General features: G+C 31.2%; 3 protein-coding genes across 4 annotated transcripts in view; all 3 read left to right on the plus strand.

Moving 5' to 3' along the window:
- The first annotated feature begins 1,875 nt into the window (after nucleotides 1–1,875).
- Nucleotides 1,876–33,521, plus strand: LOC132742132 (uncharacterized). 2 transcript variants are annotated; one of them, XM_060730455.1, is made up of 10 exons: nucleotides 1,876–1,971; nucleotides 10,747–10,932; nucleotides 11,644–11,765; nucleotides 14,861–15,005; nucleotides 23,703–23,819; nucleotides 26,589–26,765; nucleotides 28,975–29,094; nucleotides 29,665–29,886; nucleotides 30,453–30,543; nucleotides 30,862–33,521. In XM_060730455.1, exons 1-10 carry the CDS (start codon nucleotides 1,917–1,919, stop codon nucleotides 31,481–31,483), a joined length of 1,857 nt encoding a protein of 618 aa, XP_060586438.1. In that variant the 5' UTR covers nucleotides 1,876–1,916; the 3' UTR covers nucleotides 31,484–33,521. The 2 variants fall into 2 exon arrangements, with proteins under 2 accessions (XP_060586438.1, XP_060586437.1); XM_060730454.1 differs by lacking the exon at nucleotides 1,876–1,971 and adding an exon at nucleotides 7,303–7,419.
- An 18,575-nt stretch (nucleotides 33,522–52,096) lies between these two features.
- On the plus strand, nucleotides 52,097–60,374 carry LOC132742133 (uncharacterized). Its single transcript, XM_060730456.1, has 10 exons — nucleotides 52,097–52,187; nucleotides 54,517–54,705; nucleotides 55,032–55,144; nucleotides 55,633–55,762; nucleotides 56,073–56,183; nucleotides 56,463–56,654; nucleotides 57,034–57,156; nucleotides 57,439–57,627; nucleotides 57,733–57,814; nucleotides 58,652–60,374. Exons 1-10 carry the CDS (start codon nucleotides 52,130–52,132, stop codon nucleotides 59,304–59,306), a joined length of 1,842 nt encoding a protein of 613 aa, XP_060586439.1. The 5' UTR covers nucleotides 52,097–52,129; the 3' UTR covers nucleotides 59,307–60,374.
- A 4,383-nt stretch (nucleotides 60,375–64,757) lies between these two features.
- Nucleotides 64,758–72,089, plus strand: part of LOC132742135 (uncharacterized) — a 9,990-nt gene continuing 2,658 nt past the window's right edge. Inside the window, exons 1-6 of the mRNA XM_060730457.1 lie at nucleotides 64,758–64,902; nucleotides 67,783–67,965; nucleotides 69,452–69,564; nucleotides 69,871–70,000; nucleotides 70,129–70,239; nucleotides 71,033–71,218. Of these exons, the coding sequence (XP_060586440.1) occupies nucleotides 64,848–64,902; nucleotides 67,783–67,965; nucleotides 69,452–69,564; nucleotides 69,871–70,000; nucleotides 70,129–70,239; nucleotides 71,033–71,218 (778 nt within the window). The 5' untranslated portion in view covers nucleotides 64,758–64,847. The remainder of the gene's footprint in view (nucleotides 64,903–67,782; nucleotides 67,966–69,451; nucleotides 69,565–69,870; nucleotides 70,001–70,128; nucleotides 70,240–71,032; nucleotides 71,219–72,089) is intronic.

A 72,089-nucleotide genomic window follows, 5' to 3' on the forward strand; every position in this document is an offset into this window, starting at 1 on the left:
ATATCAAATCGAAAGTATTTTGTTATTACGTGTTGTTCACCTTTAATAATAAGTAATTGTATTATTAAGGAAATAACGCTCAATATGAGAGATGTTGACGTAGTTGTCTCAAATAAAAGAAAGCAACAAAGTATTCAAAAGAGAAAAAATACCAGTACAATCAAAACTCCATAGAAAAACGAAACATAATCCAGATTTGGGTGACATTTTAAAACTAAAAAACATGACTCAAGTTACATCATAAGTCGATTACTTCCTGATTTGAATGAATAAAGTATGCTATAAATCAGAGATGAAAAGGAATATTTGCATTGCCAAAGTTAGACAAAACTTCCGTGTATTTAAAAAGTTTATGAGTGGCTATAAAAAGGATGTATATTATATCGGTGAGGGGAAAAACTTGTTGCCTATATTTAATTATGCATTTGTAAATATCATACACTTCATTGAGACAGTATGGTTATAAGAATTGTGCAATAAAAGTACCAAATACATGTATATTGTAATTACTGGTCAGCAAGATGACAATGTTATAATAATATCAAAATTATATTATAAGGGTGATATATATGTTAATATTCAAAACGAAATAAGTGTGTTTATCTATCATGATCGCTGTTTTTAACTACCTTAAAAAGAAGAAGGACGACTGTGCGATCAAGCGCCACTCCAAAACAAAAATGAGATCATAACAATCAATCAAAAGAAAATATTAATGCGGCATTTTAACAAGACAACAGCCAATAAACAGAAAAATAACAAAAACTCGACTTGTTGTCGTCCTAGCAAATGTTTGTGTGCAAATAAAATTTGAGATTACAAAGTGAGGAAAGAGAATCCTGTGTTACTTTTTTAATTGTCGTAACTTAACACTTTCAACAAGGACAAGAAGTTGGTTTGTGAAAAAATAAATAATTCCGTCATACTACCAAAGGAACAGATCGTAGTGACACAACGACAATGACCCAACCTAATTCCGTTAACGGGGCAATTATAAAAGCGTGGTTATAGTCGGGAATGCCGTCATTTTATGTTGTTGTGTGAGGCAAGCTGCCTTTCGTTTCTGCAATTCTTTTGAAAATGTAAGAGATGTTTAGATAGAAGAATACAGTTTATCTGTTCATGTATACATAATTGTTTCTCTCCTCAAATTGTTTAGTACTTTTATTTTGTTAATTAATTTTAAAGATATACTATGCTCATCCACGAATAAAATATTTTAATCACAGAAATTTGTTGAAATCTATAAAATTCTTACTAAATATGTCTAATCTGAATAAAAGAGTGTAGAATATGGATGATGCGTTCTCTATTACAGGTCAATTAAAGTTGGTCCTTTCTTAAAGAAACTGCCAGTCTTTTTATTGACTCTATATCTATTCATATTGTGAAGACCTTTTGTAGTGTGTGTAGAGTTTATTATTACAGTGTGCGTAATCAAATAAGTTTATTTTATATTTACAAAGATATTTTGTATCAATAAACAGTATTTTCTAATATCAAATTCGAGCATAGTACATCTTTAGAGAAATGTAACATTAATTTATAAACTAAATTTTTAATGGAATAAACCCACTAATAAGATAATTGTATTTATATCACATCAATCATTGTTATTACAGAATGTAATTTCACCAACAATTTATGTCATTCTTTTCCTTGTCTAGGATGAAAATCGACACCCATATTATATCAGAAATATGAATTTATGTCCCCCTTCATTATTCTTACAAATAATTCAGAGGTTTGTTATTCAAAAACGTAATTACATGTTCAGTACACCGTACTGTCTTTGAAAAGCACATCCAATAAAAGATAATGGGAGTGTTATAAACTTGTTCAGATAATATTTTAGACTTCCTTGTAAATTAAGCATAGTAAAAGTAGTCAGTTGGTTAACTACAAACCTGTATAAAATGTCGGATTTTACAGGTGTATTTTATATCATATTATGGATATCTTACACTCAAGGTAAATTACATTTTTATTTTATCTGTAAATAAGATAAGCTGTTATATCATTTTTATAAGCACTGCCTGTGTTTTATGTTTTCTTGTATGGCAGTTGGAACGGTAAAAAATATATGTTTTTCGTCTGTTTGTACATGTATATTAGACGCCACACACTTAACATTAATACATAAAAAGTCAAAAATAACTTATAAAAAGTTAATACTAATCTGTAGAATCTAGCAGCCTTAAAGAATTTAAACACAAACTGACTACAGACTTCACAATGGTATTTTATTCACGTCGTATATGTTCGCAAAGCAAGTAATTGTAAAATATACATTTAACAATTTATTACCATTTGACAGTATATATCTGTGTAAAAGAGACACATGTTCACATATTTTCTGTATAAAATTATTACAACACTTTATAATCATAATAAATTGACTGCGTACATAGTATTAATTTACTGTATTACTAGTACAGTGCAACTTTTAAAACCGAACACCTGTGGGACTAGCCAAAATGTTTGGAATTTTGAAGTTTCAGGAATTCAGACGTTCGGAATTAAGTGATCAAGTCGAAACATTAGACATCAGCATGATGAAAGATATATGCATTTATAACATGGCAAAATTATAGAACTTTAAAAAATGTTTATAACTACTTTAGATTTCATTATCAACTATTACGGAATTTGTTGTTACCAGAGCATAATGTTTTTAACAATTTATCCTTAATATTTTTATGTCGTATTGCGATACGAATAAAAGCCCCCGGACAAAAACCCTCCTCTAAAATCGCACCCCCATCAAGTTTACACATATGACAAGAGCCCCCCAATCAGATTCACATATAGGACAAAAGCCTCTGCACCTAAGTTCTCTTCATGTTTGTAACCTTTCATTTTCTTCATGTTTGAATTATAGTTGTGTTTGTTTATATCATTTTTCTTCTGATCATAAGTACCATACTGCAATGCTATCTTTTCTATAATACATGTTTATGCTATCTTTCAATATTTGTGCGTTTAAAGAATATTGTTTTTATATCACATGCAGTGCTAAGAATATTGATCCCTTTACTAAATAAAGTGATTAAAATTACAAATGTAAGACTATTTTGTAAGAAGAATAACAAGTATGGAAAGCTACATGTATGAATTTAATATCACATGCATGCGTTATTTCATCTGTTATCATATACTTTGTAATCACTTCAATATGTACATTATGAATAAACATTAAAAACAAATTGTTTTTGTTTGAGCTAGTGTGAACCTTGATGAATTTGAGCAACTAGGTGTGTGAAGAAAATATATAAGTCAGTCTAGTCTAAAAAGCTTAGGGGGGGTCTTTGCTCTACCAATTGGTTTGATGGGATGGGGAGGGGGACTTTTGTCCTAGATGTATTGTTGATGGTGGGGCTTTCTTCCTACCTGTATATTTCATATGAGGGGGGGGGGCACTTTTGTCAAGCATGTCATTTTTAGATGGGGGGGGGGGAGGGCTTTGCGCGGGGAGGGGTTTTTGTCCCACACTCTGTAGTTTCTGCTATTAACCTTTTTGTTGTTGTTTTCTTTTTCATCACGTCTTTCTGACTTTCTTACTAGTTTTGAACACTTTCATCAAGAGTTTGACATACTTGACAGGTTGTGATAAGATAAATGTAACTATGGAAAATATTGACATTTTGAATGATTCACATTCTCAAGTATAATATTTCTTCACACCTTTTCAATTTCCTGATTGTGGAAGTAAATATGAATTGAGATGGCCAAATTTGTACCAGAAATTAGAAGTTGCATTATTCAGAGGTACCAATTACAAATGTACATAGAAAACAGAAGAAGAACTTTCGGGACCCTGCAAATTTTTCAGATTTCAGAAGTTTTCGAATTAAAAAAGTTCCGGAATTCGGAAGTTACACTGTATGTCTGTACTTTAACCTTGTAAATACTCTAAATACGCTCTTTATTTTGGAGGAAATGTAAATAAATATCGTCACAATCTTGGCATAGTTTAAACGTATATTTATCTGCAGTTGAGAACGATTTAAATTTTAACTTATGTTAATGAAACCGTTTTGAATATTGTTTTTAATCGTCAATGTAACTAGTAGTGAGTATTTTACATGAAACGTGGAATACGTAAGTGCAATGCTTTTCATATATGCTTATTTATTTTCCAAATATGCTAACTACTTTTTACTCTCGCAACCGTTGTGTACAGAAACACGTTATGTTTATCTTATGATTATTTGAGTTATACTTTTTGGTTACATCTTACAACTTGAACTTGCACGAGACATTTATCGTACTGTTTTGAAATATTTAAATGTATACCTTTATGTATAAGCTATACCTTTCTTCATGCTCTATACAAACTATTTACGGTTTAGTTCTTTTTTGTATTACTTTTATGTAGAAGTCATTCAAAATCGTCTATTTTCTATTCCCTACTTCCTTTTGTACACCTAAAATTACACGATAGATTTTGTTAAAGTGTGCCTTATATGATTTATCGCTACCATGACGTGCTTACTGTTAGCTTTCGCTTAAAGCCATTATTCAGTGTTTATGCTAATTAAAGCTAGGTGTCTGATGCTTTTTTGATCATGTTTGATCATCTGACATTGTATATAACAATTTACACAATGTCTAGCGAGTGTGAACGGTTAAGGGGCGATAACTCTGTTATCGAGATTAACGGAAAGTTTCCACATTTCGCTTATCAACGGAATTTTCCGTTCACAAACTGCGGTGACCATACAACGGTATTCTTATGCGAATATATAATAAATAGATATATTAATTGCCCAGGAAAGAATATAAATATAAGTAGAAAAAGATTATGCAATTTAATTTTATATACATGTATACAGTCTAATAGAAAAAAAATAAACAGTTATTTAATGGGACAGTTTAAGGTCTGACTCACCCAAGCTCAGCCAAATGATACGTTCATGAGCTGGGATGGAATTTAGAGTATTCCCTTATCAAACATCCAGTTGTTAAGCACCTGTCTGTGTGTTGCAAAGGTCTGTATCTAAAGACTTGAACATTAAAAAGGCAAATTGTATTGGCCTTTTAAATTTCCAAATGTCTCACAGTCACAAATAATGGCGAAAAGGTGTGTTACGCAGTACAATATATAATAAAGTGGGAAGGAAGGAAGGAAGGAAGGAAGGAAGGAAGGAAGGAAGGAAGGAAGGAAGGAAAGAAGGAAGGAAGGAAGGAAGGAAGGAAGGAAGGAAGGAAGGAAGGAGGAAGGAAGGAAGGGAAGGAAGGAAGGAAGTTGTTATTTTTGTGACATGTGTATAGCCAATTACAAATAATCATATAATATTATGTGTATGATTATAGTACTCGACCCAAAAGGCCTATAAGTCACCAATCTTCTGTGTCACAGACACCCCTCTAACACCACCACATTCACATACTTTATGCTTAAAGGTATACTATGCATTTTTCAGTAATATATTTTCATTACAGAAATTTATCTATAAAATTCTTAGTGAATATGTCTTATAAAAATAGAAACACATACACACAATGTATTGGAATCTGTGTTCCCTGTCACGGATCAATTTAAGTAAAGCTGTGTCTTTCTAAAAAAACTGTCATATTCTTTTAATAACTTGTTCATGGTTCATAGTCATGTTCATAGAGCCCATTTATAGTATATAAGATTTAAAGGAAATCATTTGTATCAAGCCAAGTGATATTTATTTTATATTACAAAAAGACCGTGAAACACTTATCAGTATTTTTTTTGATATCAAGTTTGAGCATAGTATATCTTTCAATTCAATTTCACTATTGCACAAACGACTATGGCACACGTTCAAAAAGTAGTATAAACAGTATAAGTTGTAGGATAAGTCATAAGAAACATCTACATGCTGGCCGAATCTTCAAAAACACGCACGTGGCGCCTGTCAAATCGTTTTCTTTTGTTTTGTTGTTTTTTTTTTTTTTTTAAATCTCCCACTTACATGTCAGCCCCATCAATAAAAATCAATAATTTAATGTGAAATAGTGTCGACAATGTAAGGATTTATAGCAAAATTAAAGGTACTAACGTGAACTTACCATTTTACCGTCTAATTATATCAAGAACAAGCTAAGAATGTTCCTTTAAATACCAAAAATAATACGCTGTCCTTAAAAAAGATGCAATTAAACACATAGCATATTAAAATATGTGAGTTTGATGGTTCAGAAAGGAACACATGAAGTTGCAATTACATGATGGTGCATTCAGTAATCATAATGCATGATAGTATTCAGCAAAACGTAGGTTTCAATTGTCATAAAGAAGTATGGAAGGAAGCAGAATGTAAGTCCCAATTTCATCAAGCAAGATGGAATAAATGCACAAATTCTGTTCCATGTTCACAAAAAGTGTATTTCCTAACAATTGTTGTATGGGCACCATGCGATCATAAAAACATAATATTTTATCTCAAAAGTCAATAAAATCGACAAAACGATACAGAAAAAATGTCCATATCTGGATTTGAAGCCTGTGACAAACTTTTCCTTCCGCGTGTACTTTGGGCAACTAAATGCAATATTCTTTTGAAAATGTAACAGATGTTTAGATAGAAGACAGTTTATCTGTGTACATAATTGTTCATCTCCTCAAATTGTTTAGTACTTTTATTTTGTTAATTAATTTTAAAGATATACTATACTCATCCATGAATAAAATATTGTTATCACAGAAATTTGTTGAAATCTATAATAAAACTCTTACTAAATATGTCTAATCTGAATAAAAGTGTGTATAATATGGATGATGCGTTCCCTATTACAGGTCAATTAAAGTTGGTCCTTTTCTTCAAGAAACTGCCAGTCTTTTTATTGACACTATATCTATTAATATTGTGAAGACCTTTGTAGTGTGTGTAGAGTTTATTATTACTGTGTGTGTAATCAAATAAGTTTATTCTATATAATTTACAAAGATATTTTGTATCAATTATCAGTGTTTTCTAAAATCAAATTCGAGCATAGTATATCTTTACAAAAATATAACATATTTTAATGGAGTAAATGCACTTAGTCTAATAAGATAATGTATCTATATCAAATCAATCATTGTTATTACAGAATGTAATTTCACCAACAATTTATGGTATTCTTATCCTTGTCTAGGATAAGCATCGACACCCGTATTATATCAGAAATATGAAATTTATTTTCCCTATCAGTTTTCAATGAATAATCAGAAAGAGGTTTATGATGCGTAGTAAAGTAATTTCATGTTAGTACACCGTATTGCATTTGAAAATCGCACCACATAAAGGATTTTTTGTTCAGATTCTATTTTAGTTTTAAACTTTATAACTTCGTTGTAAATACGACAGGTAAAAGTAGTAAGTTGGTTAACTACTAACCTGCACAAAATGTCGGATTTTACAGGTGTATTTTATATCTTCTTATGGATATCTTACACTCAAGGTAAATTACATTTTTATTTTATCGGTAAAATATAAGCCATTTAATCATATTTATAAGCAGAGCCTGTTTTTATTATTTTCTTGAAATGCATTAGGTAACTTTGGAAATATATGTTTCTCTTCCACTTGTACTTGTATATATGTATTAGTTGCCACACGTAACGTTAATATAGCTTTAAAAAGTAAAAAAAAAAGTTTGAAAGGCTTAAAACTAATCTGTAGAATCTAGTAGCCTTAAAAATTTTAAAACACACACACAAAATACAGACTACACAATCTTATCTACTCACGTAAAGCATGTAATTGCGTAAAATACATTTACCGTATTATTACCATGACATTTTATATCTTCGTAAAGGAGACACCTGTTATGCATACGTTTATGTTTTATTTATTACATCACTTTATAATTGTAATTAGTTCACTGAGTACATATTATTTATTAACTGTATTACTTGTATATATGTATTGTAACCTTGTTAATACTCTAATATCATAACATACTCTAATCAGATATGCTCTTTATTTTGAAGGAAGTATAAGTAACTATCGTCACACTCTGAACATAGTTTAAACATATATTTTATTTGCAGTTGGGAGCGATTTAAGTTTTAATTTATGTTGATGAAACCTTCTGAATGTTTTGTTTAATCTTCAATGTAAAGTGGTATGAAATATGCTTTTAATTCAAGGCAATACTTTGCACATATACATGTACTTATTAATTTTCGAATATGCTTAATCATTCGAACTCTCACAGTCGTAATGTACAGGGAGCTAGATTACGGAAAGTCGGTGGTTCAACTCTAGTTATCCGCTCGTGACTGACCCTATTCATTTCGGGGCATTTGAGGTCTTCTTATGACAGGTAAGTCAGAAATGCAAAATATGACCTTTACTGTATGGATACACTGTAAAATCTAATAAAAAAGACAAAAGTTTATAATTATGTGAAAAGTTAACATTACTTCTATGATTAGTATGTACACTAAAATGTTGCATGATTTTTATTTTCTGTTGTTTTTTGCTAGACGATGTTGTTTTTTTTTGCATTTCCTATTTGTTTCTTTTTTCTTTACTTTCAATTCCAACTTATTTACAACAACACTCTGTTTGTATAATAATAATTTACAACATCATGAGCAAAACGAATATGCAAAAATACATAACATATAATATGTAAGTTATTACATGATATATTGACACCTAAGATAGGTTCATTGCATCGATCAATCATTCAATGTTACTGACATTGTTTTAGTTACAGGATAATATATTTACAAACATAAATAATTATAAATTAACAAATATTATAGTTACTATAAAGATGTGTGTTTAGCTTTAATAATATCAATTATTTATTCGAATGTACTCTTAAAATGTGTAGAAAGAAAGCGAAAACCTTTAAGAGTGCATACTTAAATGAATTTAGTAGGGAATCATAATATCTTGTGATATGCAACTCTGTTTGCGAAACAAAAAATGAAAGTTATTTATTTGAATGATTAACAATAATATTCTGTGCATAATTTTATTATTAAATAAAATTTCTGTATCCCGCCGGAGTCATTGTTTCGTATCAAACTAAGTGACAAATTTCTACACGTCACTTGAGCAATTATGAAATAAATGTAATACACATCATGATATAGAGTTTTTTTCTGGTAAACATAAATATACATATACTTTAAAGTTGATTTAGTACAAGGTAAATCTAATAAAAAGGTCACTAAAATATATGCCATATCTAGATTTTAGTACATTGCATACGTTCCTGCATTTTCAACGTATGTCCAATGTGTACAGACGATACTATTTGCGTAATATTGTTTCAATGCAGTTAGTTTCAATTTTCAAAATTAAGCTTACATGGCAAAACTTGAGTCTTTTTATAAAAGGCATTTATTTTAAAAAGGGTATACTTAGAAATATGTAAAACACCAAAGCCAAGGATAACATTGATGTAGGAACAGTCCCGGACAAGTTATGTTAAAATATTCAACATTGTGCAAGTCTCAATTTAGATTGCCGGAAAACGAAAAATGGAATGTATCTGTTTCATTGTGTCTTTATATTTTTGCTTATATATTAAAAATATCGCAAGGATAAATTCAATTCATGCGTTTATTGCTTTTGATCGGTCAAATGAAATTACTTAGTTGGTATTTCATTTATTCAAACTATTATGGACCCATTGCGCTAACGGGTGCGGGAGGTTGTTCGGTCTTCTAATGATCACGTGCTCAAACAAATATCAGGATTGGCTGGAACGGCACAATATGACCCTAAATAAACAACAACAACAAAAAAACCTACCAAAATAAACGATGCAAAACATCAAAAGCGCCGAGAAATAATACTAAAAGTAAAAATTTGAACCAACCAACAGCCAGAATACAGGAAGCGGCCTGGTGCCAAGTTAACATGTTCTATAAACATTGAAAACTCCTACGTAGGAGATAGAAAAGCCTTTTAAACTCCTACGTAGAACTTTTTAACTCCTACGTAGGACTTTAGAATTCCTACGGAGGACTTTATAATTCCTACGTAGGACTTTTAAACTCATACGTAGGGCTTTGTAACTCCTACGTAGGACTTTGTAAATCCTACGTAGGAGATAAAAAAACCTAATTAGGAGTTAAAAACCTCTACGAAGGACTTTATAACTCCTACAAAGAAAAACACTAAAAAATTCCTACGTAGAAGTTATAAACTCCTACGTAGGACTTTTTAACTCCTAAGTAGGATTTTAAAACTCTTAATTAGGTTTTTTATCTTCTACGTAGGACTTATAAAGGCCTACGTAGGACTTATAAAGTCCTAATTAGGCTTTTTTTATCTCCTACGTAGAAGTTATAAAGTCCTACGTAGGAGTTATTAAGTGCTACGTAGGATTTATCTTTTTTATAGAGCATGTTAAATTGGCACCAGGACGCTTCCGTACCAGAGCGTTACGAAATGTTTTAGAAATTCGAAATTTAAAAAAAAAATCAAAATAAAACATTCAGCAACAAAGTCTGTACAGACTAGACCGTCGAAGAGCGTCGATTTTGTGAACACTGACGATTAGAAGACCTTCTAATATCCCGCAAGTTTAAACATGCAAACTGGTAAAAAAAACAAAACAAGCTTGTTCATTCGGTTTTAAATCATATTTATTAATGAAACACGAATCAGCATTATATTATTGATAATATCATAGTATAAATGTACAAAATAAATAACAAGATTTACATTTTCATTTTTGAAGAAAAAATAGATACATGTATTTCATAATATTGTCTATATTTATATGTAGTATTTAGATTGAACTGCGATGTCTTTCCAGCGGAATACTTTGTTTCACAAGACAATTCAACTTGGGGTGGGAACAAAACATGTCAGCTCACAAACAGGATAGAGTTCGACTTTTCTGGTGACAAGGTTACAGTTAATATTTCTGACCTTGAAATTAAGAGCAAGGAAAAGATTTGGGTCGGATATTTCAGAACATACACCACTTTCACGTATACTGGTATGAATATGAAATATACATGTTTTAAAACCTAATATGATTAGTTGAATAATGTCGTTAATAGAGGCAACTTAACTCTATAATTTATTTAACAGGAATTAACTTAAAATCTAATATTAAGTGCAACTGATTTACATATTCAGATATAAGTCATTCTGATTATTATGCATTTATTTAGTATTTTGATAATAATCATTAGCGACTTAAATTTTTCATAACAATTACAAAATTTCGTAAACGGCTTTTTAAAGGAACATTAAACACTTAATTTGCATTATCTAGACATTTTCTAAATATTCAAGAGATTATTCAATACAATCGTAAACTTTCAACAAAAATCTTGAAAAAACAATCATACCTTTCCGTCTTCCTGTTATAATTTGTATGTGTATTTATCGAAATCAAATACTGACGTATGTTTATATCTTATCGTATATCATATACCGACGCGTGTTGATATTTTATCACATATTTCATGCCGACGCATGTTGCAAATGGATATATATATAAATGGAATCTGACTTAGTAAGAAACAATTTGAAGAACAAATTCGACAAAGCCTGTTTTATTCAAGGGAGCAGGCGTTGTGGTGGAGTTATTTATCAAATAAAATTATTCATATTTTATTTTATTATTTTTGATTCTTTTGCTTATGATTTTGTTATATTTGGTATTTTCAAACTAATTGAATATAGATATATTGTTCAAAAGGCTGCGTGTCTATCAACGATGTATCGGAACAAAGAGGTCAAATTCAAATCGAAGATTCGAATCCAGGAAAATGTTTTTCTGCATGTACAAACAATCGTTATATAGGCATAACCAAAGATCAGGTAAATTATTAGTTTATTCATTTGAAAAAAGCAACTTAATGAAAAAGTCCTACATCCAGATATATTATTTATGTTAGATTATTTATCATTTCAAAAATAAAATATTTAACGCAAGTCAGTCCCTACGTACTACGTAAAACTAATTTTAACGATATTCCTTGATAATGAAAACTCACTAGACAGAACTTTTATAATTATGTTACAAAAAAAAACTAAACCGATGAAGTTCTAAATCGGTGGACTTCATCTATGATTGATGTGTTTATAATCGGATTGTAGTTAGCAAAACAGAATGAAACACTGTATACAGAATAGATATGCATAAAGCTAAAAAGATGCACAATTTATTATTTTAAATGAAAAAAAAACAACTATTTAATACCTTTCGTTCACAATTGTTCGTCTTATCGTAGATGGGTTTCATTTTGTGCCAATATCAAAGCATTTAACACTACTTGTTATGAAAGATATATATATATGTAAAGCAAATGTTTAAAGACTGTTCATAAAAACATATAGGTTAAATTAAAACTGTTCAATATGATTTCTTTAAACATGACAGATTGTTAAAGTATTAACAATATGAAAAAGCATTGTATGCGAAAACATCTCGTTTTTTAGTCTTTTTTGTCTTTTTTTGTTATCTGTCCCTGAATTGGATTTGTTTGCTTATTTCAAGATCAGATAATTCACAAAAGCTATGTAAATAATACCTTATTTTTGTTCTTACGTTCATGTAGCTTACTTCGGTTTGAGTGTATTTGCAATTTTGCAAAATTTGAAGACAAGATAAGTAGCGGATTTATTCCTTCTTGAGTTCTCCAAACATGTGTCATTTTACCTTAAAAAAGCCATATTCTTAAAAAATGTTGAGTCGATTTTATTCAAACTGAAATATTGTAACAGATCAATGAAAGAAAAGGGGTAAACATATAATGAAGAAGAAGTGATTTTGTAGACGTATGTACAAGTTATCAACCTTTGAAAAGACTTGAAATAAGTAAATAAATTAAGGGCTGATAACTCAAAAGTGAGATCGGTGACACCCAACATTTTTCGCTTAAAATACTTCTTACAACATAGTCTAACAACATGTTACAACATGCGTAATTTAAATAAAATATGTATGTCTATATGAAAGCTCCCCTAAAAATATGTTTAAGTTGTACACAAATTACAAAGCTGCTCATGCAGTTATAGAGAAGTTATAATTTTTTTAAAGCAACAGTTTTATTTATTTTCCAAAATGAGTTTAACTTTGTTAGAGCAACACCTTTCAACGTCTTTGTTTCCCAAAGGCTCTGTAGAGATTGTTAATAGTGATATTCAAAGTTTTAAATGTTATTTATGTGTTCCATATGCATGCCTTTTATACGAGTGTTTGAAAAACGGGTCGTATAATGGTTTTCCCCCTAGCAGGCGGTCTGGTGAGCGGGCGGTCGGTTGGGCAGCGTCCATTTTTTTTTGTTTGGAGCGTATCTCATACACGCATGGAGGAATATTAATTAAAAATTCATAGAAATGTTAACCATTTTGAGAAGCTAAATTGCACGCATGAGCCAGGTCTCTATGTCAAAGGTCAAGGTCACACTTTGGACCATTTAGTTATCATTTATTTAGTGATTGAAACACAAATGTTCATAATCATGACTACAGGTGTGTAGCATTAATACATGCATGGTCAAGGTCACTTAAGATGATAAAATAATTATAAAGATTTTGTTCAGGGCATATCTCCTACATGCATTGTGGAATTCTAATGACATTACATAGAAATGTTCACCACTATGAGAAGCAGTGTCACGTGAATGAACCAGATCTCAAGGTAAAAGGTTAACATCACAAAGGTTTTTTAAAAATGCTTGTTCGGAGCAAAATTTTACATTCATCGGGGGATTTTAATGTTACTTTGACAAATGTTCGACATTTTGAGGCTAAGAATTGCGCGTATAATCCAGGTACCTGCTTCCAAAGTCAATGTCACATAGAGAGGTAATAATAAGGATAAAACAAAAGATGTGTACAGGGGCCATTGAGTCATCATTTATTGATGGACAAATAATAACTATCATGATTTAAACTATGATACATGTAATTTATGTTAATATTTGCAGGGTCAAGGTCACTAGACATGATAAGATATCCAGATATTGTCCGGATATTGCCAAAGCATATCTCCTATATGTATATCTATTATGCCCATATCTCAAATGTCAAAGCTTTTGTGACGGGCGTATTTTGCGACAATGTTGCCCTTGTTTATCACTAATACTTCAATTTTTGTCCATAAAGCTAATGTATGACATTCGTTGGTCCCTATCGCAATTCCATTTTCATTTCTCGTGAAAATAACAAATTATTTTGAAACGCAAGGACTCTAAAAGGAGTCTTGTGCGATACCATCACTGTATGTACAACAGGTTTTTTAGTGCCATAATGCTAACTTTGACTGCTATCATGGTGACTGAAGATTGAAGGTGAAGGATAAAATATAAATATGCTTGAAATATTTAAAAATAAAAGATCGTCAAGGAAGAGCGGTGTTCAATGAACGAAGACTGTCCACTCTTATTATAGATTGAATGTTACAAGTTAATTTAGATGCATATTTTAAGAACTTTTCTAAGCCCATGTAAGTTATTTATCCTCTATGCGAAGAAAATAATCAAATCGATAGGAATTATGGAAACTTGTTTACTCACATATTCCATTGGATGGGTATAATGTCACTTTAACACGGTAAGGATCACGGTCAGTTAACTCAACATGGTGCTTTTGATGGACTGTCCAGAAACCTTTTAATTAGAGTTATGTTTTAAATGTATCGAATATTTGATATCAAAACGTGTTTGAATGTTAATTTTATTGAACAACCTAGAGAAAAGTTAAAGAAAGAAAACTGACTTCAAACTATCTGACAAATGTTATTTTAGATACTTATCGTTTCAAATACATATACTGTACAGCTTGCTTAACCGAATCAGTCGGCATTGTCAGGCGACCTTTAATAACAAGGTCATATGTTTATATAATGTTGTGTCTGTGAACCTAACTTTTTATGTTGACTGTTGTTTAATTTAATTTCATTATTTCAGTGTCATTGCCTTGGTGACGGTTTTACAAACACTACAAATGATTTGCAAGTGTATTGTGACTCCCACTGTAACAAACCCATTGTTGCATGTGGCGGAAACAATAACGGTACCACGTATTTGTCAGTTTATCGGACAAGTTTTAATGGTAAAAATAAATATACTTTCTACCTTATAGAACGTCGGAAGGTTTCATAACTTCAAAACAACGCATTACCGTTCCAATGTCTTCCCTGAATATATCCTGCCTTTGTGTTACTATTAGTATGATTCGGTCGCTTCAGTTATATAATGTGAACACTCAACAACTAGATAACACAATATAAATCATCAAAACAGTTCCAAAAATGAAAGATTTATTGACAATTTGTCAACAGATTGGAAAAGCCTATGACAAGTCTTACACTGTTTTTTTCCCTCACTTCGCATTTTCCGTTTGTCCCACTTTCTTATATAACCAAAAGCTCCCATTTATTTGAAATATATTGCATACACCATACCGGGACTGGTGTAAGTGAAAAAATTAGTTGATTTGTCTGTAACAATAAAATTTTGCTTTTGACTTTTTTATGATTGAAGTTTGTACATCAATTAAAGTCTCCGTGATAATATTATTGTGCATCTGAGCTCCATACCATATTATATTTTACCATAAGGCACTCAAGCTTAATATGTACGTATTTCCTATATATAAAACCAAGAAGTGACCATTTAATTTAATAAGTGTCCTGCTTATTTATCATTGCAATTCTACTCAGAATCCAGAGTTAACGGTATATACAAACGTTTAAATGTTTCCCAACATTTGTCAAAATAATACATAATTGTGATAAACAAAAATAATAGAATATAAAATTTCTACAACAATGTTCATTTTTTTTCATTCGCAATACACTTTAAAATACAAAAAAAGGATAACATATTGTCTAATATAGAGACGTTCATTACCCGTTAACAAAACATAGAAATGTGAACAAAATCCTAAATAAAAAATCTTGCATTTGAAATAAGTCCTGAATTACAAATGATGGTAAATGTTTCTTTGATAGACACTCGACAGATTTTCTAATTTGTCATAAGTTGCCATTCTTGGACATTTAATTTGATCGTCACTAAAATAAGATGTTGTTTATACTCGCATTACAAGAGGTCATTTAGCCAAACAAGTGTTGGTGTTTTTTTTTTTTTTTTTTTTTTTTTTTTTTCAGAATCACAACTAATTTGATTAACTTAAGAAATTAATGTCCAATGAAAATGTACCAAAAGCCAGAAGAGAAATTCTAACATTCCTTAATCAACTTCCGCCTATACCGATGCCTTTTTTATATTCTAACAGATATTCTATTTGTCCAGATATACAAAACCAATTGATCTTTAGACACATCCTGATAAAATTAATTTCAAACCTTAAACAAGGTCCTCTTTGATCGTTTGCATACTTTTCTTACTAAGTATCAATGCCATTTTTACATTAAATTATGCGCCCCGAAAGGTGAGCATAAAGTCGCCGCTTTGTCCGTCAGTCTGTCCGTACACTCTCACGGGACAGTAACAATGTGTCAAGTGGGACAATAGGTAACTGTCCTCTCTCTTTGATGTCATTCATTCCGTAAAGTTTTTATGTGGCTATTTTCTTTTGTGTGGCTAAAAAGAATAATTATAGAGCGAACAACAGAGTAGCCACATTATTACTGTCCAGTTAGAACATCCGTCTGTTCGTCCGCTTTCCTTGTCTGTAACAACAAGAGGTATGTACATGACCCTTTGTAGTTAAATAGATAGTTATATGTGCATTGCATAAAATCCGTAACTCTACCTTGCCTTGTTTTGGTGTTATTGTCCTCTGTTTATTTTTATACTTTGAACTATGTCTGGAACATAACTCTAAACTAAAAGAGATACATGTATCAACATGAAACTTTGTAGGCGATTATATCTCATTGAGTAGAAGTGTAGTGCAAAGAACCATAACTCTGCCTAGCCTAATTTTGGAGTTATTGCCTTTGTTCTTTTTTATACTTTGAGCTTTGTCCGGTCTATAACTCTCAGACTATAAGAGATATCAATATGAAACTGTGTAGGTAGATAGATCGAATTGGGTAAATGTGCAATGCATAAGAACGGTTATTTTACCTTTCCTAAGGTCGGAGTTATTGTAAGTTGTTCATTTTTATACTTTCAACTTTGTCCAGGACATAATTCTTAAGTTATAACATATAGAGACTTTGTAGATAGATAAATCGCATTGGATAGAATTGCAGTGCAAAAGAATATAATTCTTCCTTGCCTAATTTTGGAGTTAAACTTATCAAAGTTGATTGAGTTATAAGGCCATAGGCCCATACACATATTAAGATTTATAATACAAAATAAATATCTTTGGATGCTACATATCAGACATATTAAAGATATAACGAAAATACGTAGAACAAAATGACAACATTTATCATAGAAATAGTATAGGTGTTAATTATCTAAACAAGGACAAACAATGATCAAGTTCTCTAAGCGCTACATTTGTCAAAGAAAGGCATATTAAGTACTTATTATCTGAACATTGACAAAAATTGATCACGTTCTCTCAACGCAATCTATAGAAAAAATTGCTAATTTCTTAATAGTATCAATATCTTGAGTTGACATCAGATAATAATATTTTATATACGAAATAATAACTCATGTATGTGTCTATTATCACATAAGATACAATTATATCGCCCTGTTTTTACCGATAAACAATGAGATAAAGATCGAGAATTTGCTAAAACACGAGTTATTTGTTTTAATCCAGACAATAAACATATTTTGCAGGCAAATAATTTTTTTTAAATGAATATAATCCATCAATTTCACATTTAATGAACATTTTGATATCCCAACTATATCCAAAACCGTTTTGATAGAAGCTAGTTCTAACTACAGTTACCCAATTTTATTACTAATATTATCAAAATATCTTAACATATTATAATAAATTATAAAATATCTAGAAGGATGCATATTAATGTTACGCATCCATTATTTCACAAAACGTTTATAAACCAGTATATACATAGGGTAACTAACCAACTCCCCTAGAACTGAATCATTGTAAGCTATTTCCATGACATAAAGAAAACGTTTACAAGCATATTTATGCATGTCTTCAGTGCATGATATGCTACCTTTTATCCATATTTCGCAGCATTACAATACTATTGGAATAACTGTAAGGTCAATTATTTTGAAGAATGTTTGATAGGGTTACATCCTAAATTATTTAACGAGCTGACAATATGATTAAATACTTTCTCAGCTTAAATCGCCTTGTCCTCTGCCATTTTGTATAGACATTCGCGATGAGTAAAATACAAACCAGTATATGAAAACCCATTAACTAGTTCAACATTTATGCTATCATAAACCTAATATTCTCTAGCAGCTATTATACCGCTTTATCACAGTTTTTGTGCACTACACATCAAATCATTAGACGACATATCAAGAAATTCAAATCGGTACAATCTTCATTAATATTTGGACAGGAAAATGAGAAATTTTCAACCACTTGTGTATCTTTAATGATATCAAAAAAAGTTATTGAGAGGATAAAATAATTTATAACACTATTTCCATTTCTATTAGCAACGGTGCATTTTGAAGACAATGGTTCAATCTACCATTTGCAATGAAGATATTGTCGGCTTTGCAAAAATGTAATAATTCTTTACCCCTCTTATTAACAACAACATCATCTGATTTTCTTCGTTGATCAAGTATATTTTCTAAAATAGTCAAGCAATACAGACACTGTCTTTTCAATAATTAGAAAATTAAAATCACAACTAGTGCGTGCATTTAGGTCACCACCAATTATTAAGTAAAGGTTAAGATTACAGTATATTAATAAATTTTCAAATATTTGAAGTACAGTTTAAGACATATTTCTATACACAGTCGAACCCTTAGATGGAACATAAAGCTAAGTAAAAAGTATATGTTCATTTGTTCCAAACAAGGGCATGTCTAGTATTAGAATAATATCATATACAAACGCATGGAAAACCTGTTTGATTAAAATTGTGATAGAATTTCTTACAAAAACAGTAGCACAACATCATGACGGCCACCGCTTATAGATTTCTTTGATGGACCATAAAAGAAGTCATGGTCTTTAAAAATACTATTATAATAATCTCTACTTAAGTCCCAAGTATCCTGTATCCTAAGTGTCAAGATTGTATTATTTTTTAGTATTTTTATCGTTTTATTTTATTTTTGTTTAAGCAGCACGAATCTGATTCAATTCATTTTTAAATCAGTGTTTAGATATTTAGCTGAATTTTAATTTGCACTTTATTTCATGTTGATAGGTCTATTTAAACTCAAGTTATAAGTATTTAAGTGCATCAAAAGAAACACTTTTGTTTAATTTTACTGCGACGTCGATTATATTGTGACGTGACATCAATTGTTTTATATCAGGTTCGTGCCGTTGCTCTATATATTTAAACAAATAAAGAAACCTGATGTTCATTAATAGAAGATCAGAAAAAAAAAAACAACAAAAAAACTTAGTTCCCGAATAAGGACCTTTCAGTATTGTCTTAGAGTTTTCTGCAGAAGTGGTGAAGCAAGTCTCCAGAGTGAAACAAGTCCAGGAAGCGCAGCAATTCCAGGAAGCGCAGCAAGTCTAAGAAGCGCAGCAAGTCTAAGAAGCGCAGCAAGTCCAGGAAGCGCAGCAAGTCTAAGAAGCGCAGCAAGCCTAGAAGCGCAGCAAGTCAAAAGGGCAGCAAGTCCAAGAAGCGCAGCAAGTCAAAAAGCGTAGCAGTCCAGGAGTGCAGCAAGTGCAAACCTGCAGCAAGTCCAGGAGTGCAGCAAGTCCAAACCTGCAGCAAGTCGAGAAGCGCAGCAAGTACAGAAGCACAAGGAAGACGTTAATTACTCTGTCTAGCAAGTTCCTTTTGTAAATAAGACAAAGTCACCCCACACAGACTAACATCTGACAATTTGGGGGCTCGTCCGGGATATACTATAAAAAGGTTAATGTAAGAAGGTAACATGAACTACGACGAGTGGATTAGGTTAGGGGAGGGACTAGGTTTAAAGGGGAAAGCCTAGCGGCATTCATTAAAGAGAAAGAAGCAGAGTTCCTTGACAGAGAGGAAAGGAAACTTAGGAGAGAAGAAGAGAGTAGGTAACATGAAATGCAACACGAGCTGCAGTTGAAAGAAAAAGAGTTAGAGGGCGAAAGAATAAGATTAACCAGACCGTCAATAGAAGGACCTGGTAGAACGACTCATCCTTAACTTCCGAGATTTGACGAAGTTCATGACGATATGGATGCTTATGTTGAAAGGTTTGAGAGGTATGCATTAAGCCAAGGATGGGAAGAGGAGACGTGGGCAATGAGTTTGAGTTCCCTTCTGACAGGGAGGGGACTTGAGGTTTATACAAGCATGTCCCCTGAGGAAGCGTGTGATTACACAATGCTGTAAACAGCGGTGCTTAAGAGGTACCAGCTGACCGAAGAAGGGTTTAGAATAAAATTTCGAGACAGCAAGCCAGAGGCAGGAGAGTCAGTGCATCAATATATTTCCAGATTAAGACGATACTTCTCGAGGTGGACCGACATGGCACAGGGGGAACAGTCTTATAAATCACTGTGCGAGGTGATAATAAGAGAGCAGTTTATCCAAAGCTGCTCATTAGACCTGGCCATGTTTTTGAAGGAGAGGGCGCCAAAGACGATGACAGATCTTTGCCCAATGGCAGAGCAGTATCTCGAGGCACATGATGGAAGATTTGAGGCTTCGAAGCAAGGCTCGAGCAGTGCTCCAAGGGAGATAGATGATATTTTACAAAGTAAAATCATAATACCACGTGCAAGAAAGAATGATTTTGATAGAGGAAGAAAGACATGCTTCATCTGTAACAAGGCAGGTCATTTGGCAAGAGACTGTCATGGTTTGAAGAAAGAGACTTCTCGTCATAAAGAGGAGACGAAAATGTCAGCAGAGGTTACCGAGGATCACTTAAGAACCTGAGTGCTTGAATTAATCTTGACTTATTTTATGTGAATATAAATATTCACTTGAAAAGAGGGGCTATTGTCAAGATTGTATTATTTTTTAGTATTTTTATCGTTTTATTTTATGTTTGTTTCAATTCATTTTTAAATCAGTTTTTAGATATTTAGCTGAATTTTAATTTGCACTTTATTTCATGTTGATAGGTTTATTTAAACTCAAGATATAAGTATTTAAGCGCATCAAAAGAAACACACTTTTGTTTTATTTTACTGCGACGTCGATTATATTGTGACGTGACATCAATTGTTTTCTATCAGGTTCGTGCTATATATATTTAGACAAATAAAGAAACCTGATGTTCATTAATAGAAGATCAGAGAGAAAAAAAACAACAAAAAAACTTAGTTCCCGAATAAGGACCTTTCAGTATTGTCTTAGAGTTTTCTGCAGAAGTGGTGAAGCAAGTCTCCAGAGTGAAACAAGTCCAGGAAGCGCAGCAAGTCCAGGAAGCGCAGCAAGTCTTAGAAGTGCAGCAAGTCCAGGAAGCGCAGTACGTCTAAAAAGCGCAGCAAGTCCAGGAAGCGCAGCAAGTCCAGGAAGTGCAGCAAGTCCAGGAAGCGCAGCAAGTCTAGAAGCGCAGCAAGTCCAAAAGCGCAGCAAGTCCAGGAAGCGCAGCAAGTCCAAAACCGTAGTAGTCCAGGAGTGCAGCAAGTCCAAACGTGCAGCAAGTCCAGGAGTGCAGCAAGTCCAAACCTGCAGCAAGTCTATAGCGCAGCAAGTACAGAAGCACAAGGAAGACGTGAATTACTCTGTCTAGCAAGTTCCTTTTGTTAATAAGACAAAGTCACCTTAATAAGTGGACCAACACAGACTAACGTCTGACACTAAGAATAACACATAATGATACAAAATCAGACAAATGATAGAAAATAAGCTTAATGTGACAATGACCATCCTTATTTTTTTCATATCACCTTTTCCAACATGTCTTGCCCACGCAATATGACTGGGTTTATTTAAGAAATAACATCGTCCTGAGAGGTGTATATCGGCTATTTAACACCGGTTTGGAGTTTTGATGCGTAGGAATTGACCACGAAGGCCGTAGGCCTGAGTGGTTAATTTTGTCGCAGCAAAACGACAAAACCGGTGTTAAATAGCCGATATACACCTCTCAGGACGATGTTATTTCGATTCTAACACGATAAAATAAGGAAAGTCACTAATGTTATTTTTCAAGCGGAAATAACTTCCGGTGCCGCTTTTCGTATAACGCTGTTCGATTTGCGCACCTTACTGTTGTGAAGAAATAGAAATTATTTAACAAAAGAAATAATAAGAAAAAAACGTTATTTTATCAAGTTTTCAACATTAAAAACTTACGTCGTATTGTGTTTACATCAGTGCCCCATTTATCATTCTTGTATGTATGAAATAACGTCAGCTTGTTTATGAATGAGTTGTTTACTTAGGATGACGTCATTACGCTGCTTACGGATTGGCGCCGTTTTGTCAAAATATTTATTAACTGATATGGATCTAATATATGGCGTTAGTGTATGTGAGATATTATTTCGGTATTGTATTAAAAGAAAACATTATACGAACTGAAAATATAAATAAAAATGCGTTTTATTGTTGCATTAAAATGCTTAATAAACTATACAATCGAGGGTGAAAACATAATAGCGCATATACAAGTAGTCCCTTACCGGTATTTATTGGCAGTTTAACACCAGTTTTTTTCATTCTTTGTCTATAGTGGCAAAATCACGTGAGTGTTAGAATAATTATTTTTGACTTGTTTCATTAAATGTTCTATATACTAAATGCTCTAATGGGCATCTTTACATTCATCTCGCCCGAAGACCCTTAACAAACATTTCAGCTTTTCGGATTCAAAATTGATAAGACGATTATAAATTCTTTCAAACCGATCAAAATGGCTGTCCTCTTGTAGCTTAAAAGCACTCATTACTGAAAACATCATTGTGATATTCCATATTAGATAATCTTTTCTCAATATCTTCAATATTTGCCGACAACCAATTGGCTTTTGCTCAATATTAATCACTTTTGACTTTACAGTTTTAATTCAGCACCTAATACTCATTTTTTTAATGGAGGTTAATTCTGCAGTATTTTTCAAGTTCTTGAAAAATCATTTTTGTGTATTCGGTGGGCCCAGGATTGAGTTCGACGTCAACAGACAGTAGAACTTTTGAACTAAATGTTGAATAAAGTGCACCATACATATCATGGTTATGACACAATGTTTAGATAAATAAAAATAAATTGTCGTTGGAACTGAAGCACATAAATTAAGGCTTTTCATAGCAAAACATTCAACCAAGTGACAAATAGACCCCAAATGAAGATGAATATAGCAATGAATAGTAACCCAAACAATGCATCAGTGTAATGAATATCAGGTGTTTGGTTACCTTTTCTTTATGTTTACGTTTGCGAATTGTTAAGAAACAACCAACTCAAATTATTGCCCGATACAAGCTTGTGCCAATACCCATTTTCATGTCGCTGCTTTGCTTCCATATAAACGTTTAATTATCTTTGAACACTTTGAACTTTGTCTTTGACATAACTCTGAAACTACAAGAGGTATACTTTTATATGTTCAAAACCTATTCGGGGAGCATCAACCAGTTCAACAGGTTCTTGTTATCAAATATCTTTAACTACAAAAAATAACTTGTTTAAATACAAAATGTTTAATATGCATTTTTAAACGGATTGAAACTATTTGATTGACATCATATTTAATTGATACACATTGTTATTATTGAGTTATGATAATAACAGAGGTTTTCTTTTAGTTTCAGATTCAAATAAGAAAGACACCAATTGTTTATCATTGGATCCAGTCAGTAGAAAATATATGTGGATGGAATGCTCTGGGGAAAGTTCATCACTCTTAGGAATGTGTGCCAAAGGTATATTTAAATTTCATGCATCGTGTCAATAAGTTACAATCTGTAGGGTAACTGGAAAATTTGGTGTTTTATTTTGGTGCTATCTGCACATGCTTTAGACCATTAAATTGATATAAATTTAAAAAAATGAACGCATTGTCTGTTGATTTAATTGAAATAATATATTCTATATAAGAAAACTGTTACAAACTGTGGTTAATATTTTGCAAATTACTCATGAATAGATATACATGGTGTTTAATGTAAATATTATTAAATACACGTATGTTTCGAAGCAACTTAATGTCATGTACATACCTAAAAATGTGTTCTTGAAACATGAAATATATTTTCTGGGTGTTGATTTTATTAAAATAATGCTCTACGGGATAAAAAAAATCTAGCAAATAAATGTATCAATATACTTTAATCACCAAAGGTAACTCGGCAAGATAAACTATGTCTTTCTCAATGCCTTCGAACAAACACTTCTCCCTTTATATCAAATCAAACATGGTAAGTTAATACTGAATTAACAAAAACGTGTTAAATTGTTTGCTTGCATTAAACTCAGTCGTTGACTGATATTAATCTGTTAAAAAAGGAGAATGATCATGTAAAATCTATGTAGCTAATGGAGACAATTCTTCAGTGCATAGTAAGTAAATTGTTGTAAAGTGGTTTGTGGAGTTGTCCCCCTTAAACGTAACAGTCTCTTGTTTAGAATGACTATTCATGTTTGTCACTAGGGCTGTTCGAAAAAAATTGCTTCTTGTCCTCTATCTCGTGATCTACATGGGACACGATAAAAACCAATACATATCTGTGTAGGGTAATTCAATACCTACGCAACGGTGTATAAATGTACATGTTAGACTTGGTGTAAGACATACAATTTTCCATTTAAATTCACGCAGCCATTGACCACTGTAGTAAAGATGGTTTGTAGAAGCGTCGACACAAGCTCGCTCAAAACTGGGTTGCTCTTTGAAGCAGTTGATGACTGAACATTTTTCTGCTTATGGGCCTTCTTATGTCTTATGACACAGTTAGGCGATGAAAAAAAATTGAGTCTGGTGTAGAGTGCATCAAAAATGCACCAAAATCAGGTGAGCCAAAATCTGTATCTCGTAACGCAATCGTTTCCAAAATAAAGGATTTCATTGAAGGAGATGCCAGATTTACAGTTCGTGATATTGCACGAAAGGTAGGCTTATCACTATCAACGGTTCACTTTATTCTGAAGAAGCATTTGAAAGTCACAAGGATTTCTGCTAGATGGGTGCCACATCTGTTGACCGATGAGCAACGGGTTAAGGTGGCCAAAAAGCTGCTTCAAATGTTTCCAAAATATGACAAAAAACAGTTTGCCAATGCCGTCACAGGTGATGAAACTTTGGTCCATTATGTTTAGCCCGTCAGAAAAGTTAGCAACAAAATCTGAGACACTAAACACAACAAACGCCCAATAATTGTCAAACGGTCTTTGGGTGCAAAGAAGGTTTTGTTCGCAGTTTTCTTCTCAGGTGAAGGAGTCGCAAAAAAGGGCCGGTGAAAAAGGACAAAAGTATCACTGGGAAGTACTACAAAGACGTACTACTTAAGAAAACTGGAAAAAGTATTATAAGAAACGACGCCCTGTCACTGGTTTTAAGCATATCCGTCTTCTACATGACAGTGCCCCCGCTCATTACTCCGCAATAGTTTCGGCGTTTTTGAAAAAGAAAAAGTACTTGTTTTTCCTCAAACCCCGTATTCTCCAGACCTTGCCCCATGTGATTAATTTTCGTTTCCGAAATTGAAATCCTTCCATGCTGGGCGGAAACACAAGTCCCGACAGGCACTTGGATCTGCTATTCATCAGTACCTTATTATTGTACCCAAATCAGCGTAACGTGACGCCTTCAAGACGTGGATACATCGGCTGACACTTTGCAATTCTAGCCACGGGGAGTACGTCGAGGGCATGAAATGAACACTTTTGAGCTAACTTGAAATTTGAAGTCTCCAGATAGAAATAAGCAATACATTTCGAGCATCCCTAATATGTTTGTATTTTTTGTTTTATATATACATTTACATGGATACTATAACAAATAAGCATTATTTGTTTGTTTGTTGTTTGAGGGATTTTCTTAATTTATGTTTCCTTTTTTATTGTTTTATTTTCTAATAACGATAATGAATAATTATAAGATGATATTGAACAAATGTGAACAGCAAAGAAACAACAACAACAAAAACAAAATGAACACAATCAAACAAAAAGTTGTCTTGATATTTCTTGCGACCATTATTGTGATCAATCAGTCAGCCCTCAAACTATTTACGTACCGAAGCCGGCCGGGAGGTCACTTCAATTCTATAAGCTCCACAGTACTGTGTGCCATTTCATCTTTTATACAGTAATTTCATAGAAAAATAAATGGATGAAAACCAACAGGTTACAGCACTTGTAAAATGAATTGAAAATTATTGGCATCAGGCTTGTATAACGCGGTTTGGTAAGAAAATACCACAATCCCCGCGATAACACGCTTCTAAATTTTAGCTTACCGACCAGAACGTAAATGTATCTGCTCAAGCAGTCACTATACGTTTTTGTCGGATCGGTCATCTTAAATATTATACTATACACGTCTTCTGGCATATAAATAAACAACAAAACGACATATTTGTGTAAGGTATAATATATATGAATATCAATATATGAAAAATTGTGAGAACATTATGTACTCGTTTGGTCGATCAATTCTTACAAATATACTTATCTATCGTCTTACTTTTCAGATAATCACGTTTTTGCCAATAAACCAACATCATATAAAAATTGGTTAAACACAGTTAATGAATGTTTCAAAAATAAAAGCAGGCCAACAGATTATTCTAACTCAAACGGTTTAGGTGTTCACAATGGATCGCAGTTCTGGACTGGAATCATTAAGAGCAAAGCAATCTTTACTGAAGGTATATTGGTATATAAAGTTTTCGTCTCTTAAAAAGGTTAACTAAATAAACGTATCTGCTTTTAATGGTAAAGAAGCTAAAGTAAATATGTCCGTTAATTTAGTTATTTTCTTCTGGCACAACTTTTGATACATACTGTTTTCTTATATACGAACTGTCAGCAGTAATATATAAGAATTTTATTATTAAAAATAGTTTTCAATAATTTTATTCACCATCTGTTACACATTGTTTGCCAACAGTCAAACAGATGATGAAAACTAACGAATTTTATATATCATAATGAAGCGTTGTTATTTATAAAAATTTGAACCCATTGTTTGACTAAATAAAACACAACGAACAAGAATGCAGACCAAACTCTTAATATAACCATGCAATTCATTTTGTTGTTGCCTTTCAATTATACCAATTATGTTTAAAAAAGGACAATAAAACAAACTATCGATGTACTTAGTAGAGTCGAATAGTGAAGGTTGTTAGTCACTTAATTTAAAACATTATCATTAAATTGCCCTTGAATGGCAAATACGTAGTACTACTAATATACTCTGAAGAATCGACATAGTTACATAACTCATGTCATTTTAGTTTAACGAAGCCGCAAATTTTTCCTTAAATAATAAGGGACAGTATCGTCATTTAAACTTTTCAGAGTATCAAACGTTTACTCTAAAACTTCCTTGAGGAATATGATATTCTTATTTTAATATGACACTTTACTACTAAACATTTTTATGTGTCGGACTTAATATACTTTATAGAATATTCCGGACCTTAGAAAAGTTATATGGTCCTCGGACGTTGTTATTTTTAACCATTAATCAGGTCCGAAAAAATATATATCGACAAGAACACAAATTTAAAATCGTCACGTCGTTAACCACTAGCAGTAACAGGACATATCTTTATATTTGAAAGAAAAACACGCAGTGATAAAACCTTCAAGTCTATAAGTTTTTTACCGGACTAATGAGCAAATCAGATTTTATTTACGGTGCACGATACACTATAAGGTAACATATCTCGATAGCACCAAAGTTGTCTGTTTTCGTTTGTATTTAGTCGGATAAGAAATGCTTGCGTATTCCAAGTAACCGTGAAAAACAATTGATTTAGAACAAAAATTACAAACAGCCCTAGAATGTTTGTGATTAGAATTGTTATGCCACACAACAATGAATGCCAATATGCAATCGATAGCTATAACTCTGTCCCGTAATATATAATTGTTCCAGCTTCATCATATATAGTAATTGGCATTGCATATTATAATTATAAGGAATTAAATGACATTTTGTTTTGTGACCAGACACAACCAAATGTAAAATAAATAAGTTTGCAGGCGTATAAGTAATGCTTATGAGTGACAAAAATGCAGTCTTGCCTGGATTATAATATTGGTCCCTCTAATACTGTTTTGCAGATCTACTGAAGTTCGTCTGACGGCGTCTTTCTAGCTTTACTAGCAAAGGAAGACACCAGGGGCCACTTCGTGCATTATTTAAGGCACGTGCGGGCAACTTAGTAAAGCAATCAACTTTCATTAAGATGTCTAGATATTTTCCGCCGTTTTTCTCAAAAGAAATAGTTCAAAATCCCTGACAGGATTCGACCTTATAGTTCATAATTGTTTCGCTAAAATATTGGTTTAAACATGTTCCATGTTCTTAAACCATACACAATTTTATAAAACTTTATAAAATAGTTATTGCTTCATGTCTGCTCAAAAAATCTAGAAATCGTCCTTGCGATTCAAAGTGCACTATTATATAAAATAGTATCTTTGCAACACATGCCGAGTAGACAATTTTTGCTTAAAACCTATAATGTTTAACATGAGGTAGCTAATGCTTTGCTTGAAAATAGTTAGAATGTATAAACGAACGTTTTAAGCAATTTATAATCTTTTTTAAGGTTAAATATTTTATAGGCATGTGAGACTTAATTAAGTCAGTTAGATATTTTTAGATTTACAAAATTCTAATATAAAATATATCATTTATAATATTTTCAACTACGACATACTTCTGAGTTCACAGTGATATGCTGTTCTAAAAGTAATCTTGAAAATGAACATGTGTTAATAAGAAAAAAAAGACCAACGAACCTCTTTTGTCTCGTTTTGTTTTAAACAACTGTCTTTATTGTTTTTATTATATCTTATCATATGATAGCTGTAATGAAAAAGGGTGAACATGTTTTTAAGAGTTTGATACACCGAATGAAGGTAAAATTGAGTTTGGGTATTTGAAGCGCACAACAGGAGACAATTATGAGTTAAAATTTGCTAATGGTGATAGTAACAAAAGATATATTTGCAGTTCAGGTAAGATAAAGAAGTTATTAAACCATTTATGAAAAGTGTGCATCTATTCAATGAAATTTCTTTGAAATATTTTACTTTCTATCGCTTGTAAATAATGTAAACATACATCATTTAATTACTTTATTTGCAGTATAAGAACCAATGCTTTAAGTCAGAAATTTGCAAAATTTACATCTTTTGTGTTTTACACAAGTCAAAGCAGCAAAAATATATTGCACACACTTTTTATTGCATTACATGAAAAAAATAGAATGTATGAATTGTTCATCGTGAAATTTACTTACACTGTACGTGTCCTCGAACTAATATAGCTGTTGTGCAGATATTCTTTTAAGTAGTATAGTGTTGTGGAATAAAATACCTTTTGCGGTAAATATCACATGTGATAGTTCCTGTTTCAACTGTTTGAAGTTTTGAAATGTTTGCCTACAGATAGGCGTTTGTGACATTTGACGAATTATAGTAAACGTTTTTTCCCTAGAATGCATTTAGCAAATGATTTATACCTACACATGTAAACTATTCAAGATTCCTAAAAGAATATTTTACTTATTTCATACATAATTTTAGTCGAAACAACAGCTATAACCGATGGAACAACGTTGTACTCGCAAACAACAATTCTCATGTCATCATCTGTAGAAATTTCAAACAATATAACAAGTCCTCCAACACCGACAACAACATCATCATTGTCAACACCAAAGTTTTCTCAAACAGATATAACGACTGACAGTGAATCGATAGACAGCACAACAACAAAGGCGCAACAATTCATGGCAGAACAGAAAGGTATGAACTATAACTTAGTACATAAAAATGGTAGATGAATAAAAGAACTATTGACGACGAGCAAGATCATACAATTTTGTATTAAAGGCAATAAATTTGTTGTGTGTTGTGGTTTGGGTTTTACGGCGACATTTACACGCTTCCGGTCACACAACGCTTGAAATATGCAATATTTAGACCTGAAATGTGTTGGTACAAACTAAATGAGGTAAATTATAACTGCATAAATGGTCGTATAAATAAAAGGTTCTTATATTTATCTTAATCAATTGCCCTTAATTTTTATCCATATTATTAATTGATTTACATCACACCCTTCTTTTCATTTTTGTAATCATTATTAATCCATGTGATTAATTTATTTACACCACACCCTTCTTTTTAATTTCTAAATCATTATTACGTTTGTTTGCTGCTGTTGGCGTTTTTTTCTCTCAAAACAACAATTTCAATGGTAACAATTTTAACATATAACATAAATTTTATAATTTTAAATAATTACATTTTTAAGAGAAGTTCTCTTCAATTGTTAACTTTTATTTAACATTCACTTAACGTCTCTTCAGACTCAAATACAGGTGTCTCTGTTGGGATCTCAGTGGCTGTTGTTTTCGTTATTGCTGCAGTTATTACAGTCATTGTACTTTTGAAGCGACGGTAACATTTTGTCATTTATATTAACTTTAAACTGTTTTATATGTCAGTATACTTTTTTTTTATAAGGTGCCAATTTAACAATTTAAATAAGATAATAAAAATATCTTCAATCTCGGTTTTTCCATGTGCACTTGAACACATGTTGCTTTAAATGAAAATTAAAACGTTTTAGGAAAATTCATTGTAAGATCGTTATATAATGTTTGTGTTTTTCAATATTTTTGTCTTGTTTCTATATACAATGAAAGGCTATTTGTTTTAGTGTTTTGAAAACAATGTTACGATGAAAAACAAAACATTACACATTTTCATTTTCAGAGGTCTGATTCCAAATAGGTGTTACAGAAAAACTGATCCAATTAAATCTGTAAAACCCACCACTGATATAGCCGCAGTTAGCAACAATAATTACGAAGAAGTCGAAGATTCTCCGTATGACACGAGTAATAGAACTGCAACACAGATGGGCATGGACAACTCTGTTGATTCTCCCGAAGACAATGGACACTATGCACATACCTACTTTGTACTAGAAGATAATGCAAATCACTCTACAACAGAAAATAGCATCGCATTTCCAAGCAAAAATTTGAACGGAACGGACGAAAGCAATGTGTACAACACATTAAACTCAGATATTATGCATAAAAACAATGTTGATAACACGTACGACACAAGCGAGACAGCGCTCAGAAAATTGCAAACTCAGCTTAGTAAAGAGTTTGATGGACAAAAAGAAAGTGTGTTTAACGACAGGGATGAAGATACTTACAACCATATTAACGGAAAACCTCACAACAAGAACAACACTGATAATGTATATGGTGTCAATGAAAATGATTATGGAGATATTCAAAAACGTTCCGAAAAAAAGACTGACTCAGAAGATACGTACAATCGTATAAACTTAACTCAGTTTCAGACCAACGAAAAAGTTTGATTAATTTGAATTCTTACCACTAATAAGTTACTTTTGACCGTGCTTGATCGAAAAATATATAATATATGTTCTAGTTGTTGAATAATTCAATACTCGGGTCCCCTCAAATTGTCCCCGACGGATACAATATGATCACAACCATTATCTTTACAAAATGTATAGAAAGAACAACAGAGCAATGTAGTTATGAAATAATGTTTAATGTGTTACAAGCGACCTGGTTATAGCTGACTGTACATGAAATGAACCAACATATATATGTACAAATAAACCCTCATTTGCAAATAGCATACATTAATATATATCGTTTCATAAATTACATGTAAATAACTTCTGTCAGACAAAGTGCAAGACTAGAAAAGATGGAACACTTACATCTATCATCTAATTCCTTAACAAAACTTATAATACAAATCTTAATTTTCTTCTTCGGACATGTTGACAGTCGGTTAAGCAAGCGCTGAATGAATTTGCAACGCTATTCCGAAAATCACGTACTGATTTAGGCACGAATAGCGCCCTCATGTGATCCGACGGGAACAAAAACCAGGGGAAATAATTTTCTTCTAATGCACTTTGTTTAAACAAAATAAATTTTATTCCCCTCAAATCGTCTCCGACGGATACAATATGATCACAACCATTAACTTTACAAAATGTATAGAACGAACAACAGATCAATTTAGTTATGAAATAATGTTTAATATGTTGCAAGCGACTTGGTTATAGCTGAACTCAAAGAACGGGATAAAGCATGAAATGAATATAAAGAGTACGTGTTCCAAATGATCAAATATGTTTTAATCAACGAACTGGTTGTAAATATCAAAAACCTAAACACTAAGAAACGAATAATCGTTCCTCCAAACTATCTTTTACATAGCCATCCTTAGCTTTTTCACTTTACCAACGACCATGTCGTTTGCACACATTCTATCCTTGACGCCTTTATTAGCACCGCCTGACCTTAACGAATGTAAACAATATTTGTTAATATATTTTACAAATGGAATTAAAGCATTGAATTTCCTAAATAAATATCGCAAAGTACTATACGACATTGATCTGTTAACATTCCTACACTTATAACCATTTTTAGTAGCGCTCAGATTACAAAAAATGAAACATGAAGAGAATCCATAGAAAATTCAAGATACTTTTCAATATTACTGACTGGACTTAATTTCGTGCCTGTTCTTGCTATTATAACCCAAGATCCATCTCTATACTGGTCTGTTTTGCTCGACTCAATAAACATTTTCATATGTGTACTTAAAAAATCTAGATCACATCTTATTATACTTAAGAATTCAGAACTTCTTAAAACCCAGAAAATGAAAGTAGAAAAGCACAACTAGTTCTCTGTGACTTAAGATTTGTATCAACATATAAGTTATCAAAAATAGAAGAAAGTAATTCTACGGTAAATACGCTTTGCTAATTGTAAAACATTTTACCATACTAGAGTCAGTAGGTGAATCTAAAAATCTGGAAACAAAGTGATCCCTCGGAAGCATTAATCACTTAAAGTGTTTTTGTTTTGCTAGATTCATAAGAAATACATAAATACGATATTTAATCATAAATACATCAAATAAAAGGTATTACAAGGAAGATTGTTGAAAACATCCTGGACCTCATTATTCTTTTGCGTTTTAGTTTTGACATGGTACATGACTTTTTTATTGTATAGTTTTGGGACAATGTAAATTACGTTTCAATTGTTTTTAAAGAAAAAAATGGTATTGCAAAACTTCCTTGTCCGGTTTTAGTTACATACACCTACCGATCAGGAAGAGCATAAATGTTCTAATATGGCACACATGACAGACGTAGTTTTGATTATTGTTTTATTTATTTCAATCTCTGAAGGTAAATTATTAGTTAATGTACTTAGATATCTAGTTCGTGGTTCATAAAGATAAGAAGTAAGGGTTCTTTCAATTTCTTTTAAGTAATTCATTGCAGCGGCTGTAAACATTGAATTATTGACATTTTTACAATATATTGTTTGTTTTTTTTTTTTTTTTTTGTTTTTTTTTTACAAAAGTCAAGTTCTTGAACAGAAACCTCAATATGTTTACGTTTAATCATTTTTTGTATGTAAAACTAATTGTCATAATTCATTTATCATCAAGTCTGCAACCTTGAGTCATAAATTCTAAGTATTTTTAACACATCTATTTATAATGAATGAAATCTCCATATATTGAACAGTTAATACTTATATGTATTTGTCTATTTCTGTTTATTGTATGTTTAGTATATATATGTAGAAAATAAGTAATGAAATATTAATAAAAGATACGAATCAAATATCAAGTCTTTTAATTTTGTCAGTTTCCCATCTATAAATCATACGTACTAAAATGGAACAAAATATGTGCAGTAAATAGAAATACCCGTTGTATTTTTTGTGTTCCTTAATTCAACGGCATAACTGTTAATAATTTGAAACGAATTTATTACAGATAATTTACAACGTATATCCTTATTAAATATATGTTTTATAATGTTTAATAGTAATATATTTTATATATGTATATAACTTTTAGCCAAACGGAGACTACATATTCTTGAAGATATCATTTCGTTTTTTAAGGTTTTTTTAGAATCATGACCTTCGTAATGTGATTGACTGATATAAAAACAAAGCGCGTAACAATCTAAAGAACTCATCCCCCCAACCCAACCCCCGCAAAAATATTACTGTCGTTCAATGTTATTGAGAATAGATACTGCAATGAAATAACGACTTGTTTAGTATTTTGAGAGCAGTAAAATTAGTAGACTTTTGCATAGTAAAATATAGTTTTACGATTGTAAATATATTAATAGAAACGGGAAGGCATCTCGAAAGCTGTGTAAGAACAGGCAAATTGCCGAAAACGACTGTCTGTCTGTTGGTGAGAGGCAATGCACTGATTAAAATGATAAAACAAATAGTGTGATTTTTAATTCCAAATCAAGAACAAAAGAACTAGAAAATATCAAAGCACTATTTACAACTGCTACACAACACTTAATAGTATCAGATATACACATGGTTATAAAAGTAAATTTTTATCATCATCGTCATAATACTTTGTACTTCTTTGCAAGAAGCTGCATTAATGACACCATATAAAACAACTTGGGAAAATGCAATTCACAATTGCACAATGGAAACGCCTACAATTATGTTCCACGGAACAATGAAAGATTTGCCCGTGGCCATGAATTCTAGTATTATTGGAAACAAAGATGTGTGGGTAGGATATTATAAAGCAGCTACAGCCTTCCATTATGTTGGTAAATATAAAATTAGAATATATATTTTATCCTAACTTATGACAAAATAAAGATAATTGAAAAGACAAAAAAATCATTTATATACAAATTAGACAGATAAAGGTCACGTAGGGATCTATGCATAGTTATGAAATAGTACAATGCGCAATTATCTTGAGGTAGATCTAATTGGGATGTGTGAATGTTATATCATCATTAAGTTTCTGTTTTTTAAACAAATTTGCAAAGAAATTGATACCGGTTTTTACACAATGATAGTGTATAGATAGTTATTTTGAAATTCTTAAATCTGTAACATCTTTTTCTTATATCCAAGGCTGTATAGAAAAGAGAGATATGACTGGAATAGCGGATTTTGTGTACAATACTCCGGGTTTCTGTTACTCAGCATGCAACAAGACATATTTTATAGGTGTCACCAGGTCAAAAGTAAGACATACTTAAAAGCGTGGAGCTAGACAAGTTTACTTACAATTAAAAAACAAAACAATTTTTATTATAATAAAAGTCAATTTAATGTGAAAAAGTAGTATTCTAGAACTGAAAAACATTTAAATCCTTTAACAAAAACAGAATATATTTATAGGACAAAGGCAACATAGTCTAGACCTTAGCAGCTCGGTAATGGAATGATTTAATTACGATAAAAGAAACACGATTTAGGGCATTTTTTTGGAAAGTGTGTGCTAATCATCCAATGTATTTGAGGGTGTAACATCATGTATAAATACAATGTATGAGTAAGTTAAAAGTCCCTAATGCCTATTTTCCTTAATATACTGAAACCGTTTTGACGTACTTAAATGGTTTAATGATATAACAAACTTGATTTATTTATCATTCAGTGCTACTGCCTTAACACTATTCCATCAAACAGGACCTACATTAATTGTACCCAGGGTTGTAAAACTCAAATGAATATTGCTTGCGGCGGCAACAAGTATGTGCCAATTTACACTATTGACTTAAATGGTGAGATATTTACATTGTTTAACTGAATCATTGTATATTATTCATAGAACATTAGAAAAATTTTACTCATCAGTCATCACAATAAAATGACTTATACATTTATATTTATCGTCGGACATATAAGTCAATGTGAGTTAAGTAGGACCAGATTTATAAGAACAATACTTCTGCATTAATTCTTGTGTTTGCAGAGTTTAAGTGGTCATAAAATCATAACATTTAACGAAAATCATGTAGACATTATATCTATAATATGTTCCTGAAGTAGTTCGTTCATGGAATTAGTGCATTGCTTCTTCAAACTTACACTATTTTTAGCAAAACTTTACAGTGGAATTGGAAGATGTCTTCAATATGAGTTCACAAATGATACGTCCACATGGATGTGGGCAAACTGCGCTTCAACAAATCAGATCATCATATGTAAATGTAGTAAGAAATTAAATAATAGCATACTTTTACTTATAGAGGATAGTTAAATATTTTAATTACATGCACAATAAATCACTGAATAACTTAATGAAATAATTGTTTATAACATATCGCTTGTTATTTTATCCCGTGAAAAAAAAACACAAATCAAAGAAAGGTGGTACGGAAATGTATGTATTTCGTTTTTTGTCAATCATTATTACCATTTCAAATTGTAATTGTTTAAAGTTAAACATCTCCATTTTTGCCAGATGATACGTATATTCATGAAATACATAATGATGATTATAATACACAAAAGAGGCGATGGAGGCCATCTATGAACAAATGTTTTAGTTTGTCGAAATTACCAATATCAGTCCAAGACCTTGAACATTTTGAAAGAAAAACTAACATTGGGAAAGCATGGGCTGGTGTCATTTCAAGTGACGTTATATACAGAAGCGGTGCGTAATTTATGTTTCATGTTTAAGGCAAATTATTATGCTACTATTAATATTGAGAATTATTCCACATGAAGTTTTTAACACTCGCATATGACGTAAATAAGAATAAACATTAAACTACTTATTTCACCAAAGATTCCTAAATAGCCTAACATTGAAAAACTTTTTAAGATGAGAAGAATCACCATAAGGTTATCATTGTAGCAAATGACGAATTGTTGTATGATCTTAACCATTCCTATGTCGTTCAATTACACTAAAAGATAAACTAACAAGTCTCACACACACGGACATTCAGTGATACAATTATCAGATTTGTTATAGAAAAACACTTCAGATTTATAAGTATGTCCATGAACATGAAAGTAAATATATTTGTTTGATGTTTAGTATACATGATAACATCTTTTACTATAACATTTTTAACAGATCAAGAAGTTCCAAACATAATACCAACAAGGTTTGGCTATCTTCAAAGAAACGAGAAAAATGATACAATATTAAAATTTGATAGATACAGCACTATACAGAGATATACGCTCTGTAAAAATGGTAAACACTGCTTTTTCCACATGTTTAAAAGCGAGTTCCTCATATTGTTTAGTTTACATCAACAGAAAGTAAATTTGTTATCAGATCTTAAATGTATGACAGAACAACGCTTGCGTTAGAATAATCATCTTAACCAGATGATATTAAAGATCATAATATTTAAGTCAAAATCTATAAAAGTGTTTGCAGAATACGTCTGAATTTCACTTTATTTTTCTTATTTTGAGGATTACGCTTCGGTACTAATTCCACTAAAAGATAATTACATTTGAAATATGTAATTTCACTCAGCTTCTGTATTACCAATTATGTTGATACGACATACGAAAGTACGTAACGGATACACATCAGGATAACTATTCTGAATAACTGATACTAACATGTATTTTTTTTGTCTGTTATCATGAAAATAAAGAATATAACTCTCATAATTGATTTATTTCATCCGCTGACAAACACATTATGTTTTTATATAGATTATATAAAACATAATACGGACTGATAAATTAAACGTTGAGCATCTTAAATACATGTTATGATACTAAATGCTTTAATTCCATCCTACTTTTTGTTTTAGATGAAAAAACAGAATCAACAACTTTTAAAACAACTAATGAGAAAGTTATCTTAGGATCAATGGAACATTCTGGTGATTATAAATCTACTTCTATTGCTAGAACTAAGTAACTGAAAACTACTTAAAGATGAAACAACCGATCGGAAATTGAACATATTTATAAGTAAAACAAAAGGTTAAAACGACAAGTTTGAAAGTTTCTTTATTTATATTGATTGATTAAAATATAATATTTTTATGTAATAAGTGATTCTTAAATTTCCTTTTTTTCAGACTCAAGTATTGGGATACCTGTTGGTGTTTCGGTCGCCACTTTCATAACTGTTGTAACTATTGTTGGAGGAGTTATCCTTCTAAAAAGAGGGTATTTTTTTCACTAATATGCACATTTTTCTAAACCACTTTGCTATTAATTTTAGTTTTCATTATTTTTTTAAACAAATCATTCTTTAAGGAAACATATTTTGAATAAAATAGCGTTAAATTAAAATCGTAATTGCTTGATATTCTGAAGAATAATAAATATCGATTCATAAAGTCGCAACTGCCGTTTACAGATAAACATTCAAATGTAAGCTATCGTTAATAATGATTTTCTTTGCTTATATGGCTAAAAAAGGATTATTGATGATACATATCAAATTGTTTTTCATTTTAACATCCGAAACTAGTATAAATAATGATATTAAATTGCTTTCATTATAAAAAAGTAATTAAGTCTTTACATTACATGAAGATTCCATTTGATATCGCAAACATTTAAATTACAATGAGCCGAATTTCGTTTAAATTGAAGTGCACTCGTATAAAGATGTACCTTTCCTGAAAAAAACCTTCTTAGTAAGGGAAATATGTTTTAAAAAGTTACATAAGGTGCGTCAATTTCATTTGTTATTTATTTGCTTTTTAGCGGGAAGATGCCGAGTATGTGTAACAGAGTATCACTTATTGTTAAATCTCCAAAGTGCAACATGGATACATCCTTCAACAACAAAAATGTATATGAAATACCTTCTTATTTTCCTAATGAAACGACATATGATGTTATTACTTAAAACATTACCATAGTAAAGGAAGTGGCGAACAGAAACTGACATTATGCACATAACTAAACATACTTGAAACGAGTAAATCTAATTAAAATACATAAAGGACATCGCTGATTTTAGAATATATAATGATAATTTGTCTAACACATTGAACTCGTATGTAAAATTTTATTAGAGTAATTTTGGCGACACATTCGATATAGCAGAAAAGGCACTATAAGAGTGAATGCCAAGCAAAGTTCACGGGAAACAAACCCAATAGGAATAACACGAGAAAAGAAACGAGTCTTTTATATAAAAAAATAACAACTGGTTTATTTCCTGTTGATTTTGTTTTATCTAGACTCAGATCGATCTACCTATAGGTTAATAATAAGTTGCACTAAACTAGTACTATCAAATATTTTATAGTTTAAATACTCAGTCACACAGAGAATAACAATGTATCTTTGCTGATTTCTTTAAGTAAGGGATGTTTTGAACTTTGGAAAAAATGATCATTTATATTATACACTAATGAATTAAATATCGAGAAAAAGTGATGAAATAAAATGCTAATTTTCATTTTTCACGGCATTGAAACATATTTCTTGTATTTTTACTTGTTTTCTTGCCGGACTATTTTTTTTTCTAAATTCAACCGATACACAAAATTAAAAGAGAAGTATTTCGAATCATATGGTAAAAAAGTGGGAAAACGTATATTATAGTTAACAGAAATTCAAGTTGTATTTTTCTATGTATATTTTTTTATATATTTCCTTCCACTCGATAAAGATAAATCCGTATTTATACAAAGAACTTGGATACCCTCTATGTACCATACGTCTTTCCTATTACAATATCGACGATATAGTGTTATAGATTTTAATTCAAAGACAACAATAGCACTTGTCTTTTTTATCAATTTTGTTGTGGTTTGGAAGCCATATTACGATATGACAATTAGGAGAATAGTATCAGTTGATATGTTCATTTTGACGTCTGTGAACGTTCGAGATATTGTGACAGATAAAATGTGAGAGATAAGTGCCTTGTGTAATTTACTCAGCAAACTCTTAAATTCAGAAAATCTCGATATGATTTACAAACATTTTTAATTATTGTTTAAATCTGTTACAGTAATGATCTTTTTTACCCTGTAACCTGCGTTTTTTCCCTAATATTTTCCTGTCATGCATACAAATATTTTACTTTTTTTTGGACATAACTTTAGAATATGAATTCATTTCTCCTATATGCCATTGGATTGCGGTTGGAATATCGAAGTTGCTATTATGGGATACTTTTCAGGGGAAAAAAATGAAACAGTTTCGTAACATGGCACAGGAAACACTCAAGATGTATTAAAATATTATCTGTATTTACATATAAATAAGACTTATTTGTTTGGCGATGAAGAATAATGCCATAGACAAAAATTCATTCATAAGAATAAATAGTAAAAAATCAGAAGTCAACTGCAAAGTCTAACATTCCCTTTAATATACCAACTTAATAATAAACAATATACTGGACATTATGTGAGCGTCACATGACGTCAATAGCGACGACGTCAAAACGTTACAAAGAATACAAAAGAATAAAAATATTTCCTGAGGCAATACATTTAAGGTCGCGATTATTTTCATTTGTGAAAATACGTTTTCTGTTGATGTCATTTTAAGAATTCTGAAATAAGTGCTAATTGATCGACATTAATTGTTGCTGTTTGAAAAATAATACAATTATAGCAATTTTGTACTTTGTATGGAAGTCAAAATACAACTTTGGATACATTTTGCTGCCTTGATGACAAAAAGTTTCACATTCTGCTCTTATTAGACTTTTAACTTCAGGTTATAAGTTTCTATGATGTTTATTAACTATTAATAGCATAATATCTGGCCTTCCTCTAGTTTGTCATTTCATTATCCCCTTTATAACAAAAGAAGGTTTACATTGATTTCATATTTTGATAGTCATTTAACAACGAGGTATTAGCAATATAAAACGAACATTCAATCGGATTTTTTTTCAAGCATCTAAAACCACATTACTACAATGCAGTTGATAAAGTGCAACAAAAATGATTCTCTCGCAAGCAGAACCTTTTTCCAAAACCAAACCTAAGAAAATAAAGTAGTTAGAAGGAGAATATGATCGGCAATGAAAATATTGTTCTTGTTGTCTACTCTTTGCTTATTGTGTTGAATATGTATTTAACTTGGAAATTGTATTTAAATCACATGACCTGATGCTTTGAAACCTTCTTCAATTAGTAACCTGAAAATGACTTATGTTTACTCAATTTTCTCCGAATAATTATATGATTATATAGTAAGAATTTTTGGAATTCGAAATTTACTTATCTTAACAATGCTTTCAGTTTTATTCTTTAAAGTTCTTTTTGTGTCTTGCTTAACTTTTCCAAACAGTTATGATATATTGACAAATTACCTGAATTATGTTTTTTGTTGCCGTTTGGCAAAAACTGTTTTATCTACACTGTACTAATTTTATGACAAACGATTTTACATATTCATGCAATAAGCATCTTGTATGCATCTAAACCATTATTCAAACGTAAAAAATATATAATGCCATAGTAAGGGCATTAACACGAGCTTGTGAAAATTGTCGTCATCTTGAGTTCTTCCCCTTGACTATAATATATGTTTTGGTTGTGATTTTGTCCATACATGTCATATATCCACATTTAAAAAATTTAAAAAAAAACAACACAAAAATGGCTTAATCGTATCCCTATAAATTGAACCGCTATATAACTGATAATCAATGTTGGTGCTCACTTTTTCATATCAAAGGGAAGCAAATACTAATTGCTGACGTCATGATATTCATATCGGTAAAAGTTCTTTATCAATAAAGATGAACGAACTTATTTGTTATAAAAGGAAAAATGATAAAAAAACATATTAAAATTAAGCAATCTTGTTACATTCTTTTCCTTGCAAACGAGCCTTTATTCATCAATTTCTTCAGTCAAAGTAATGCCTTCTGTAACGTCCAACGTGTTAAATGTTTGTAGACTTTTATCTAGAAAAACATATATTTTCTGTTTCCTTCTTCTCCTGCCATACTACTCTAATGATGACTTTTGTTCTTTATTACATATATAATTTTTCGCACAAGAAACACTATAATCTTTCAATATCCCAAGCCAAACATTTTTACTGCATGAAAGCATGGTGAAATCATTTAATATATTTCAGAATTTATAGCAATGTAATATATGCCCATTAAATTTTGTTACAATGCATGACCTACTTGGTGAACAGTTTATTGTAATGTCATACGATATGTAAATTAGTGTATAGCTTTAGTAGATTTTTTTACAAGGAAACATTCAACCGTCAATAAAGTCAACGTCTAACTACTGAATTTTTTTTAAAATTTTTATCTGAAGCTTCTTAACGTAATTGACAACTTCCTTCTTCAGCAAACAATAAAATGTTAACGTAAAAAGGAAGTTACATTAAAGCAAAGCTAAATGTTTAAACATGGTGCACAATACTAGTGTTTATTTGATTATTTTAAGGAGGTCAAGAATCTTATAATTAAGCTGTTAGATCATTTTATTGTTTCTTTTTCCCCTCTAATTTATAAAATGAATCATTGTCGAATTAATAAGTCACATTGATTCAGTTTTAAATAGGGAAAGTGCAATATACAGAAATTCAGCAAGCATATTTCAGATAAAATGTATGAGTTACACATTGTTCTATTGCAAAATTTACCGTACATAATTATCAATATATTCTACATAATATAAGACTTGAAATTTATCATGATTTCTTTAGCCTTTAGCTTGCGGGCGGCAACTGTTTTTACCCGTGCAGCCAGTACAGATCATGGTCTGAGCTGTTTGCTATTCAGTCTGTAAAAATCTTGGATTTTCTCCAAAATTGATGAATAGTTTCGCTCAGATTGATAAACTTTGAGTCCATTTAAGATTTGTATCGTGGCAAAGGTTTATTTTTGTTTTTAATTTAAATGTATGGGATGTTTCATTACCAATAATATTTGCCTTGTATTATGTATCGCATTTTGTTAGTAGTTATGAATACGTCGCATATAAATGCTTTGAAATAATTACAAAGATTACGTTAAGAATGTACAAAAAATCGAAAATGAATCTTAACATAAATTTACATAAATTATTATCTATCACTTAGAGGATACTATAGATGAGCATTTTAAAGACTACTTACTCCTGTTTTGTTGTGTTATATTATATGTTATTTATATATGTTACCGTTTAATGAATAATAACCTGCAACATAATAAGTACATGTAGTATAATAACTGCATTAAAATAAAATTTAACTATTTGGTATTTGGCAAGTTTTTTTTTTTTTCCTTTTTTTTTGTTATTGAAATTATTATAAAAAGAATGTTTTGAGCTTCCGTGACGTGTCTATCTAAATTAACCATTTAAATCTTGATGACAAAGAAAACAAGCCACCAGTATAATATAAAACTTAACTTCACGTTATAGGTCTCCAAATGAGACAACATGGAAAAATATAACTACAATTTGCCAGGTTACATTGCCGGAGATAAATTACAAGGCTTCCAAAAACGGGAAATTATTTATTGTAGATTATACTGGAAAAATTGAAGAGGGAGAAGGTGTATGGGTGGGATACTATCTATCTGCTACGCCCTTTAATTATATCGGTAAATATGAATTCTTCACTGCTATAGTTGTAGTAGTATAAGTTTGTCAAAACTTATAATGCTACATAAAAATGATTTAGCTCTTCTTTTCTGTTTCGAATTTTCTGTTTCAAGTCTTGTTCTGTTTGATCAATCTGACAATTTTCTATGTACCTCTTATAGATATTCTCCTTTGTCTTAATCATGTAATGTTTTTCTGTTTGTTTTTAGTTTTGGGTTTTACGTCACAGCGACACAGTATACTGTATTCCTAGAAATGTTCGCGGATACAATATTTCGCGTTTTTCACAACGTCGGCATTTTCGCGGAGACAAACTTTCGCGGATTTGTAGTAACCGCGAATTCCGCGAATATTAAGTCGATACGGCTTGAATTATAGATTTTGGAGGTATTGCCTGTTGGGTTCTTTTAATTATTTTATTTTTCTAACAAGTCGCGCCCAAAGCGCTACGTTACTCAATACTTTTTCATTTGTTGACTTGTCGAACACGGGCGGTTGTTCCGTGAACAATTTTACTTAATTCCTTACCTTTTTCACTATGTAATTAAGTAAGATTTAGTCAGTCACATAAGCTTTTATTCTCATTTAAATTATAACTGACATTATCTTAAAAATGTCGATATGTAATTTATTACACAGTTTCGGACAGTACATTGCTTTCATTATAACAACATTACAGCTGTTTATCAATGTAGCACTTTATCACTATTATACCTAGGTCATATCGCAACGTTCCAGCTTTACTGGTGGAGGAAGACCTCAGGTGCCCTTCCGTGTATTATTTCAGGCACGAACGGGCACCTGAGCAGAACCACCGGCGTTCCGTTAGCTAGCTGGATAGCTTCCTCACATGAAAAAATCCAAAGTCCCTGTCGGGATTCGAACCAACAGCGGTGAGGGGCAAGTGGTTTGAAGTCAGGCACCATAACCACTCGGCCACGGACGCCCCCTCATGTAATGTTAATGAAGACACATCTTTTAAATAGTATATATACGTACGAGGTATATGAACCTTTCTTAATTCTTTATCGCGTCCTCTGCATATTAGTATTCGAACTAAAATAGATCGTTTTAATTTACAATTGCAAATACGCAACAATACCCGTAATACATTGTATTTGTATAACCTGATATCACATAATGATAACATCAATATCTGACTATATTGAATGTATTGATAATTGGTTTTATAACTTGCAGGCTGTGCAAAAAAAATGGAAAAAGAACTTCAACAGCTCAGTTCGATAAAGACATACCAGGCCTTTGTTTTTCGGCTTGTAAAAAGAAAGGAGTAATTGGTATCAGCAATAAGCAGTTAGGGAGTAAATTGGTTTGGTAATTGGTGGCACATTTACCTCACTTCGGTTATCCCTCTTCCAGTTTCCGCAGCTGTTTCACTTTTAAATGACCATTATCTATAGATATCAAGATGAAATCGTAATTCATGCCTATTCACAATATACATCCTGTCTGTCGAAATATAAAGCAAACATGGTGGTCCTTCGACAATAGTATAATCAATCTGAATTCTGATTACTATCGCATATCTAATGCCTGTAAGATATGTTTAAAAACGTACTAAACAAATTTAAAAAATAACGAAAAAAAAAACACTAACAATACACAACAGAAATAAATTTAATACATTCCATGTCATATAATAATCTCTCTTGTAAAGTATTTCAAGCATTTATCACATTCGAGTCCGTTCAATCAGAAATATGCTATTTTTATGTAACATCAAATCCACAGTGGTTGATGTTTTTAACACATAACATACACACATTTCTCCAACAAGAAAATGTAAAAATTGACATTAAAACAACAGAGATTCACAGTAGGCTTACATATACATGTATGTACATTTTATATTGCCTTTGTTGTGAGTCGATATAACAAACTATGACGTCATAGAATATTGTCAGGTTATAGCTTCGGGTAAATCAATTAAAAAAAGATAAGTTAAATAAATGTAACGAAAAACAAGTGTCACTATTTGCTCAGTTATTCGTAACTGCTTAACCGACTTACATTTGATTAGCATTATGGAGATCCAACACGACTTCTCAATAATATTGGCATTATTAAAATATAATTCAGTTAATGTGATAAAAAAAGATATTAACTCGTTTCTTTCCATATTGAATGTATGAAACCTATTGCTTATGCCCAGCATTTTATCAACTTGTTTTATCCATTCAATATGAAAATACATCCGTCTAAAAAGTAGGTTCAGTGTTAATATGTTCAATATTAAGCTTCATGAGAATTGATTTTGTTCACATTTTAGTGCTTTTGCTTGAACAGTATCAGGGGGTTGAACATTTCTGCAATAAATTGTACAAATGAATGCAAAGGTCAGCCGTTTATGACATGCGGTGGAGAACATTACATGTCGCTCTCACTGGTAAGTCAATGTCAATCCATGATAAAGGAAGATGCTGATGAGATCTGATGACTTTTATACAAAATTATTGTTTGAAAAAAAGATCGTTTTTATTTATTTATTTATTTATTTTGGAACATAAACGACGTTTGAAAAAATCAATAGATAACAAAATATTGTCTCATTCTTAGATCATGGTAAAAGATATTTTACTGGACTGTTAAGAAATTACGTCATTCAAAATGTATGATACTTAACATTGTCTTGATTGTATTGGAATTACTAAAGCTATAAGGTTTTCAGATGAAAATTCAAGTTTATAAAAGAAAATACTTATATCTGTCTAAATTTGCCTTTCCACATAGGAATTTTAGTAAAACATAAGCATGAATATTCAAACAAAAATTATCTGAATGCGAAATTCGGAATTAATATTTAGCCAAATTGAATTTTAATTCTAAAATAGAATTTTAAAGATTCAATTGAACATGAAGATTGGAAAAAAGTTATATCTTTTTATTTATAATTACAAGATATATTGACTTCATGTATAACTTTTAAGTCATATATCCATAAACCTTTAAGTCAGGTGATAACAACTATTGGGACTTTGTTACGAAGGTTCGTTATTTCAATTCTAAAAATTAAATTTGGTTAAAGAAAGTTCATGGAAGTCGCTGATAATGATGTAAAGGAAATAAATTATGCTTTCCTTTGAAAGTTACAAAACTTTTAATAATTGCATTTAAACAATGTTTTTAAAAATTAAAGTTCGATTACATTTAGGTTATTTTAATTGTGTTTGATATATGGATTAAGAGTTTTAAAGCACGTATAAATCCTCGATCTAAATACAGCTATTACGAGAGTATAGAGATATATTAATACATTTATTGATATTTGTAGCATTTGAAACAGCAGCTAGGGATGAAACGGGAAATTGCCTTAGATTTGAGATAACCAGCAATAAGTCTGAATTATTTTGGAGGGATTGTAAAGAACATGTACAGACAATTCGAACGTTGAGTAAGAAATATCATTATTGCAGTACAACTTTATTTCTTGCATATATAACCATTGGAATGAAAAGACATGACTTTAGTACTGAATCATTTATACTTTTTACACATCGAAATTCTTCATAATTAGATTATATCTATATGCATCTTTGCATGATATGTTTGTTGCAATTTCTGTAATCGGGCTATGGCTTAAATACAAACACAAAAAACAGATACATTTAACCAAAATATGTTTATAAGATAGCAATCATTGTATAACTTAACAAATAAGGACAAGAGATATTATTTGTACAATTTTGCAATACATTCATTGCTAGATTCATTTTCAATTTACCATTACATTTATTTAGATAATGGTTCCGTTGAAGTATTATCAAGTGTAGAGCTTCCTCACAGAACATGGAAAGATGCTATGAACTTGTGCTTGGAAAACTTAAAGCATCCAACAACTGTCAAAAGTCTAGACCATTTGCAAGGTCGAACATCCCTGTCACCGTCTTGGACAGGAGTCATTTCAAGTGATGTCATTTATTCAATTAATGGTTGACTCTCTTGACTACTTTATATTTTATTTCGTTACACATGATAGTATAATTATATAACATTTTATTACAACTTCTGCACAGTAATAACTGATAATGTTATATCCTCTTCACCTGAAAATTAAAATAACACATATTATATCTTTAACATTTATCATTCATACCTTTTGTTCGAAGCAATTCTACTTTTATCATAGTGACTGTAAATAAGCAGTGATAAGCAGGTGAATAAACTGAGCTAAACCATTACTTTCATTTCAGTTACTTTTAAATAAATCGATATTATTTATCATATATATCTTCCATTTCTTCATTTTATATACCACAGATTACATATTTTATAACAACAATTTAAGAATATAATATTACTTGAATGAAAATTTTTTATTCATTTCGATTTTGCCTTTAATATTTTTTTTACTACAAAGCATTTCTCTGCAGATCCTGCTACAAGACAAACCGGAGAGAAATTTGGTTATCTTAAGAAAAGTGGACAGGAAATCGTGTTAAAATTTGACAACGATACCACTTCATCAAGAAAAATCCTTTGTACAAGCGGTTAGTTTTTCTTTCTTAATAGCACATTTAAATAAAAATGAATATAACACAAATGAAAATATGTGTACAATCTCTTAAAGCTTTAAATGCAATTAATTTTTGTTGGCATAGAACGTTTAATTAAAGCTATTAATAATTATAAAGGACTTTTGCAAATTTGATGAAGTAAATATGTTCTTCATGAGATAGAACCATGATTGGTGTTATTTATTTTCTTACGGACGGCAATTGTCTACTCTCAAATGTTTGGAAATATTACTTATAAGTTAAAATGTTGTTTGGTTGATTTTTTTTGTTTTTTTTTTGTTTTTTTTTTTTGGTTATTGAGACACAAAAAAATTTATTGAGACGATTTTCTAAAAGAACAGCTATTCTTTTATAGCATGTGTTGAATATTGCAAGTAATAGCTGTAGGTCCAATTCCCCTCAAGGCCAGAAACTATTCTCACTGTTGTTCTTTTATTTTGATATGATAGGAAGAACTAAAATAGAATCCGATGGTAAGTGAAAGAACGGTAATATTATTAAGTATTTATTCAACATTATTCTTCAGGAAAAGAAATAACCTGACAATAAATTTGTGACAAAAGTATTAGATAATGAAGATAAACATACTTGTTTGAGCCAACATTGATTGTGTTATAATAATTAAATTTTTATTAATGAAAGTGTTAAAGGTGAAATAAAAACACTTAGTTAAAGGTTATATACCTTACTTTTGTGAAGTAAGTTGAAAATGTTTTTTATTATAATGTTTTAGATGATACCAAAATGTTCAGAATTTTCAGTAAGTGATGTGTAATTAATATTTAAAATATTCCTTACTATTCGAGATACTTTATATTGTTTCAGTAAAAGGTATGTGTAGTTGTTATAAAAGAATATCATTTTAACATAATAATTATGTATTGTCTACAACAGAATCAAATGTCGGACTAGCAGTTGGCGTTTCAGTTATGCTGGTTTTTGTTATAGTAGCCCTGGTCGTAGCAGTTTTTATTTTATAAAGAAGGTAATATTTGATTTCTAAATCTGTTTCCTTTTGCAAAGAATATCATGTACATATAATTGATGATTTAAAAAAACAACAATATTTAAGAGTGGTGGTGATATGTCACAAGACATACGATTCGGATTACAACACATATTAATAAGATATGGATATGGTTTACATATCTACCGAAAAAATAAATATAAGTTGATTGTTTAAACCAATGCTATTTGTGTCAAATTGTTTATGCTGAAAACATTTGTTGTTCAGAACCTCAAAAATTGTTACGATTGTAAAGACCTAAAACTAAGAATATCAATAGTGTCTTTTGCGATATTATGATAGATTAGTCATGAGAGCTAATATATAAAGACAGTAATAAGATATTTAATTATTTTGCATGTGTTTTTTACAGAGGAAAACTTGAAGGCATACGTTTTAAAATGCCAAGAAATAATAAACCAGTACAACGAACACAACATTTGTCTATAGTTCACAATAACACCTACGAAACACCTTCTGATTCTCCTTATAACGAGATTGACGATGCTACTTTACAAAAGAACAGCGGTGCAAAAGATAATACCTTTAGAAATGACGGACATTATGCTCACACTTATTTTGTTTTGGAAGGCCTAGAATCTGATCCTAAAGCAGAAAATAGTTTTTCTAATTCTAGACATGAAGAGAGTAACAGCGAGTACAACACCATAAGTTCAAATATAAAGCGTGGAAACAAAACTAACAATGCATACGACACGACAGAGAACGCAGTTAAAAGACTTGAAGATCAACATGATAACGGCATTGATGATATGAAGGGTAACAATTCTGACGCCATGAAGGAAGACGATTACAATCATATTAGTGATGCAGCTCTGAAGAACAAAAGAACAGATAATGATTACGGTTTACCATCAAGTGGTGCGGAAAACGAGTATGGAGATGTCAGAAAAAATAATGGAAATGCTCAACATGGTGACGGAGATCCATATAATCATATCCACGTTTAATATTTACAAAATAAAGAAAAGTTATTATCTAATGAATGTGTTGGGTATCTACGTGTTTAATAGCAAATATTTATGTTTTCAGATATTTTTTAGTTTACTGATATTCAATGTTATCTTTAATAAAAGATAAAATACAGAGTTGTTTCCAATGACATGGTATAGTATTGATCAACAATCTGTATTTTCAATGTGTATCACTTTGAAAAACAAATAATATTAAGAAAGAAAAGAGGCAAGTTACATTTTTCGCTTCGCTAGATACTGAAATAATAATTGCTTGAAACTAAAACTGAAATAGGTATAATTGGTTTGTTGTTAAAACATGTCGAAGTTTCTGCACCATAGTGTGTTGCTTACAGGCAAAATAACCCATTCAAATAGAATTAAACCAATCGGTAATTGCCTTTTATAAACGTTTTCTTCTGAGCTTTGTCTCGAATCTCAGGACTTTCATGAGTCATTTGTGGAATCGCGGGACTTCCATTGGTCAGTTCAGTGCCCATTTTATGTTAGTTTCAGACAAACAAAATACCTTAGCTGAGAAATTTAGCCTCGGACCCTGATCAGACATAAATCTAAAACCTTCTGAACAGTAAATAAAGATGAGTTTAGTAAACTTGAAAACAAACAAATTTGAATAAATATGTCGTACAATTATAATCAGGATAGTAACATATCAGATCTTATAAAATGAAAAGGCCCATTTTTGACCTATAAATAAGCTACGAAGCTGTCACCACGCTCTAGTGCTATTCCTTAAGAAGAACGAGTTATTTAACAATTTCTTTACTTTTACTGGCTGGAGATATAATGTGGATGGCTTTTAGAATTAGGAGTGTTATATAACTGTAAGGATGTCATATGGTTTTTATGATTGTTACATTGTTTTTAAGATTGGTATTTAAAGTGACACGCCTCTAGATGAGTAAAATACAAAACATCAGACTTAAGTTCAAATAATTATTATTTGCAAATTATATGAATAATATTCACAACCGATGTAAAACTTAGAATGTATTGAGTAAAATATCTATTAAAGTTACTAGTAGATTAAGGAACATTTCTGCGTACGTTGACAAATTATAAATGTTTTGTGGTTAAAAATATTGTGCCTTAGGCTTGGCACTTACAGTTCGTACACTTGACAACCTATTTACTCTTAAAGGAACTCCACTGAGATTCTGAGATTCTGAGCCTAACACCATGAAAGTTTAATTTCTCACATAGATCAACTGGTGCACCTAAAACGGAAATAAATACAAACGATAATTAAGAAATATACCTACAAATGCACTGAAAATCGTATGTCTGTGTTATTCTCAGTCAGATTTGAGTGATAAGCATTTAAACGCTTTTCAATTTTAGGTTATTTTTGACAATTAAAACAATTATTCTGGAAAAACGAAGCGAGCTAATGATCTGAAATTTTGCACATAAATTGTTGGTATAGACCTACATCAAATGGAGTAATAATCTTAATGAAATATTTCCAGTCCCGTCATGTCAAAAAACCTCAGTGGAGTCCCTTTAAGAGCAGTTTCTGAATTTTTATAAACATCAAAGCACATAATATTGAGAAAATGTCACATAGAATAGAGAGAATAAAGTAGCGCCCGGCATTCATGTCCTGATAGTATGCTATATACATTAAAGCAGCATGCCTCTAGCTTCACGCTAAGTATAATAGTGTAAGGGGAACATAGAAAAAATTTAATACATTGTAAACGTTACTAACAATCCGCGTAAACTGTAGAATAGAGGTCAAAATATCTTATTGCGTTAGTCATGCAATAGAATTATGGTGAATTATACTGCAAAATCGGGTATTAATCGCATATAACATATAAATTTGTACATTAATCTTGAATCCTTTTACTTTTATTCTTAGATCATTTCCTTTAAACTTCAATTCCTTTAGATTTTTGTCTTATCTGGAGGCGTGTAGCTTTAAGGGTAAATTTAATAAGTAAAAACAACTACTGCAAGTTTTATTTAATTCTTTTCTTGATAAAATATAAGGAAAAGTTAACACTTTACAAAGATAAAATGTTTATTTTCCTTGTCCGGTTGATTTACAATACACACACCGACCAGGAAGTGAAAATAAAGAAAATATGAATACAGTTTGAAAATGGCGAAAATGGCTGACATAGTTTTAATTATTGTATTTTGGATATTCATATATAAAGGTAATGTATTAACTTCTTTTATCTTTTACATTATAGTATTTTGTAATTCATATATTTAAGTACACGTATAACCTTTTGTAACATAAGTATAATAATTAAAATAGTAATTTGTAGAGTTAAGTACAAATGTGAAAACTTCTGTAAGGCTGGCGTACGTTTGTGATTTATTTATTCCACATAGAGTTAAGTACAAATTATAACAGCCTAAAATTGAACATTTTACATGATAAACCTGATGAATATATGACACTAATGGATTTGAAAATAACCACTTGATGTGAAATGTTTAATCGGTTGTTTTGTTAATTGACAATTACATGTTGTTCTTCATATGTTAGCCTCAAACAAGTTTTAAATAGTGTATTAAATATTCTGGCTCAAAAGTATGTGTATCCTTTACATACATCAACAATGGCGATTTAATCGGATGCGCAATTTCCCGTTTTGTATGTATTCTTTCATTTCATGACTTTCTACTATTGTGTGTCTGGTGAGAATTTATAGAAGATGACGGAAGGCGTGTAAATCGCAATTAATTTATGTTTTATCTTTTTTTTTATTATAATGTAAGGGGTATATCTAAGATACATGTATGAAATTGTACTGTAAATATAAAATTATCAGTTTGCTAAAATACTACCTGACATAATTATTGCCCTCATAAAACCAATATTTATGAAGTATAGTTTACAACATATATTTTTAACTCGTTGCTTTTAATGATTGCAAACAAATGGTGGAGTGTAAATGTAAAGTAATAAAAATATTTGCAATTATTTGACAGTGCGAACATATGATTTGAAACTTTAAACAAAACAAAAAGAAATTACATCCTTGTTTCGCCTGCCTTCGCACAATATGAAGAGCACCGGTTTATTTATTTTATTTTTTATTTAGTTATTCTATTTATTTAGTCATTCACTTTTTATTTATTTATTTATTTTTTTTTTTTTTTTTTTTGGGGGGGGGGGGCTGGTTCGATCCTCGGGCGAGGCGAAATTTCTCCATAACAATTAAACTCAGACCATGAGTTATATTGTCAGTTGTCTTTCGCCCTGATTCAGAAATCATGTAGGATAAAAAGTCAGTCAATTACAGTGAAATTAGTAATTTCTGGTAAGTTATCTGGGAAAGATTTAATGCTTAACCAACCGCCGAGATATGCCTAAAATGTGTTATATAGCGTTAAAAGCAGAAAAACAACACAAAGACTTTCTTGAATGAAATCTGGCCTGTCTACTTTCGCATTAGCGACTTTGTGGACAATAATTGTAATTAAAGTTAAATAATGGGTTAGATAATGGTTATTGAATGAGTGTAAGTTTAATACTGAAATTATTGAACGAGTTGAATAAAAATTATATTATGCGAGCCTCTGGCGACGAGCATAGTATTACTTTATTCAACGAGTTCAATAAATAGTATTACATTATTCAACGAGTTCAATAAATTAAGTAATGAACTTACACGAATTAAATATTCTAATAATCACACGCCGTTTGAGTTGAGAAAGAACCACTTTTCATTGAAAGGGCCAATAGTATAATGCTAACATTTTGGGCATCTTAACGCTATGTTCATATAACGCAAATGATATCACGTCAAAATATATGCACGGATGTGCAGTAATATTTTTAAGGAGTAGCAAAAGCGGCACGAGTATGTGATTAATGACTTTTTAATTATTTTTAGATACACGTGTTTATTTCAAATAATCAAAATGATCGACATACATGTATCTGTCAGCTATGCTTATTTTTTATAACAGAAGAACTACTGCAAAATCGCAAATATGTGAAAATATCACTTTGTTCTCGAAAATTTAATAGACAAAACAACAACAACAATAACAATACAAACAAAATATAAACATTTTAAAAGCCTGAATTGTGGTAAGTGAGCAAATGAACAAAAATCACGTGACAAACTTCTGTTTGTCATCTTTCATTTGATATGATTGAAAAAGTAGTGAAAATGCATCATTTATTCAGTATTTTAAGATCATTTTCTTCACAAAATAAAACGGTGAATTATACTTAAACAATAAAAAAATATTCGTGAAAACAAATAAAGAAAAAATAAATTATTTTAATTCTCTGACGCGACTTTATTATCTCTGATGCAAGATAATTTATAGTGCAAAAATTTCCACACACCGTTGAACCGACTAAAGCAGTATTCAGTCTCAAATCTATCAGTATTTGATTCAAAAATCCCAAAAGAAATAGAAAATATAATGTTACATTTTACAACTGCAACACAACACTAAAGACCTAATGGTAGCATTATAACAGCAAATTTATAGCATCATTGTATCTTGCTTTGAAAGGAGCTGCATTTATAACACCATATAAAACAACTTGGGTAAATGCAATTAGTAGTTGCACAATTGAAACGCCTACAATCATGTTCAGAGGAATAGAGAAAGATTTACAAGTAGCCGTGAATGCTTCTGTTATTGGAAACCAAGAGGTGTGGGTAGGATACTATTTAGCAGCAACAGCCTTCCATTATGTTGGTAAATATAAAAGAAAAATTATGATTAAATTTGTGTTTTTGTTTTAATTAAGATGAAATGAAGAAAAGTGAAAATGAAAGTAATTTATAAACAAATAAGACTGATAAAGGTCTTGTAAGGATCTATGCAAAGTTGTTGAATTGAACAGTCCTCGATAAATTTTAAGGTTGCTAGAATGTTGCTGAATTACATATCATTGTTCAGTTTCTTTAAATACAAGGTTTTCAAAAGTTTTAATAACCGTGTTTTGACACAGGGATGACGTATAAATAGATATAAAATTTGTGAAATACTTGAAATTGTAAAATTATTTCGTAAAATTCCAGGCTGTATAAAAAAGGAAAATATGGCTGCAATAGCTGAGTTTGAATACAACACTCCGGGATTGTGTTACTCTGCATGCAACATGACATATATGATAGGTGTCAGCGAGTCAAAAGTAGGCCTTACTTTATATTGTCGAACAAGAATGTTTATTTATGATTTAATATACAAACATTGTTTTTATTACTTATGGCAATAATAGGTTAACTGATAACTGTATGATTGTCTTTGATGTAAAAAAAAAAGAACTGCTTTGTACAACTTAAACACATTTGATCGATTTTAAAAGAAAAAAAGACATATTTCTAGAAAAAAAAAAATCAACAACAAAATTTGGTCTTTGGTTGTTCGTTTTTTTTAAATTTTGAAATAACTAAAGTAAGTAACAATGAAAAAAGATTAACATTTTACGGCATATTTTAGACAATTTGTATAGATTTATCAATATACCTATTGTGTGAAACTTCATGTACAAATACAAATTGTGAGTAAACAATTAGTCCCAAATGCATATTTTCGTTATTGTAAATATTTTGACAAACTAAAATAGTTCCAGCAATCAAAAGTGTGATTATTATTACAAAATTATTTGTTGTCGTTCAGTGCTTCTGCCTTAACAAGACTATTCCTCCAGACAGGACCTACGTGTATTGTACCCGAGGTTGTAGATCTCAAAGCAATATTGCTTGCGGCGGCACCAACTACATTTCAATTTACACTTATGAATCGTACGGTGAGATATTTACATCTTAACTTGAACCATTGTATAAAATTCATACCACATAATTTGCACATCAGGATAAAATGACTTATACATATATATTTATCGTCGATCTGATAGGAAAATGCGAATCAAATCGGACCAGATTGCTTTAAAACATGTTCTGCGTAAGTACTTGTGTGTGTATAATTTTTAGCGGTCAAAACGTTAATGTCGTAACATTATGTAAACGTAATTATATCTACATCTACAATAAAGATGTTGAAGTTGTAGTTCTTTTATATAAAAGTTACAATTTCTTCATAAAATACTCACTTTTCAGCAAATTCCTTCAGTAGAAATAAGAGGTGTCTACAATATGAGCCCAACAATGAACTGTCAAAATGGAACTGGGCAGGATGCAATTCATTAAATCAGATCATATGTACATTAAGTAAGTATTTTTTTTTTCTTTTTCATATCCAAAATACATGTAATTGTAGATTTATACTTATATCGGATAGCTCCTTTAAACACAAACAGAAAGGATTAGATAATGTAAATAAGATAAAAGCAAATAAATGAATAAACTTATGATAAATAAATATCTAGAAATACACAGGAAATTTTGTAAATATCAATTTAAAATGAGTTAAACGAAATACACGTATCATGTACATGTCAAACATTCTTGCCATTCCAAGTTGTAATATTATATGCCACTGTTTACCAGATGAAACGTCTTTTCATGAAATATATTACTACAACGAAAGTGAAACGAAGACATGGAGGCGTGCTATGAACAAATGTTTTAGTTTGTCGAAATATCCGACATCGGTAAACGATCTTGAGCTTCTTAAAAGAAAAACTGACCGAGGAGAATCATGGACTGGTGTCATTTCAAGTGACGTTATATACAGTAGCGGTGAGTAATGTAAATTTGATGAAAGAGGTAAGTTATTTTGTTAAGAAATATATTGAAGAAAGTTTTAATCACACGTAGATAACGATCATGAGAATAAACAACAGTAAACTACATTACATGAACATGATGAATATAATAATAAAATGTGTTTCTGTAAAGATTCTAGAAATCATTAAAAATGAACTGTTAATGTTGGAAAATATCACAAAAATCATTGCCATTGTAGTAAATGACAAGGTATTGTTTTGTTTTCTGTATTCTTAAATTGCTAAATTACACTTTGCTTAGGCGCATAAACATGTATCGAGTTTACCGATGTGTGGTATGTGTATATTAAAATATCTCTAGTATGATGAATTATTAATTATTTTTTGAACAGATCATGAAACTCCAAACATAACGCCGGAAAGGTTTGGCTACCTTCAAAGAAACGAGAGCAATTACACAGTATTAAAATTTAATGGAGACAGCACAATCCAAAGATATTCCCTGTGTAAAAATGGTAAAATTACTTCTTTATGCACTGAAAAACATCTGCATGAATTTGTTAGTCTAAGATTAAATATGTTATTACAAAACAAAACAGAAATGTGTATAGTCAGATTAAATAGCTTTTAATCAGGTATCATTTATTTTCGGCAATTTTATATCTGTGCCCGTTTCTACAGTAAACTGTTATATGATATTGGTGCGAACTGATAAATAAATCTTTTACCTCACAATTAATTTTAATCATATAATTTTTTGTTTCAACGCCATTATATTAAATTTCTTTTACTAATAGATATAACAACGGAAGCAACAACTTCTCAAACAACAAGTGAAAAACTAACAGCAATGACAAGTAATAAACAAACCACAGGATCAACGAAAAAATCAGATGATGATAAATTTAGTCAGAAAACTACAACAAAAATAACGACGCCAGGTAAAAATACTCAACCAAAAGCACAACAAGAGAGTGTAGCAAAAGGTAAATATGATGCTTAAGAAAATAATTTCTATTTTCAAATTTGACTCGTAAAACTGATAGAAAACTTTTAAAACTTATCCTATCTATAATTTATTTTCGCTTCAGATATTGGCATTCCTGTTGGTGTTTCAGTTGCCTGTGTCATAATCGTTTTTACTGTCATTGTAGGAGTTATACTTATAAAAAGGTAACACTGTAAAAAAATCTTTATTTCATCTAAGCTATATCTGTAACTAAGTTTTCATTCCTTTGGGTAAATTTCATTATCATCTTGATATTAATACTTCGTGATGTTAAAATATGATTCTATAAACGATTTTCGATTTTAGATAGAGTTTGTTTATTAAAAAACGAATTTTACTAATTGTCTTTAAGTAAATGGTCACATAATATTTTGTGCGGTATAAAATGTCTACTTTGTCAAGTGTAATGTAAACGAGAAAAAAGCATAAATAGATCATTATCAAATGATACAGTGATTATATCATATGTAAAGAAATCGATGTTTATTCCGGAATGCGATCGAGGCGGGGGAATAGTGTATATAATAAAGTACAACTTGTTTCACTAAAGTAACTATTAACGCAGTCTCATTATCGTATGTGGATTTAACTCACTGTTGGAGCATTACATCAAGACGCTTGCTGAAATCATTGTCATTAAGTAGAAAAAACATATCGCTTTTTCACAAATTCTTACATTTTACATTCTCGATCGTATGTAAATTGGTGTAAAAAGATGAATTATGCATCTTTAAGTGCATTTTGGCGGGTGAAAAGTGGAGATTTCAGCACTTTCTAGCCTCAGTCATCTTATATTTGAGTGACATGATATTGTATATCTGTATCAAATCTAACTCCTTATTTTGTGATTCTAGAGAAAACGAAGAATGTCAAAACTGTTCTAAGAGCCGAAACACATTGTTAACAAGATTCTATAGTTTAGCGATTAATTTTAGTTTTTAAACTATTCAAAGCAATATGAATCCATGATATTTAAAAATAAATTCACGTTCTGTCTACAGAGGGAAGATTCCATGTATGTGTTGCAGAATACCATTGCATGACAAACAATCAAAATGCACAATGAATACATCCTTAGTTAACAACTCAAACACAATACCTCTTGATTGTCCCAATAGAAAGATTGGCGAAGTTGTTCCACAAACAAACATTATATTAGAAGATGATGTCCTGGAAAATAACGGACATCTTCCACATGATTACTTTATTCTTGAAAAGACTGAAGCTGATAAAAATAAAATAGTAGTTCAAGATGAAGTAAATGTGTATAACACATTAGCGTCCAATGTAAAACAAGAGGCTAACTTTGACAATACATACGATACAGCAGAAAAAGCAGCTATGAAACTGAAGACCAAACACAGAGTTAAGGATGATTCCGATGCGAATGAAACGCTTCAGGATGAAGATCCTTACAATCATTTAAATGAAGGCGAAAGACAACTGAAAACTGTCAGAACAGATAATGTTTATGGTGTAACACAAGATGATGAATATGCAAACTGTAGAAAAATTCACGGAAAATATCTTCAGGATGTTGAAGACACGTACAATCATACAAATATATTGCAGGATGCTGAGGCAGTTTTAGACACGTACAATCATACAAATGTATCTCAGGATGTTGAAGACGACACTTACAATTATACAACTTAAGGATTTTAAGACACGTATAATTATACAAGCACAAATGTCAAGAGCTTAAAAGACATTTATTAACACAAAAACAAAAACATTGTATGCCTTTTTTAATAACTTATAAAGGGAGGATAAATATTTAATATATGTATAATTTATATTTAAATGCTCTATCTTATTTCTCTAATAAATCAGTTAATGGATTTTAACAGTATAGAATGATTTGTATTTAGATTCATTAACAATTGTCAACATATCACATAAAAAGAAAGTAATTGCTAGATAGTTCTTCCTATGAAATAATACAATTTTTTGATAATAAAAAAAGTTAGAATTTATTACATGTATGTTTTTTTATTTAAGTAAGTACAAGGATATTTAGCAATAACAACAACAAACAAAAACACCAGGCATTATCACTTTTTTGCCCCTGCATTTCTGCATTTCAAAAGTATTTCAAAATTAACAAAAGCTAAAGAAAAGTGCATGATAGTATAGAATGATGGTCCTTTGTTGATTTAGAATTTTTAATATCTATCTATTATATTAAGTACACTCCCTGTTTTGTTTTAAGTTATTCTCTGGACAAATAGAGAAAAATTAAGAAAATACGAAAGGCATTTAATTAGTCGCCGGTAGAAACCGGCGACTATATTTGTAACAGTTTAATATTATACAATGTATCTATGGTCGGAAAAGGCCTTAAAATCTGAATATAAAAGCAAATCAATTATTGAACAATTATGGACCACAATCAATTTTTATTATCTTAATATTCAAACACAAAATAACGTTGCTCAATGAAATAAAATATACAAATATTGACATCTTAAAAAGCAATATTACAATTTTCATAAAATGAATTCATAATGTATCCCTATGGACCAGTCATTGAATTTAGGGATACATTTACTTTTTTTTCTAAGTGTCAATCGTTGCTATTTTATGATCGATAAATCATGAATGATATTTGAAATGACACTTATAAATTATTTGGTTGTTTATATCTTATGAGACCTATTCTATTTCATGATTGTATCGTATATAATAACATATGTTTTATTGTGAATAAACAGTTACTCAACATATTGTTCCTCTTTTCTTTATGCTTGAATCATTAATTAAACTGATGTTTTATTATATTAATGATAATACAATCATTTTTCTGTCCGGCGACTTGTTGCTTTAGCATCAAAACATATACTTGTTTATTATGAAACAGTTTTAAAACCTGCTTAATTATTTATTCGCATGTGTTTTATTGCAAAAGATGCTCTGGAATATAAATCAGCGTGTTTTATAATAAATTGAACACTTCTCGTAATTCAAAAAAGAGGTTATTTGAAAAAGAACCAGACAAAGTTACTGTTGTTGGTAACTGCACATCTGTATGTCAGTCAACAAGCAAATTCGTTGAATTTATATCCCCCGCCGAGTACTGGTTATTATTAACACAACAACTGAAGACATAAGGCTTTATTTATATATTAATCATGGCATAAACAGTAATATTCTTTGAACTTGATAAATATTCAGGGCAATAACAGAGCCATAACTTTGTGTTAAATAGTAAAATCTGGAAATGCCAATGAGATGTATGCACACTACATAACTAATCAAGGGCCATAAATCTGAGTTATAAGTATCTGACTTAAACAAGGCGGCATTTCCTCTTAGTATCCCATAAAGTTTCATTGAATTCCAGCCAGTAGTAACAGAGAAGTAGCGAGGAAACAAATATTTTTCTATATGGATACTGCATAACTAATCAAGGGCCATAACTCTGAGTTAAAGTGTCTGACCGGAACAAGCCGACGATATGCGCATCTCCTCTTGGTATTGAAGGTTCCCATACAGTTTCGTTGAATTCCAGCCAGTAGTTGCAGAGAAGTAGTGCGGAAACGATTTTTACTCTATATGCATACTACATAACTAATTAAGGGCTATAACTCTGAGGTAAAGGGTCTGACCGGAACAAGCCGACGATATGCGCATCTCCTCTTGATATTGATGGTTCCCATAAAGTTTCGTTGAATTCCAGCCAGTAGTTGCAGAGAACTACTCCGGAAACGATTTTTACTCCATATGCATATTGCATAACTAATCAAGGGCAATAACTCTGAGTTAAAGTGTCTGACCCGAACAAGCCGACGATATGCGCATCTCCTCTTGGTATTGAAGGTTCTTATAAAGTTTCGTTGAATTCCAGACAGTAGTTGCAGAGAAGTAGCGCGGAAACGATTTTTACTCAATATGCATACTGCATATTAACTAATCAAGGGCCATAACTCTGATTTAAAGTGTCTGACCGGAACAAGCCGACGATATGCGCATCTCCTCTTGGTATTGATGATTCCCATAAAGTGTCGTTGAATTCCAGCCAGTAGTTGCAGAGAAGTATTGCGGAAACGATTTTTACTCTATATGCATACTACATAACTAATCAAGGGCCATAACTCTGAGTTAAAGTGTCTGACCGAAACAAGCCGACGATATGCGCATCTCCTCTTGATATTGATGATTCCCATAACGTTTCGTTGAATTCCAGCCAGTAGTTGCAGAGAACTACTCCAGAAACGATTTTTACTCTATATGCATACTACATAACTAATCAAGGGCCATAACTCTGAGTTAAAGGGTCGGACCGGCACAAGCCGACGATATGCGCATCTCCTTTTGATATTGATTATTCCCATAAAGTTTCGTTGAATTCCAGCCAGTAGTTGCAGAGAAGTTGTGCGGAAACGATTTTTACTCTATATGCATACTACATAACTAATCAAGGGCCATAATTCTGAGTTAAAGTGTCTGACCGGATCAAGTCGACAATATGCGCATCTCCTCTTGATATTGATGATTCCCATAAAGTTTCGTTGAATTCCAGCCAGTAGTTGCAGAGAACTACTCCGGAAACGATTTTTACTCTATGCATATACATAACTAATCAAGGGCCATAACTCTGAGTTAAAGGGTCGGACCGGAACAAGCCGACGATATGCGCATCTCCTCTTGATATTGATGATTCCCATAAAGCTTCGTTGAATTCCAGCCAGTTGTTGCAGAGAACTACTCCGGAAACGAAATTCGGACGGACGGACGGACGGACGGAAGGACGGACGGACAACGCCAAAACTAAATCCCCCTCCCGATTCCATCGGCGGGGGATAATAACTAGTATTACCATTTAGCTGTTCACTAGGTTAAGAAAATGAAGGGGGAAAATTAGTATAGCATCAGATAGAGATACAGTTCTTTATCAATAACATTTACCTATATTCCATAAATGTTTAGTTTTCGACTTATGGTCGTGGAAATAAATTGTTTAAAAGATAATTATAAAAGGTGTTATTTACAAAACATGACTGAAAAGAATAACGTTTCATTGTCACTGCACTTATTTTAGTTTCCATATTTTCATGTTTAAGGTTTCAAGAAAACAGCCACTCTATGACAGTATGTGACAAAAATGTGATTGACAGACGAACAGAGGCCATATTTTTAACACCTCTACCTAAAATATTGGGAATGATTGTGATATATTTAACTTATACTACCACGATATTCTTATTTTCCTTATATATGTAGTTTGTTTTTTATATTTGACATATGCTCAAACACGCTATAATATTTCTAAGGTGAATAACTGTTTGATTTTTTTCGTATTATTGGTCAAATAATGTAGTCATGTTGATGTTTTTCTTAATTGAACTACAATTAATTTGAATATATGTTTCTGGAATGTTTAAGAGATGATCAAATGGTATAATTTAAAAGTAAAAGTTTGTAGGTTAAACATAGAGAGAAAACCCTTAAGAACGTCAAAACGGCAAAATTGAAATTGTTACAGACCCAAATTAAGTGTTCCTGTTTCTGAATGGTACTGGTAAGTGCAAGCCCCACACACCCTAGCGCAGGCCTCGGAAAAAATTCACATTTTACATGAGAACATAAAATTTTGAATTTTGAAATATCCGCAGATCTGTTCATACAGCGGAGATCGTATGAAAAGCTGCAGATGGTCCCCATAAAAAATTGTGTGCTCATAACAAAAAACATCAAAGGCTAAACTAAATATTATGAAAATTTAAAAGAGAAATCTGAGATTATGACGCCTTCATATTACAGAACGCTGTCAAACACAAATTTAAAACGCAGGCAGCATTATTGCAGGGTGATAACACTGCATTCAAGCAAGGATTAACCTATCTACCAATTTAAAAAAAAAAGCCAAATAGCAAACACCAAAAGTACCTTTAACACAACAATAATGTTGTGCTGGACGATCACTACCAACTAATCTCAAGATGGTAAAATAAAAAATGCAATTTAATTTCAAGAGAAAGTGACCATATCATGTTTTCATTTGCATAATCTACTACGTTACTAACGCGATGGCAAACATAAATAGGAGAAGATAATTGGTTGGACACCTTAAACAACAGTGATCCGGAAAAATCTCGGTATACGGTACGCCCGTGATCGTATATCAACTTTCGCTTAAGTTTAAATCCGTACATTGGTCATCAAATATATGATATAATTAATCAATTATAATTTAAGTGCCACAAACTACTACAACTATCAAAACAGAAGCATTTTTTCGTTTCCCTCTTAGTTTGATACGATCCCGGATTTCGGACGTTCCGGACTACAGATCACGATACTGTCATGTACAATCACATGGTACTAGAAAAAAATCCCTGATGAAAGAAATCCGTAGGATAATACAATAAGGTATTTCCTTGACAGAAAAACCAACTGTTTGTTCTCAGAGCAATTATTTTAAAATAGGAATATTTTGAAGTGTTATTTCGATTTCCTTCATCTCTATAACGTTTTTGAAGATGGATTTTTAAATAGTTGTACGACGGAAGTTATTCTGTTATCTTCCGGAGGCTAACTCTTTGAGGATACGATATAAAAATTCTTTGATAAAAATCTCGAAAAAGACTGATCACTCGCAAAAAAGAATATGTTATTTGGGCATAAGATTAAAGCTTAATTTTAAATGCTCAATGATATTTTTATTGAATTAAACAGCATTTACAGTGTTTCTAGTACCATGTGATTTAACATGCTTTATAAAATTTAATGTTATTCCAAGCGTATAGGGCTCCCATTCAATAAGGGTAGTAAACTTAACTCCTAGGCAATCTCTTCTCGGTTTTATAATTAAATAATTAAATAAAACAAGTATTGTTTCAGTCTTTTTTGTACTGAAATAAAGTCATTACGATTGGTTTTTTATTCTAAAGAGTTGCAAATAACTAAGAAATAGATACGACAATTGACACGCTGTCCCAGGCAAGTCATTGGAAAGGTAAGCAAAATTTTAAAAAATAACTTTACTCGTTTATACAAAAAATGGTTCAAAGTGTAAACCATTAAGTCAAATTAAACAGTGAATACACATTCATACCTAAATGTTTACGGTTTATTATTGTTTAAACGATAGTATTATACATGTAACACTGAAGTGTATCCTGTTAAAACTGGGACGATATAGTTACATTTTAGTAAACAGGAAGGTACAAACTGTGTAAAATAGATAGTATCGGAATGGGGTTTATGTTAGAAACATATTATCTTCTTCTATGGATTTTAATTGACGCAGGTAAAACATTTACATTTAATCTAATGAACATCTGTAACGGTCGCATTTGTGGGGCTTTTTTAAGTTATAATCATAAATAGAAAAAAACTATTGTAAATAAATATTTACATTTTATAGTAATAGCAGCCTTTACTTCTTGTCACGAACCTAAAACGGAAGCTCATTCCTCCTTAAATAATGAACGTTCAGCATATGATCTCTTGCTCTGTTTTTTTAATTATATATTAATTAATTTAAATAAAGATCAGTTTGTACGAAAATGTTTAGGATATAAGACTGTTTAAGTAATCATTCATTAACATTGTTTTGTAAAATTTTGTCATGTTGAATATAATTAAACACTTATATCGTCTTAAAAAAGAGAACATAAAAATACGCTGTAAAATATCAGGGTTGTAAATTATTAGATCTTGTATAAAGAAAATTTATGACATACGCTTTTAAGAACAGAACAGAACAGACATTTTATTAGACTTATACATAAGTATATCATCTTAATACATAAACATCAATGTTAAACATGTCACATATCTAGAACATATAACAAAAGTTTATTCAAATGCACTTTAACATATATTTACATATACTACATACATGTATAACAAAGACAGTAAGGTAATAAGTATACAACAGCGCACCAGGTCATATCATTTATAAATGAATTTCGAATGATAAATGCCTCTTTCATATATTTGCACAAATTAACAATATCGTTTTTGTTTGAAGATGTAAGCAAATCATGAAATTTAAAAACAGATGGATTGACAATATAAAAACGTTTGATATATTTCTTTCTTATTTGAGAATAGCAATTAAATATACAGATAAAGTGGAATTCATCTTCAATATCTCTTGTGTTACAACATAAGCAATATCTTTCGTTTCTTGGTAAATTATTACGAGTATACCTCCCTGTTTGTATTCTCAAGGGATGCAAAGAAATTCTAAGTTTAACCAAATAAGTGCGTAATTTCTTTAGTAATAAATCTAAGTATATTTCATAATCAAGTGTACTTTTAAATATTCTATACATATTCAAGACAGAGTTTGTGTTAATATTTCCATACCATTCTTGCTTAAAAGTATCTATCATTCTACATTTAAATTCACAAATAAATGCGTTAACATTTACAGAACTAGGGCTCTCAAATACATTTGAGAATCCGTAATTATCTAACATCCTCTTAACATGAGAAACCCAATTTGTATAACCGTTATTACAGTCGTTAGCGCTCATTTTATAAACAGATCTTATAATTATGTTATCACTCGAGCTGATTTTAAAAATTTAAAGTATTTAAGTACCCTAACATAGCGGTTTATATACAACGGATATCTTCCCAACTCTCCATATACAGCTGCATTACTAGAATTTAACCTAACGTTTAATATTCGTTTACAAAACTTCAAATGGATGCGTTCTAATTCTTTAGACTTTGTAAAACCCCATATTTCAGAAGCGTACCCTAAAATTGAACCAACAAAAGCATCAAACAATTGGCAATAAATTCTAGGCTTTAAGTCATATATTTTACATTTAAATAATAAAGTATTCATAGCTTTAAGTCCTTTACCAGCCAAATTTTCTTGGTTCAGTGTGAAACTACCCTTATAATTTATAACCTAAATAATTAAAATTGTCTACTACCTCGACATTATGGCCATCATAGGTCAATGACTCATTTTGGCGCAAACGGCCCCTTTTTCGAAAAACCATAATTTTTGTTTTGGACGCATTAACTTTCAAACCCCAAGCATTACAATATAAAAATAAATTATCTAAATGTGTTTGAATTTCTTCTGGAGATTTACCTAAAATAGCCATATCATCTGCAAACAAAAGTAATATAAGTACAATATCTTCTATTAATACATAACCCACATTCAATATCATTTTGTAGATATAGCCATAAATCTTCTACAAACAAAGAAAATAGTATCGGGGACATTACCTCCCCTTGATGTAAGCCCACAGAATAATGAAAATAATCCGAATATGATGTACATGACTTAACACATGATTTGACATTTTCATACATATCCCTAACAACTCTAAGTATTTTTCCTCTAACACCTGATTTATACAATTTTAACCACAACGCATTTCTATAGATACTATCAAAACACTTCATCAAATCTACAAAAATAACATAAACATATAACCTTTTATATCCATTAATATATTTTTGAACAATAGACAAAAAATTAAAAATTGCATCAACTTTTGAAAACCCTTTTCGGAATCCGAACTGTGCATCCGAAATACCGCTATTACTGTTACAAAATGATTCAATGCGTTTATTTATAACTGTGGTGAACAATTTTGAAAAACAACTAACAAGCGTTACTCCTCTATAGTTGTTAACATCGTTTATCGGACCCTTTTTATTTAGTGGAATTATAATACCCTGAGTCCATTTCTCAGGAAAAAATCCTGAATGCAAAATACTATTGAACATATCACATAAAGGACTAGATAATATATCACTACATTCAATAAAGTACTCGTTTAAAATACAATCAATATAAGATACAGATATAATCACACTCGATCAATGACCCTCATATTTAATCTATTGATTTATATTTTGATTTAATTAAGATAACTTGTATGTAATAGTAACATATGAATGCTATCATGTAGCATATCAAATCTAAAATCAAAAGCATAATGGCGACATTTGCCAAAAGGAAAGCGAAAGTCGTACAGTGGTACACAGCAAAATGTTTAAAATAGGGGTTTACTATGCTATTAGTTTTTCTTTTCCTTTTCTTTTTGTAAGTTTGCCGTTGCTTATTTAGCACAAAAGTATTGCTTTGATGTTAGAAACATCGATTTGAATGTATAATATTAATACACAAATTCACAAATTATCGTAGATGCTACATTTATAACGGAATATAAGACAACATGGAATACAGCCATAGACAATTGTACAATGAAAACTCCTACAATTATGTTTGAGGGCAAAGAGGCTGATTTACCCGTTAAGTATGATTTAGCGGACAACGTTGATGTTTGGGTAGGATACTATTTAGCAGCTGCATCATTCCTTTACATTGGTCAGTACAAGATTGGAAAAAATATTATTCAAACAAACAAATATTATTCCTTTGCTTAAATTAATTATTTTTCTTGAAATTTGATGATTTTTAATTAACGAAACAAATGATAAGAAAAATATAAAATGACTTGTTTAAAATTTGGCTTTATTTATCAAAAGCATTTATTTACCCTAATTCAAGCAATTTTTTCTCGATCTTATCAGTTTCATTTTAAATGAGAGCGTTAATTCCTATAATGTCTTATCATAAATATAGATCTGTGTCCTCATTTTTTACTTTTTTGTCATTTATAAAAGGTGAATACATAAGTAGCTTCTACATGATTTATTTTATGTTTTAAAACTAAGGTTATATATTCACGTGTACATTAAGCTACAGTCTCACTAACATCCCGGCAGAGCCCCGGCAGAGCCCCGGTAGACGTCCGGGGTGATCCGGGAACGACCGGGGTACGACCGGGAACAACCGGGGTACATCCGTAACTCTGCCGGCAACGTCCTGGATGATTCGGGATGATCCGGGAACATCCGGCATTCGACCCCGGATGGAATAAAATATTTAATATCACCGGGGTGGTCCGGGATGATCCGGGAAGGTATAGCTTTGCCGGCATCATCCGTAGCTCTGCCGGGAACGACCGGGGTGTTACCGGGAAAGCACCGTAGCTCTGCCGGCACAAACCGGGAATGATCCGGGGTATGATATAGCCGGTAGAGCTACGGTAGAGCTACGGTAGAGCCCCGGTATATGCCGGCAGAGCCCCGGTAACTACAGGCAGAGCCCCGGAGGATAAAGGTAGAGCTACGGTTGATCCCGGTAGAGCCCCGGTAGAGCCCCGGCAAAGCCCGGATCATTTCAAAAAAATAAGGACAATTTGTGATGATTGAACTTGTTTGTATTAAAAGCCTTCCCATTTCCCTTCTATCCAGTATGGCATAAGGATTTTTCAGAAAATCATCATGAATTACTATTCTGGAACAATAGATATTATATTAAATAAAAATTATGTATCAAAGTTATCATTTTCGGGCGTTTTCAATCCACCGGGGTTCTACCGTGGCTCTGCCTGGATCGTCCTGGGCTCTGCCGGGGCTCTGCCTGGATCGACCGGGGCTCTGCCTGGGTCAACCGGGGCTCTTCCGGCGTCATTCGGGAACGACCGGGGAAGCACCGGCATGAACCGTAGCTTCACCTGGGCTCTGCCTGGATGATCCGGAGCGCATCCTGGGTGGTTAGTAGGGAACTACCGTAGTGCTGCCGGGGTAAGTGTGACCGCAACAATAATTTCATCCCGGATCGTCCCGGATCATCCAGGTAACTTACCGGGATGGTCCTGGGCTCTGCCGGGTGTAAGTGAGACCGAGGCTTTAAACCCGGTTTTTTTACCATCCAAGAACACGTGATTATTTCATTAAATTCGAATCTTTAAAGATGAGGATTTTAAAATATGTTGAGTATTAAATATGTATGATATATATCTTAGGTTGTTTGCATGTGGAAAGTATGAGTGTAAAAGCCGAATTTGACCATAACACTCCAGGCCTGTGCTATTCAGCTTGCATGAAGAAAGGCTTGGTAGGCATTAGCCAGAAAAAAGTAAGAACGTAGACATAACTGAACATTTAATTTTATCTAAAATGAAAGGTACTTGAATAGAACAATGTTGTTTTGTTTTACATTCTGGGTTCATTTCGTTACTTAAAAAAATGATAATCTTGATTTATGATTTATATTGTTTGCTTTAATGTCTTTAAATTAATTTATTGATCATGGTTTCTTTAATTTCAAAGTCTGATGTTCGTTAATGTAAACTTACGATCGATGTATGTACTTGCTCTTTTCTACAAGTATTTTATAGTAATTTCTAATTTTGTCTGGTGATTTTATTTTAAAATCTTTCAGTGCTTCTGTTTGAATGATGCTAGTCAATCAGATATTTTCAACAAAGAATGTGACAAAGGATGTGAGGATCAAAATAATATTGCTTGTGGTGGTGCTAAATATATGTCAATCTACAGAATCGAATCTGCAGGTGAGATTGTATTTTAACAAACCGAGGATAGCATAATTATGAAACGTCTTTACGAGTTTTTCTTTTGCATAGCCTTTCATGATAATTGACTTAAACGTTTCAAAAATAATTATTTTTCAAATATACAGCAGAATTATACGGTCGAAATAAAGGATGTCTACTCTTTCAAACAAACATTGAAGGACCGAATTCAAAATGGTCAGAGTGTGGAACAACTAACGGTGTCATGTGTACATTAAGTAAGTCATTATCATTTTACAGCATGTTTTTCCAAAGTAAACACATCAGAAATGTATTATTTCAAATAAATAACGCAAATATCTAAATAAAGTTTATATAAATACACTATCAAAATAAACAGGAATTCGGTGATGTAAGCGAGATCTTCCTTGTTAAAAATATAAATATCAAAATGCATAATAATACAGTCATGGTTTGTCCAAGATGTCCACTTTATGTTTATTTTTAGATTTTGATTACCACAAGAAATTTAGACAAATCACCTTTTACTGAGTAAATCTATTGATTCCTTTTTTGTTGAAATTTCCCGTGTACTATAAATGTTCTAAGAATCCAAAAATTGTTCTTTTTCAAAAATGTTGAGGCACTTTAAGGCAATTTATGTATTGATATGTGTTATATTAAAGCTATAATATTACATGAAAGTTTATTAATACTTTCACGGTTGCAATGTCGTGTTTGAAAATGGATTCATAGTCTACATGACTGACCGCGTTAAATAATTATTCTTTATGATATAGAAAATATTCTTACACTTCAATCATTGATTTAATCATGTAAATATTTTTTTCTAGCCCATTTCTAGACATTTTCATCATAATGATCACAACTGTTGTACAAAAAAGGATTTTTTTTAAAACATTTGTTTAAGCGATCCTTTTCACAATACAACAAGCTTTCGGTCGATATCTGGTGTAAAGTGTCTCTGTTGTTTTGTAGTTGTCGTCTTTACATACATGTATTTTACACTGTCTATTATTACCATCAAATTCTATATAATGTTCTCGTTAGATAATGGCAGCGTTCAAAATGCACTTAATAATGAAGGAAACATTCACTACAAAAGTTGGAGAGAATCAATGCAAATTTGTTTCGATCTCAAAAGGGTTCCTGCATCGATTGACGCCATGGGAGGAATAAAGATATCAACACCATCATGGACTGGATTGATAACAAGTGATGTTATATTTAGCAATGGTATATATTTGTTGTTTTTGTTTTTTGTTGTATTTCAAGTCGGAACGACACGATTAAGGCCAGTTAGCGACTTCCAAGCTTAACATGTGAAGAAAATCACTGAAAATCCGTTAGTTTGCTGTTATTTCCCTCGAATGAAAGACTCTTAAAGAACTTTGGAGGGTTTCGAAACCACAGTGGTAAACAGTAGTAGTAAGAAATATTTTTGATTTACACAGTGACAACACATCACCATCAAACATTGATGATTTTTAACAACATATTGTTCTGATACACACAATTAAATTTTCATTTTTAGTAGATCTTTTTGGTATATTTGATTAAACCTGTTTCCGGTGTAAATTCGTAATACCAAAATTATCTTGACATTGTATGAATTGATAATCTTGACGTTACTCTATAATCGTCAGTCTAATTGGATTGTCCATGCTCATGCCGTGTGAAATAATCATTCTCTATGAGTTCTCAAGCTGACGCTGTTAATGTTCATATATCAAGTGGCATTTAATTCTGGATAAAATGAATGTAACAATCAATGAACCTTTTTCTTTCTTCGTTTTTTTTTTCTAAAATGAGCCCAAAGAACACAATATGTTCACATTTATATTTGTATTAAGTAAGCATCAAACTTATTGAGGTCTGTAAAGTTTTAGTTTTGATATTAATTCTATGAAGGCTAGATATACGCAACAAAGTGTGTAACACTGACACTAACAGACGTACTGTGAGTGTTATTGACCAACATTTTTTATTTTCCCTAATAATAAAGACAGGAATAAATCGCAGTGATAAAGATAGGCAAATGAGGCGGTTAGGAAATTATAACTTAGTTTCCTTTTTGTGCTTCAAAGAAGCTGTATTGTCGAGGATA

This window comes from Ruditapes philippinarum, unplaced genomic scaffold, assembly GCF_026571515.1.
Source record: "Ruditapes philippinarum isolate M1 unplaced genomic scaffold, ASM2657151v2 ctg1188_1_1_1_1, whole genome shotgun sequence".
Taxonomy (NCBI): Eukaryota; Metazoa; Mollusca; class Bivalvia; order Venerida; family Veneridae; genus Ruditapes; species Ruditapes philippinarum.

What these genes read in the sequence shown, in the direction of transcription:
- LOC132742132 (XM_060730455.1), top strand. Translation starts at nt 1,917, where the DNA reads ATGTCGGATTTTACAGGTGTATTTTATATCATATTATGGATATCTTAC. An exon ending in TTATCGGACAAGTTTTAATG is followed by an intron (nt 15,006 to 23,702) that starts GTAAAAATAAAT and finishes GTTTTCTTTTAG; the next exon opens with TTTCAGATTCAAATAAGAAA. An exon ending in ATTCATGGCAGAACAGAAAG is followed by an intron (nt 29,887 to 30,452) that starts GTATGAACTATA and finishes ACGTCTCTTCAG; the next exon opens with ACTCAAATACAGGTGTCTCT.
- LOC132742133 (XM_060730456.1), top strand. Translation starts at nt 52,130, where the DNA reads ATGGCGAAAATGGCTGACATAGTTTTAATTATTGTATTTTGGATATTC. An exon ending in TTGGATATTCATATATAAAG is followed by an intron (nt 52,188 to 54,516) that starts GTAATGTATTAA and finishes TTGCTTTGAAAG; the next exon opens with GAGCTGCATTTATAACACCA. An exon ending in GGAGTTATACTTATAAAAAG is followed by an intron (nt 57,815 to 58,651) that starts GTAACACTGTAA and finishes TTCTGTCTACAG; the next exon opens with AGGGAAGATTCCATGTATGT.